This window comes from Phoenix dactylifera, chromosome 5 (assembly GCF_051530095.1).
Source record: "Phoenix dactylifera cultivar Ajwa chromosome 5, Ajwa_hap1_PhDact_Kaust_v1.1, whole genome shotgun sequence".
Lineage (NCBI taxonomy): Eukaryota > Viridiplantae > Streptophyta > Magnoliopsida > Arecales > Arecaceae > Phoenix > Phoenix dactylifera.
This window is the reverse complement of record NC_143194.1, coordinates 26207483-26279571: the sequence shown is the minus strand read 5'-3', so window position 1 is coordinate 26279571 and position 72089 is coordinate 26207483. Positions and strand designations below refer to the sequence as shown.

At 41.2% G+C, this 72089-nt stretch overlaps 3 protein-coding genes and 1 long non-coding RNA gene across 4 annotated transcripts; 1 reads left to right on the top strand and 3 right to left on the bottom strand.

Moving 5' to 3' along the window:
* Window positions 1-6385: 6385 nt before the first annotated feature.
* LOC103712879 (uncharacterized) lies at window positions 6386-7573 on the bottom strand. The gene has a single exon (XM_008799568.6). It carries the CDS (start codon window positions 7256-7258, stop codon window positions 6620-6622), a length of 639 nt encoding a protein of 212 aa, XP_008797790.1. The 5' UTR covers window positions 7259-7573; the 3' UTR covers window positions 6386-6619.
* Window positions 7574-31822: 24249 nt separating this feature from the next.
* On the bottom strand, window positions 31823-33962 carry LOC103712912 (uncharacterized). The gene is made up of 2 exons (XR_015987214.2): window positions 33160-33962; window positions 31823-33059 (listed from the first exon to the last, which is right to left on the bottom strand). It is a non-coding gene; the product is annotated as an uncharacterized LOC103712912 (long non-coding RNA).
* A 9473-nt stretch (window positions 33963-43435) lies between these two features.
* Window positions 43436-49064, bottom strand: XYL1 (alpha-xylosidase 1). Its single transcript, XM_008799619.6, has 3 exons — window positions 48258-49064; window positions 46629-47290; window positions 43436-45468 (listed from the first exon to the last, which is right to left on the bottom strand). Exons 1-3 carry the CDS (start codon window positions 48479-48481, stop codon window positions 43586-43588), a joined length of 2769 nt encoding a protein of 922 aa, XP_008797841.3. The 5' UTR covers window positions 48482-49064; the 3' UTR covers window positions 43436-43585.
* A 19720-nt stretch (window positions 49065-68784) lies between these two features.
* NIMIN-2 (NIM1-interacting 2) lies at window positions 68785-69642 on the top strand. The gene has a single exon (XM_039129663.3). The coding sequence runs from the start codon at window positions 69006-69008 to the stop codon at window positions 69456-69458; it is 453 nt and encodes a 150-aa protein (XP_038985591.3). The 5' UTR covers window positions 68785-69005; the 3' UTR covers window positions 69459-69642.
* The last annotated feature ends 2447 nt before the right edge of the window (window positions 69643-72089 follow it).

Here is a 72089-nt window from a genome sequence, read left to right as displayed (position 1 = left end):
AGCTTTAGGAACATATGTTCATTTTGCATGTAAATTATGTTGGTAGATTATAAATCAACAAAAAAATGCATAAGTTTTAAAATTCAAAGTTGTAACAAGACAGCGCACGCAACTTAATAGAGCCAAGGAGCCAACAATAACTCTAGCATGCTGTTTGTTTGATAATTGACCAAGCCCAAATAAACTGAATTCTGAGCCACGCTTAAGGGCTGCTTGAGAATTGATTATTATTATTATTATGCAGGGAGGTGTGGGAGGAATAAAAGGGAGGGTAGAGAAAATTTTAAACTGTCCATAAGATAGAACATCAAAATGACTTAAATCAGCCGTAAAATGATGACTTCGAAAATTTCTATGGTCCCAAATAGGAACATCATACACAACAGGGAAAGAAAGGAAATTTCCAAAAGTCTATTGTATGCAAAGATACTAATGGGAGGCCCAACCATTGAGTCAAAGCCCAGTTGGTCTACTACGCTGAAATTTAAATCGTGTCATATTCCATTGACCTGAGACGAGAATTGTTGTTCAATGCCTGATGGATCTAACAATAGGAAGACTGGGATATGCTGGCTTATATATCTCTTCCTCCTGTTTTTTCTAATGATTTGCTCCGCTGGATGATTCATTTTGTAGGCATTTGCCCGTAACAGGGAAGGCTAGCCCAATTATAGTGGGCCGGCCCAATGGACAAGGTCCAACCTCGATTTATTCTTTAACTTACAAATAAGGCTTGCCAATAAAAATATTTTAGGTTCATTAAAAAAAATAACGTAGATTATGCAATATTTTAGTTTTTCGTGAGACGAACCTATATAAAATCTTTATACTTTACTTATATTTGAGATAATATGTGGGATAAGCTAGACAATTTGTCGTGATTACTGATTCAGCAATTTAAGTAGCTTGTTCCTCCTCACCATATTTTGCTTCTAGTCCACTTATTTAAGCAACCTTGTAAACAATTGCATGGGTAAATTAGGATACCTGCCGTCATGGATATTACCAAATTCTAAGGCCATTTTTTTAAGGAAAAAAAATCATTAGTGACATAACCACATTTTTAAGGTCGGAAAAGTTTAATTTGCAAATGTATACGTTCAGGCTATTAGTTGAAATGCCTAACTTTTCTTACGTTAAAATTGAGCTTTGGCGGAGCTTGAGAATCTCTTGTTGGTTAAGGCCGAGGAAGGGCGACAATAGTTTTGAAATTTGTTCTTTAACAGATGCTATCCAAGTTTTTTTTTCTTTTCCCAACAATATATCTCTGTCACAGTACCATGGGAATTCTGGAAAATCATCTCCACCTTCACTTGAACTCCACGTACAGAATAGAATACCAGAGAATACAAGCCTACTCTTAGTAACTCCATTTTTAAATAAATTTATGCTCTCTCTTTCTCAACATAATCATAACTCCGGACGTTTTCTACACTACCAGAAGTATGATGTCATGTGCCAACTCCATCATGACTAAAGAGTAGACCATCAGCCAACATATAAAAGAAAAGATAAGTCATGCCATTGTTTTTATATTTTAATATTTTTCTCATAATCCATCTTGTGTTGGACCAACAAATAGGTTGCTTGGTTCTTTTTCATGTCTCAGATCTTTGTATTGCCAAGGGAGTAAAAGGAAATGAAAAAAGTAAGAGATACACCAAAAGCATGAACAAAACAAAATCAACCTTTGTTTAATATAAATTCATGCAACATCGATATATCTATTATATACGAGCGAGAAAGACAAGATGAAACAAGGTCAGGGCCACACAGAAAAATAAGAAACTCAATCATCGTTTGATCTGATTTCAAGTATCTTTGAACAACAAAACTAAGCCGCACACGAAAGTAAATTGAACTTCTGTTCTAGAAAAGATTCTTCGTTTCAAAATAGAATATTAGAACAGTCCATTTCACGTAGACACTATTGTAGATACCTTGTTATTTTCTGGTCAGCAAATGCATCTTATTTCCTTTACTAATTCATTCCTTGGCCTATGCAAACTATAATACTAGTAGAAAGCTCCCTCTTCTCTTTTTACTGGTTGTAGCCTCTCCTCTCTAACCAACCAGTAAAATCTTCTATTTCTCTTGTTAATACCTTTTCATCTTTGATAAATTTGGATGACTGGATGTTTTTCCAATCTCCCTTGCATCAAAAAAAAAAAAAAGCTATTTGATTATTTCCTACAAAAGTTTTGAGAGGTGTGAGAAGCTAAGCATGAAAGGATAAAGCGTTTTACTTTTATATTTTCAGAAAGTTACTTGAAAATAATTTAGCTTGTGCAGCATGCTCGAGAAACAAACATCAGCAATATTCCACGTGTAAAAGAGTTTCTTGGTGGGTGCTCTTGCAATACATGCGGCTTGACTGTCTTCCACATGAATGGCATCAATTTCTAAAAAGTAGACTTCTTTTTTAAAAGCATCCAAGCATAATGATCCGATTGAATATGCAACGAGACCTAGGGCTTGCTTGAATTTTTTTACAGAATTAAAATATAAATTTTGTAGAATTCGCGAATTGAACTAGCGCAACAAACAAGTTACAAGCATATATTTATAAGATATCCAAAAATAACTTTAGAGTAGACTGGCTGAAATCATGTAGGCTAGGATTTTGGCCGATCCACTCCAAATCTATTTTAGAATATTTTATCTAATTTAATGTGTAGCTCGTGATCTTACTGGTTGTATTGGCCTAATCTATAAATTTTATAGAATTTTCGATCCAATCTTATAGAAAATTCCAAATTGGCTCTTAAGTGTAAGAAAATTCCAGATGAGTGTCATCAACTTGAGTGGAGATTAGTAATCATCCCTTTAGCTCGACTCCAACTTCGCTATGGCATCCGGGATGCATTAATGTAGCAGGTCGATCTGCCATTCACCAACATCCAGGGTGAGATGATCAACTTTAGGCACAACTTCCAACACCTCCATTTTGCAAGGAAAGGGCAATCTTTTGATGGTGGACTTGGAGATAACTAGGGCAGAGCAACAGTTAGATTCTATTAGCTTTGCTTGGATGAACGATCCCAAAAGCGTTTGCAAGGTACACTATGTCAAGTGAAAAAAATGGATGAATGCATTGTGCTTAGTGGTCTATATCCAACTTCAGTGAATCCACATCTTGCGGAGATCTGTGATTTTGGTAAAGCCCGTGCCTGATCACTGCAGACCCTTGCATGAGAAGGCACCTCTTCTCCCGAATTTACGGGGCTATTTTGCAAGTTAGCAGGCTAGTAGTAACTAAACCGAGATTCAGTGAGCCATTCTATGAACTATGCTATTCTAAAGCAGGCATTGAAGTATATTGGGAAGCCTCAAATTGTCTCGATCACAATTTCAAATATACCTTTCAGACTGAAGCTAAACTCAGTTAAGATCAGGCCAAGCATTAATCCTTATTCTCAGGCAGTGGAACATAAAGGAGCGGGGTCCCCTTACGCAAAAATGCCCGCAAGGCCTTCGATGACAACCCGGCTTGGAAGCTCAACAAAAAAATGGAGTTTTTATAGTCAAATTGTACTATAAATTGATCGGCAATGGAGGCATCCTTTGTCCATTCTACGATTCTATTTGGAAAAGCTAAGATCTTCATGTGGCTACTTTTGAATACCAAGTTATGCACAGAAGTATTACCAAGAAAGGACTGGGTAGCTAGCACAGAATGTCCATTATATGGAGGGCGGATGGAGAATACAACTCATTTATTCAAGTATCCCTTCGCAGAAGGTATTTGGTACTCTCTAAAAGCCTACCTCAAATTCAGAGATGGCCAACCAGCCTTGAATCTTTTTAGACATCATGGGGAATCAAGAAAATTCAGCCTACAATTTGAATCAACTAAATATTGCGTTCTGCTGGCAGATATGGCGTGAGAGAAATTCTTGTATCTTCCTCAAAAGAAAATCAACTACTTATTCAGTGCTCCACAAAATGCTCCATACTTCTAAGCTCTAGGAAAATATCTATCCAATCGAGTGGTTGGATGGTCACAAATAGGGCTAAAAATAACCTTGGGCCAGCTCGAGGCCCATCAGGCCGGGCGATTTCGGGTCTAGCTATAGGCTAGGCCTGAAAGATTTTAGGCTAGGTTTGGGCTTAAAAATAAAGCCAATTTATTTTTCGGGGCAAACTTGGATGTAACATTGGCTTCGCTCGGGTTTGACCCCAAGCTCGAGCTTGAAACAGAGGCCGAATTCAGGCCCAAATAAGACTCAAACCATTCCTCGTCCTTCTTTAAATCTTTGGGCTCACAACTATTGAATATTATTATTTTCAAGCTTTTGCAAAATCTTCCGAAGACATAATAGTTGGATGCGATCCAAGATATCTTAAAATGATCTAAATTATCAACGATAAAGCTATTTGTGAATCAATGGACCGCAGTGCACTCCATATATTTGGGTTGGGCCAATCTAATTCCGGTCGAGCTCGAGCTTGGGCTCGGGTTGGTATTTTTCAAAAATTTTCGGACCTAAGCCTAGCCCGAATCTCTAAAATTTCTGGGCCAGCTCGGGTAGAGATGCGGCCCGGCCCATCTTGACCCATTTTCAGTTCTAGTTACAGAAAGCTTATGTCGATGCTCTCTCCTCTGTTGTATAGGTGGATCCCTAGATATATTTGCATTCCTTATCTGCACGGTTATAGACGAGAAACGGGATGACAGCAAACAGTGATAGCAGAAATCATAATAAATAACCCAAAATATTGATTAGCTCAAAAAAATTCAGAAATAAATCCTTGCAGGAAAAAAGAAAAATCAGGGACTGTTCAGATGTGAGGTGAATTGTTTTTGTCATATCTCTTGCTCGATGAAGATTTTCCGAAACTCCACGAAACATGCTGGGGTCAAAGAAATGAAGCGGGAATAAGGATAGAAAAGCTGGGATGAGCTTAATCTATCTATATATATATATATATAACAAAAGTGCTCAAACTACACTGAGCTAGGAAATGCCAGCTCTATTGAATACCATTGGGCATCGCTATAACCACGTATCCATTCACTGATACCAACTGTGGATCCTCCGTGGCCACAACTCTATTGCCTCTCTGTCCCAACCAATCTGCGGTCCTCGATGGTTTCGACATCATGGAAATAATGGAATAAAGACTCCCTTGAATTCTGTTTTTAATATTTCCAACTTATTGCTTAAGTTAAAAAGAGGGCAACCTCCCCCCCCCCCCCCCCCCCCCCCCAAAAAAAAAGAGAAACATTTTAGTGTCTATCACAATCTGTCTTTAAGCAACCATTTGAGTTTCCTTGTAAAAGTCGAGGATCTAGTAAAAGTCATGCGCATGAGTGATGAGGCTATGAACATTCTATAGATCTCAGTCGAATAACGTAAACAAGTGGATGTATTTTGGTCATAAAGGAGGCCTGCAAGATTCTTAATGTCGAAGTCCAAATTAAATAGGATAAGATATGGAGCGATTGCATCTTCATCGAGTTTTAAATATGACAGCATGACAGCATCAACTTGGCCACCAAATTTAGCTTTGTTCGTGCATTTTGGTTTTAAGGGAGCCATGCCGAATACTTGGTGCTCTTTAAAGTTTGCAGGTCATGTCTAATTATAAGAATCACCTCTTATACTAGTATTTTTTTTTTTTCCCTTTTTTTCCCTTGAGAAAGTAGTATAGTACAAAGATGAAACCACGGATGATTTATTGCAAAAAACAGACAATATCACGTGTGATTGCCAAGCACAGCTCTGCCAGCATAAGATTCGCACGTGTCTTGAACGGTCGAGATGCAACCCGTGCAGCAAGAGAGACCTCCCTAGCATCCGTAAGCCGTAAGCAGTAAACTCTTTCGTGGTGCAGCTCCATACAAAAGAACCACACGTGCAGACAAAACCGACACACGTGTATATGTCTCCATTTACCCTTTCCTCCCATTGTAATAAGTTAAAAAAACCCACCCTGAACCAAATCACGTCCTGCCACCTTAATCGCGACGAGCAGCCGAACTCTGTCGACGCACCACCAAACCCACGTGCCCATCGCGACGGCCGCCACCAAATTGTTCCTCACCCAACTTCTCGTTTCGTATCGCGAGTTCGGAGGGAACCGTTCGCCAAGAAAAGAATAAAAATAAGAGAAGAAAGCCAATCGTCACGTACTAGATGATTTCTTGGCACGAATCTTACGACGGCCGAAAAATCTGTCAAAACGATCAGCCTCATTGAACATGGACCACCAGATCGACAGCCCATATCGTCGGTCTAAAATTAATCGTACCATCCTCATTTAGTTAATTTCTTTCACAATTAAGTTTTGATTTTGATTTTTTTTTTTGATTTAAATGTGTTCTTCAACTTTCTAAACTCTGAGGGCTAGAGAAATAACTATTTCAGAGGCAGACAAAGGAAAGAGGTTTAGTGCTTCGACTGTCTGATCTCCAACGAATGATAGACCAAAGAGCGAGAAAAAAAAGGGTTCATCCAGAAATACAAGCGGAATACGATGCTAACATCTGAACCATTTTTTTCTTCTGCCTTTCGTTTCTCCTTTGTTCCATTTTTCTAAACTCTACAAACTCCTGTTCAGAAAGAGAAAAAAAAAATTTAGAAGTAGCTAACAAGAGGGCCACCGGAAAGCGTCATCAGATGGCCGGCAGAGATTCCGACCGCCACGATACATCGGCAAAATCGGACGGCCCGCAGAGAACGTCCGGGTAGTCAAAGAGCCCACCATCGAAAAACACGGCCTCGTCGGCCGCCGCCACTGCAGCCTCCCTATCATCCTGCTGCCGGGCCACAAACTCCAGCCCATCGTAGCAACCAGAAATCTCATCGTCGAACGCCCAGATCTGCCCGAACCCAACGTCCTCGGCCTCGGCCTCCACCTCCACAGCCACCTCCACCTTGCTGCTGGGGACCTCCGGCTCCCCGGCGTCACCGCCTTCGTCGGACGACGACGGGACAGTCGGGGGGAGGCCGAGCTCGTCATCGGAGGCCTCGAGCAGGTACCCAAGTTCAGGCTGGCGGGGATTTTCAAAATCGGCCGCCGGCAAGGACGGATCCGCAGCGTCCGGCGCCACCGGTGGCCGCGGAGGCGGCGGGTGGGCGATCTCCTCTTCGAATATTTTCATCACCGAGGCCAGGTCTTGGGTGGCCGGATCCCGTTCGTCCGCATCGGAGTCGTCGTCGAGGATGTCAAAAAATAGGTCGGCACGGAGGCGTTTGGCCTCCGGTGATTCCTCGGACTCCTCCCGGCTTCTCTTAGTGCCGGACTCCTCCATGATAAAAGGGAAGGAGGAGAGAGAACAGTTTGTTGGGTATAAAGGAAAGGGAAAAAAAATATACAGAGTATACAGAGTGAGGGAAGTGGGGGTAGAGCGGGAAGAGAAAACGAGCGGGGGCGTTTTGGGGAGGTGGCGAGGGTTGCGTTGCGGATTATATAGGGAGGGAGGGTTTGGGAGCGGATTTTTTTATTTTTTTATTGATGGAAAAAAAAAGGTAATGCGAATAATTCAATTAAATAAGGAAAAGGGTAACGGGAAAGGCGGAGAGCAGGCGCGTGGCGATCGGGATTTTGGGGGACATCCATCACGGGCGCGCTGCTCTTTTTTACGAATATGGTTTTATTTATTTTCTCCGATATTAACTGGATTTGAATTCCTGATTTGGAGTCCGGGACCACCGACCGCGTCAGCGGCTCGGCTTAGCGGTCGGCTAAACTGGCCTCTTCTCTTTTTTTTATCCCGTGGGGGTGGGGAGTTGCCTTCGGACGGTGGGAGGGGTTTCTTGCGGTTTTTTGCTTCTGGATGGATGGGAGAAGGGGATCTGACCCACTTTCCAATGGGAGACGAGAATTACCGAAATATCCTCTCAGTTTGACTGTGTCCTTTGATGATATCTCTTTCAAGGTTACCTTCCAAGTGGGGAGAAACTAAAGATGGCGTTTCGATGTCATCTTGAGCTGTAAATTCCGTTCGACCTTCTGACCTGGATTCAAAATGTAGTAGTTTCTATTTAACATGGATTGGATCACTAGTGAGAGCCCATGCCGAACCTCAATTTTACCCACCCCCCCCCCCCCCCCCCCCCCCCCCCAAAAAAAAGGTTCGGGTCCGAAACACAATTGAGAGTATGCATAAATCGACACAATCTCGGTTCGACGATCTTGTTTCTTAGAAAATTATATCAAGATACATATCCGTTACTATAGTATCCCGACTAGAAATCAGTTTGTAAGACATGTATCAATAAGCTATATGGCAATGATGACACCAAATTTATATGTTATGGCATTGTAACAATATAAATGCATACTCGATAATTTATATATGTATTTTAAAACGTTTTAGATATAATGGCCATTTTTATTTCTGTGTGGTGCATGTATGTTATGTGTTTGTAATGCATAAAAATTGTCCCAAACTTAATTTAAAATCAAAGTAATGTTAACGGTATCGATAATTCTAAACCATATTAAGCTTAAAAGAGTTCTCTTTTGTTTTATGGAGAAACAAAAGAGTTCTTGTTGAATGGAAAAATTTTACTACATGAAACAAAAGGCATAACAACATGTGCATCACCAATTCCTGATGCATAGCTCTATGTCACCATCACTTGTAACAATCAAAACTTAGCCTACTCCTTGCAAAGATGACAAGTCCTCATATACAACCTACATTTATAAAAACGTTTCCAATCCTTCTACAGGATAAACAATCAGGTAGGCAGCTGACCTATTATTTTGATTATCTATAATAGAATCATGTCGATTTCTTTATGATTGGGATCTAAATCTGGCTTCCGTTTCTATTACGGTTCTTTTTTTTTTTCATTCAAACAAGTGAATTATAGCATAGAGAATGACAATTTGACACAGTTGCATGCTTTAAGATCATTTGCTTCCTCAAAAGTAGCATAGACATGAAGCATTCACATGATTTTAGATCAGATTTCCTTAAAATACAAGTACTGTCACACATATTGAATCCCACACCACTTTGACATATGATCATATTAGTGGATTATATATATATAGAACACTATATTTGATTATCTTGGTATCAATATCAAGAATTCCAAAACTTAGCAACGAAGGAAATGCCTTGTAAGGTCAAGCAAATCAATGCGATCCAATCGGTTGTTGGTACAATAAATGGGTCTGTCTTGGAGATGGACCCATGGTGCCGTACTTCATTTAATTTAATACAATTTTTTTTTCATTAGAAACGGTAATGACTGCTTGATGCCCTATTGCACAAAGTGTTTTCAGAATTATTTTATCTCTTACAAAATAAAAGCTAAATTTGTAAACATAAAATTAGCGAAGAAAGAACTTGACTAAAATCACTCAATGTATTTACTTCCAAGCTCCTCTTGACGCAAAAAATTATCTCACGTAAACAACACGAAACTATGACTCCATAATAGGATGTGGTCCATATGCACCCACTTAGTCTGAATAACACAAGAACACCGATAGGAGAGCAACGCTATGACAAAGATGCCTTTTAAAATCTAGAATAATATTGTTTTGTATGTCTCGTTATACGCCATTCTCGCTTCATGCTGTGTGTGGAAACTTCTTCGTAACACTCCGTGGCATCGCGCCTTCCCTGCCTGTAACGCAGTAGGATCTAGAACACCGTCGGTTGCACGCGTCAGTTCCAGAAACGTGGAAACCGCTGTCCGCTGGGCATGGAAAAAGAGCTAACCGTAGCTGGCAGCGGGCGTGGGTTAGGTATCCATGCTTATCTGCTAGCGTGCGGCATCGAACCCGTGACCAGCAAAAATTTAAGCGATGGCGACCCGCTCAAAGGCGCACCCGAACCACCCGTTGGCGTCCAAGCCGCGCCGAGCCAAGCAGAGCCGCTTTCGAAAGTACTCGGACGACACGTGTCGAAAGTTGGGGGCACAGCGCCCTTCCTCTGTTTTAACCTTGCGCCGCGAGCGGTTCCCGTCGTCCGTTGCGACGCGTGGAAAGTGCGCCCCGCTTCGTCCGCTTCTCGGCTCCCACCGGCTGACCGGTGGGATTTGACCGCTTGGCCCGCGGTTGGGACGACCGAATGGGCGCGGGCCGGTAGTCAGGTCACGTGAGGGCAGTGGTGGTGGGATAGCGGGGATCACGCTCTCTTTGGTGGGGAAGCGCGCGATGCGTGGGGCCCTCGTTAGAGACGTGACCGACCGGCAAAATTATTGATAGAGTGTGGGCCCCACCGCACGGGACAGGCTGTACCCGTTAAATATTAATATTTCTTTTATTTTAACCCCTTTTTTTTTTTTTCCCTCTTCCCTCCAGTCCTTTGTCGGCTCTCGTAATCTCTCTCCCTCTCCGACTCGTTCGAATCCCATCACCGTTCAGTGAGCTCAAGTCTATTTTTGTCTTCCCCTTTTTTTTTCTCCACAAAAATTTGGACGGTTCTACAAGGAAAGTATCCTCACCGGACAACGGCATCAATCTCCCTCCATTCCAGATTTGAATTCTGAAATCTTCGTGTGGAAGATTGCGGTCATCGTTCGCTTATATAAACCGGAGTGAGGGCACGTTTTTTTCCTGAAAAAAATAGAGTTCCATGGATTCTTCAAAGTTGTGCTGTTGTGCATTTGCATCGCCGCCGGGTGTAGCACCCACGAGGAGAAACGCTTTAATCTAGAATCAGGTCGAAGTTAACCGTTGGTCCCTACTACGTTCAAATTTTTTTTTTCTGTTGACGAAACTATCCCTCAGAACTTCCATAATCACATGTGATTTGTGAACGTGTCCGGCCCTACTTTAAGGACATTTTTGTCATCGGGCGATATTCTCGAACGGCTTTATCCTGTTTCGGTTCTCCAAATATATGATCACGTGAACATCTATCAGACGGCACAAAATAACGTATCCCGAGAATATCGCAGAATACTAGACTAATTTTCTTTTTTGAAAATAGGTGTTATAATTATTAAATCTTTTGCCGTACAGTGGGCACGCTCCACGTGAATCGTTGAAGTGAACCGCGGGGGGGGGGGGGGGAGGAGGGGACATGGAAGCGACTTTAATGGGTAGTCCGATTAGGGGGGTAAAAGAAAGAAAGGGAAAGAGGACCAGGGGCATTTCGAGATCGAAAACGGGCGGATCACGTGAAGTGGGCCCGAACGAGAAGGGCGCAGATAGACGGTGCGGGGCCCGCACTCGTCGAGGAGCCGACGTCCACGTTGTGGACCGCACGATTCTCCGGGAAACTGTTGGGAAACGCGGACAAACGCATTTCTAGGGACCGACGAACTGTTGGCGGAGCTTGCTTTTCGGATGGGAAACGATGGGGATCCCGATTTGTTCCCTCAAGAAAAAAGATATGATATAGCTTAGGTAGCCAATTGTAAAGGTTAATCCACCCTAATCTCGCAGAATAAATTGTGATGATATTAGGAGTAGGCTTATACATAAAGAAGACCTTGTAATTTACTTGGAACCAGGCTATACTTGAGCAAAGCTATTTGTTGCCACCAAAATCTAGCCTGACAAGATTGGATGAGTTTTACTTGGGACATGGATAGTGTTTGGTTCTACTCGGACACATTGTCTTGCTTCAAGTTTAAGGACCGACATGGAGATAGAAGAATCCTGCATGAAAATAAAAGAGGCATTAGGGTTGCAGAAACATATTCGACGAGGAACCCTCCGATATCTAAGTTAGACCAGATTTTAAGGAATAGTGGAGATTTGAGAGAGCATTAACTGGAGTAAGCAAGAGCAGCATAGCGTGTGCATACCTAGAGGTCCCCAGGGTTTTATATATAGGGATAAAGACGTAGGATGGCTATCCGAAATGGTCGGGCACATCATAATTGTCGAACGTGCAGTAACTACATGGTCGTGTAATAATTGCCAAATGCTGTGAGACGAGTTGCAATTGTCCCACAATATGCCTTATAAATATACGAAGTTATAACCATCCTATTAAGATATTTTAACCGTTTCAAATATGCTTTAAATTGAAGACACGTAGCTTACTGCTGCTGATCGGTCGGTATGAATAGATGCTTTGTTCAGCAGCCTAGTTAGCTGCTTTGGTCAGCAGCTCAGTCGACTATTTTGGTCAATGGCCCGATTGGCTACTCTAATCGGCAACTCAATCGACGAATTCGGGCCACGTCAGCATTTACATTTTATGCAGTGTTTTGAGTTCTGGTGGCACCTCGATGTATACAAGTGAGAATACAAAGAGGACCCATGAGTCTGCGATCATCCAACATCAGCATGATTAAAATCAAGTGATACAGTAATTGTTCGCAAAGAGGGTAGTTTGATAGAAAATTTGAATGGTATTATGATAGTCCCATGTTTAATGTCAAGATAGGACAGCTCATGCTCAACTATCCTGACCCACGGCATAAGAGTAGAAATAGATCAAAACATGAGGTTGGCTGGCGTGGCTTTGGGAGTCAGAACTAATCCAAAACCAACTAAAAGTTTATCCCCCTCAATCTGAAATTATCAAGCTAATGGGTTTGGTAAAGGCCCAAATCCTTGTTTGGAATAGATATGCAACTATCGCAACTAATGTTAAACATGGATGGCGTATTGATTAATCAATGTAGAATAACCTCATTTTCCTCCATTATGTGGGCTCCAGAAGAAGACCAAAAACTGGTTGAAATTGTTCAACCACAAATTCGAAGGCACTTGGTAGGATTGCAAGATAGATTACTCAAGAACCCTCAAACTAGAATTATAAAGGATATGTTATTAAATAAATATCAATAAAAAAATGCAATGTGCTTTTGAACGGTCGAGTGGACTTGCATCCATATTATGACTTTAAAATATGTGATCTTCTTTAAATAAACAATATGATGTAGCACGAACAGCCTTTAATACCAATGGGCGCATTGATCGGAAATCATATTATATATGATCTAATCTCGGCTAAAGATACTGTCTGAGGTGTTTCTATTAAGCTTGCAGTCCACCATGCATCCAAGTGGACAAAGAGAATTTTTAACAAAGTGAAGTTTCCATTATTTTACTCTTAGGGCTACAAATGGATGAAGCCATGAAATCTAGCAAATACAAACCTAACTTTGCTTTGTTGGCCATATTCATGATTAGGTGTTCTTTTTCTGTTTCTCGTTTCTTCTTTCTTATATATTTGGTGCTTTGAAGGTTATAGGTTTGCCGAGCCCATCAAAATGGTTGAGATTTCGTACATCCTCTTGACAAAAACGAAGCTCCTAATGGAATTCAAAAGAAGAAGAAAAAAAAAGATTTTAGTGCTAAAAGAAATTTCGAAGAAAGGATTAGCATCTTCGATGTTACTTACCGAGGGGTGGCTGCTCAAGCGCATGACCTCCACCTCTACAAGTTACTTAACTTATGATCATTTCTACAATTAGTAGGTGCCACCTTTCTTTTCTTCTCTTTTCTTTGAGAAGAAAAAAATAAGTCTTTGTGGGCAACTATATGATTCTTGAGCACTCCTTGTACAATTCTCTACCCTCCTTTGAGATATCAAGCCCCTTTGATGTAAATGGCCAACATACACTCCTAACTCCACTCTAGAGGTCATACCTTCTGGTCTATTTTAATATTGGACGATATTGATGTTTTGCTAAGGGTCATTTGGAAAACTCCACTGCAAGTTTGGAGAAAGGTTACCTGCTAATGTATAGCTAATTTTTAATTTTGAAACTTTCTAGTTAAACAAATGAATAGGTAAGATTTGTGCTATGCTAATGATGTCACGTTTACGATATGTTGAGCACAAATACACTATATCCTCACGAGAATTTTCTTGTAATGCTCATTCTAATTGATTTCTAACGAGTTAACGTTGGATTAACTTTTCACCAAACTTTACTCCCATAGAAATGTAATTCGTTCAGGCATTACTACATTTAATATTCTAAAATTAGTTGAAACATTGCAGACCGCGTAGGTCAATTTGATTCTTAGACTAGGTTTAATGTAAACGCGAAGGTACCAACTACCAAGTTAGATGATGATGGAGGTAATGTGAACTCTATCAAACCTAATTGTTAAGGAATCTTGATTGCTTGGGTCGTGTTCAAGCCGGGAAAATATCTTTCGTCGTTTTGCTTTCTTCCAAGCTCCTTCCAAACAATGAATCAAGCATTAGGTTGGGTCTTCAGTCTTCGCAACAAACACGCATGGGGTGAGCAATTTCGTTGCAATAATGGTAGCTTTTGGTGCGTGTGAAGTCCCACCAGAAGAGGACACATTCCAGACCCCTGTTTTGATATGAAAGGCTGAGGACATACCATGGATCGAATCGGAAAAAGAAACAGAAACAAATCCAAATCTAATCATATCAAACATTTCTTCTTCATGGAATTCTATCCATGAACTAGCCCCACTTGCAAAGACTGGAATGCATTGACTTCTACTCATTGCATACCTTTCTTTTTATTTTTTATATTTGTTCTCTTGCCTTGGAAAATGCTGTCAAAACAGGGAGATTAAGGTCTACCCCCGGGTTGACTGTCAATTTATATTTGTTCTTGACTAGGAATTATAATTTTCTTAAAAAAATAAATAAGAGTCAATAGATAACATAATGTTAAGAATATACTTATGTAATCACTTATCCAATGTATTTATGTAACTTGTTGCAGAACAATTGTCATTTACAAGAGCAATGAATCGCATCATAAGTTTTTCTTTTAGTCACGAAGAATAATATTACGGGGAATCGTTTGGCTAATAAAAACCAAGGATGTCTCAAAACTTTATTAAATCCTACAAGACAATCATTTCCTTTAGCTCAAAGAATTCATAATGTATGAGTGGTATGAGGGGTATGTATGCACTTAATGAGAAAGGCCAAGACCACAAATATAAGCATGAGAAAGACCATGACCATAAACTTGTTGCAGAACATGTGCCATTTACAAGGGCAATGAATCGCATCATAAGTTTTTTTTTTAGTCACGAAGAATAATATTACGGGAATCATTTGGCCAATAAAAACCAAGGATGTCTCAAACTTTATTAAATCCTACAAGACAATCATTTCCTATAGCTCGAAGAATTCATAATGCATGAGTGGTATGAGTGGCATGTATACACTTAATGATTTTGAAGAGGTAAATAACTCCTGTTTGCTTAAATATATACGCAAAAGTCTCTTTTATGTATCATGACATACGTTGAAAGAGCATTATATGGTAAGTAGGCCATCAAACGTGAAACAATGTGTTAAAAATTCTAATCTACTTTCTGCGCAGATGTACATAATGTTTCGAATTCACTTATTCTTTCTTTATCCACGATTAATATGATAGGTGAAAAGAATAAAAAGATCACATATACATCAATCAAAAATAATAAATCAACTCATACCGGCAAATCGCATCAAAGAAAGAAACTGGCATTTGGGAGAAATGGGACGAGATTACCCCACAGTAAAGGACCAAATTGAGCTCTCTCTCTTGATTTCAATCCTCCTCTCGCCATTTCTCTCAATATAAACGTGATGACAGTGCTACCCACTATGAAGATATTGACCTAACCAGTAGGATAGTAAACAAAAGCTAATATAACTTTTATATATATATATATATATAAAAGCATTCCACGAGAAAGGGATGCTCATCGATCATCTTTGAAGATACCCGCCTGTTGACAAAAGCAAATGCCCGGAAACAACCTATGATGACTTGGATTCTCATTTCCTTGCTGCTGTTTATTCTCGTGAAGCCCTAGTGCTGCCTTTTCCCCTGGGCCTAGTTTTTTTTTGTTTTGTCGTTTTTCTTTTTTTTTCTTGGATGAAAAGGAGACTAAAGAGGACTAGGTTTTTGCTTTACATGGCATGTCTCTTGCTTGTCCACCATCGGATTGGATTCTCTTTGAGAGATGAAGCATATGCTTGCTTTTTTGTCTAGGACTTCACTTTGAAGTGCAACTCGCTTACTTGGACCATAGCTTAATTTTCATAAAAAAAAAATGATTCCCTGTTCACTCTCGTTATCGAGAATAATCATCAGGAAGAAAATCCAGAAAATTAAAATAAAAGAAGTGTTGTTGGAAAATAGATCCGGGGGTGACCGCAAATCGAGGAGGAGGAGCTTCTGCTGCAGGCGCGGTGGCGGACGGCTGTCTCCGGCGGACCTGCAAAAAGCCTTTGGTCGAGGATCTGGCGAAAGCCCTCCGATGCTTAAGTCAGAGAGGGACTTTGGAGATATTTTTTAATGAAGAGGTGTTTTCTGGCCCGGGAAGAAGATGATCTTCCTAGAGTCTTTCCCCCTTTTATAGGAGGGGGTGTAGCGGTTACATGCAATCGGACATGATTGCGCAAATCTTGGTTTAAATGAATTACCTTAGATGGCCCGAGATTTCGGGTTAGCTGGCATCGGTTGAGATTGTGCAGATTCAAATATTGACAGCCGTTGTGGCGGAGATTGCGTGATTTGATATCGAATATAGAGAATTTGGTGGTCCTTTCTTTAGGCTGACCAGCTTGACTGTTCGTGGAGTCGGGGTCGGCTCGAGGTCAATCAGGCTTTGCTCAGTCGAGACCATGCATGCCGAGGTCATTTCTGCCGAGGTCGTTCCTGCTGAAGTCTTGCCTGTCGAGGTCAAGCTTGTCGATGTAATGCTTGTTGGGGCTGTGCTTATCAAGATTATGCCTGCCGTAGAATTCATGTGCTTTAATTGTATTTTATGGGATGGTCCACTTTTTTTCCCATCAGGAAGCATTCATAGAAAAAAAACTCGGCAAACTTCAGATAACAAATTTTGATATTTTAACAAAATAAATAAATATTATAAGCAAACATGATATTTTGGTATATGATCCTAAAAAAGATCGAATTGCTTCCTGTACTCGAGCTTTTCCCATAAATATTGTTGTTGACCTAATTACTTGCATGCAAGTGAATATTAAAAAAAGGAAAAGGCAAAAAATATTAGAGAGAAAAGAACAACAATATAGAAGAGCGGAACCACGTTCACGAAGCATTTCGTAATTCAATAGTTGAATAGCTTGTGGACAAATTAAATACAGTGCAAGTATAACAATCGAGAAGCCCATCTAAAAACAATAGCCGAAAGATATTTGTTTGTATTTTTTAATCCTATGTAAGTATCCAAAATCTATGCAATAAATAACTGTTGTGAGATTAAATACACATCTGCACGGGTTCTTACATACTCTCCCATTTAAGCACTGATATTCTCGTCAGACTAAGAGTTTAAATTCATTCAAATCTAATCGCAAGTACCATGATCAGCCCGTAGTTAGCCCCGATAGATTTGTTGTACAATGTTCCATAGTCCATGTAGGTTATGAGTCAGATCCACTCTGATACCATTTTAACAACCCAGTACCTCAGCTAAAATGGCTCACCGAAAAATATTTTGTGGTTCTTTGATTCTATATAATTACTCAATATCTATCCAACGAATAATTGTTATAGGACTAAACACACACTCACACGAATCCTTAGAGCAAAAGTATGTGGGTCATTGAAGAAACTTTTAGCGATCGAGAGAACTCAAATTATGCCCGGTCTATGTTTTGCCGGGGATGAAATATTTCTTACTTGACCTGCAGACCAATAGATATATATTTTCCTGATTGGATATAAATCAATATCATGGAAGAAATTAAGTACACGCCACGAGAACTATATAATTGAACACAAACAATCTGATTGCCTCCGAATTCTGCTTTTGTGTGGGGTGCTTAATTTATAAGAATCATATCATATCTAGCTCAGCAAAATGGGGGTTGGCGGTGCAGCTGGTGGGCCACCCATTCCACTTCTCCCTTCTTTTGCTATGAAAATTATTGGAATCCCCTGACACGATGAAAATGACATAACACCTTCTTGTGTGGGTCAAAAAAAAAAAAAAAAAAAAACTGTTGTTCTAGGCATGCATTAGTGAGGCAGAAAGTTAAATCATATGATGTGTAATTAACGCATGATAAAAAAATATGTCATACAAAAATAATTTGATATTAATAAATTAATGTAGTGTCATCACGTACGATACTATCTAATATGAACCTAATATAAATTGTAAATTTGGTCATAACAAGTATAGTCATTTATATATGAAAAATAATGTATTACCTACATAGAATGATCCACAACTTAGCTTCGTTTTTATACACTGAATGACGTGTTTGTGATTGCTTGGATCTTCATGCAGTGTTTAAAGTATTTCGTGCATTTGGTAGCCCTCCCCCCATCCTATTGTGCGTATGTGGGTGTGTGAGAGAGGGAGACCATCTGCGATTGCTATACATTTGGGATAAAAATATCTATCCCAAGCAATAAAAAAAAGAGTAGGTCTGTTGATGCATGAGCTGGTAGCAGCCGCAGGCCAAGATGTCAAAAGCCGTTCTAATGCTCAAAGGAGCTGAATGAAAACCTATAAGGAAGCTAATAATATTGCAGATTGAGTGGTGATATATATTGCCGATCACGTGAAATCTGATAGATATTGCTTCTCAATTGTTAGATATTTTATTTTCTGATTCATACGGATGTATCTACTCTTGACTAGTTCAAGGAATCCGGTTTACTAGATGTGAGGGCTTGATCTACTGACCAGCCCGCACTTGATTTGGGCCTGTGGGCCGGCCCGAAGACGCTAGGTCCAATTGGAGCGAGCCCTCTTGTTGTGATGGATGGAGGAGAAGACTCCCGATCGGAGTCTCCTTCCTCCTCTGATTCTGGCGGCAATCAGAGTTATCTAAGACAATTCGAGTTTGACTCGAACTCTAAAAACTTGGCTATATAATTCTTCTCCTCCTTAGATTTCCTCCACTGGAATCGTCAAGAATAGCCTCCGACTCTGAGCCCTCTTCCCGGGCTTTCTTCCTCGATTCCTCACCAGAAAGAGCCATCGGATGCTTCACCGGGCCAAGGTAAGAATTTTTCATCCTCTTCTCCTTCTTCTTCGCCGTCTTGGCTTTCATTAACGTTGATTTAACCCAGAAAATCGCCAGAATACCTTTCGAAACATGGGTTCCCTATTTCGACGTCCTTCTACCAAGTTCCGCCGCCACCTGCCGCTGGATTCAGCCGGGTTTTGCCACCGTCTAGGACCCCTAGCCATGGTTCAAGCCGAGTTGCCATAGATCATCTTCCATTTTATTTGGAATCTTCCCTTCTTCCTCATGTTAGCCAGCCACCATTACCGGTGAGGCAGCGGCCAACGGGTCGCCCATGGCCACCATCATTGGGGTTGGCCACCATGGCTGCCACACCCTCTGATCCAAAGAGGAGAGGGACAAATAGGATCTCCCCTGATTTAAGAAGGAAGAAGAGAGTCTTCTCTCTTTCCCTCTCCTCTCTCTACTTTCTATCTCTAGAAGATCTATGGATCCCAGTATAGAGTCATGTCGACCTGATTTATAAACCCAAGTTGACCCCCGGAAAGAGTTCCTAAACTGCCTTGGTGCTTGGACCGTCTATTTGATTGGTCACTTCGGCTCCGTTGAATGTCCTTGAAATCTTTATTTATGAACCATGTTGACTAATTTTAGCCCTGATTGAGTCCATACCCTATGATTTATTGATCGAATCACTCAGGCCTGATCCATCCAAAATTGTCGAGCGTTATCATCCGACTAATCATCCTTGTTTCTTATTATTCGATTAAAATTATCAAACAAAAATTAATTTTATTTTATTATTTTTAATAAGGTTAACTAAATTGCCTAGTAAAGTTTGAAGGTCTAAGACAAAAGAGATAAGTAGAAATTATGAAAATATAAAAATAATATTAAATATTGATGATATCATGTTTTTTTAAAATCAAAGATCAAGCATACAACATTGTGAAAGTCATGATTTATTACGAAATTACATGATTATTTTACCGTCAAGCACTATTTATGAACTATGAACTCTATATTTATGAAATTTGTATTTTTGTTATGAATAGAATAATTTCATAATTATTCTACTATTAAATGTTTATTTTATTGGGACATGAACTCTATAAAACCATTTAGTGTTTTATTTATATGATTTAAGAAAAAATGATTCATGAAGTATAACTTAAGAAAAATTATCTTAAGAACTATGGTAAAAAGGCTCTCAGATAGCTATGTAGGATCGGTAAAAGTGGGGTAGATCGATATTCAGTTTCATACAACCTTACCAGCAGATAATAGTAGTTGGCATACGACTCTACCAGCGGGTAATAGTAGTTAGTGTTTGTCGATTACAACCTTGTCACATGTATAATAGTGACCTTAGCATTTAGTCTAAGAGTAGTAATTTGATCAATGATATGGTTAAATAATAAATAATTTATGATTTTATTTATGCTATACACCAGAAACCATGTTTATAAAATACGAATAATTTATGTATGCATGATTGGCCTTATGTCTTGTTTTAATATAATATACTATGAAATGCTTTATTTTGTAATATTTGTTTTTTCTTTAATGATGCATTGACATGCAAAAATTTAATACTTGATCTAGTAAGGTAGTGAAAAGTTTACTTGCTGAGCTATGTTACTCATATACCTCTATTTTTATTTTTCTCTTTCTAGACGAATAGGATTAGTAAAGCGATTTTGTAGAAGAATTTTAATATTTTAAATTGATTATGAATTTGTTATCAATGTCTTTTTGAATATTGAAGATTATGCATTTGGTATTTATGTTTAGATTTAGATGTACTGAACTAGTATTGGTTGCATTTAATGGATGATAAAATTGGATTCCTATTAGTTCTATTATATTTGAGATATATTTGGAAGCTAAATATAATGTTGGCTTCGCATTATTATTGAGAGTGACACTAGAAAAAAAAGGGGTTGGTGCACGAAATTGTACTTGGTCTAACATTCGGGTCTCAATAATTTTGAGCCAGGCAAAAATATTATATTATTTTCTCAATATAATTCAAAATTTTAAGATAAGCAAGTTCATGAAATTATGAATCTTACCATAATGCTGGCTAGAAAACTTTTGATGGAATATCAAAATTAAATTTTCATGCATTACTATTGGGCAAGGCAAAGGGGGAAGAAAAATGGAAAGCTTAAGAAATGAATATTTTCAAGGCGCTACTTTTTTTTAGGGCTTTATTTGTTGCAATCAATCACTTATGCATATGGCTATGCAACAATCTTTTAGGATGTAATGAAGCCCAATATTTGATCATATTTTGCACTAATGGGTCAACGTAATGAGCATTCACCATTATCTACAAAAAAGGTTTATCTGATAATAATGATGTATTTGTTGTCTTCTGATATGGAGATTTAATTAGCTATTTACAGATCAGCCTTTCTCCATCTATGACATCCCAATGAACATTTTCTTCTCGAATACGGCACATAGATATTTTTTATTAAAAAATGTTAGAAATACTAAGAAATTTGAGTTTCAAAATTTAAATCATTTTATTTGATTTTTTTTTCATAAACTGTTTCAAAATCCGAAAAGCCATGTAACTCATGCCCTCTGGGAGAAGGGTCAGCCAACCAACGGATGATTGGTTGGGATTTAAACAAAACGTTATTTCCTTTATTATTTTGAAAATATCCAACAATTACGTGGGCCTCTTGCTTGCGTTCATCTATCTCACGATATTACTCTCCAAATCACAGACGGGGCAGGAAAACGGCGATTTTTTTTGTGGGGAAAACACACCTCCATCCAAGAATCTTGGGTGGCTTGCAGCCTCCCCTACAATCCAAAAAAAAAAAAAAAATCTATCTCATGATGTTGGCATCTGCAGGCAATTCTCCCTTCCTTCATGCATATGAATTGGAATCATGCACCTCTACTTTTCCCTTGGATAACAATGTTCTCATGTACACTTTCAAGGAGTGATTCATATGCATTGGCCGCTGACATTGCGTGCAGAGATGAAAAAAATCTCCACCAACTTTTTTTTTTGGGAGCTTTATCTCCAGCACCAGCCGGAGGGGCGACCAAGCCATATCAAGCTAGAATATGTGTGGCCATTCCTTGGCCTCAGAAGAAGTGCATACTTAGTTTCAGCCATTGGAATTTCCACACCATCTGCATCATGGCAATGCCCATGACTTAGAGAGAGGAAGAGAGATTGGTGGGCCATGAATAGAGACCTCCAAGCTTGGGACATATGCCCAAGTTGTCGTGTCAGAACGGTTCCTGCCTTCCAGGATGGGACAGTGGAAAATGGTGCCCAGGAGAAAAGATGGTTTCTGATGTTTGGCCAAAGTACATGGCTTTAAGGGTGGACACGTTCAACCAGTCTGAGCCCAGAAAGTTGAGCACCAATGCTTCCAATCAAATTAGATAGCTTTCCTTCGAGGACAGAGTGTGGTTGTCTGTTCAATCTCTATGGAAGATTGATGATGAATGGTCGTTCGCACATTAAGATACATCTAGGAACGGTCTTTAGAGCAAATGTTTGATATGGATGATTAATTAAATACAGTGCAGCAATCCGCAAAAACTCAATAAAGCAGAGCAGTTCATCTATTGCACCAGTTGCCAAAGTAACTATCACGGCCTAATGGGCCAGGGAGGGAGGTCTACTTTAAGATGGGCTTCCACTTGGCTCGGTCCACACAAAGGTCGGATTCGGAGTCAAACTTTAAACCCTTGAAACATTTTGCTTCGCTTAGGTTCTTCAACATTTTTTTTTTTGGGTGAAAACTTAGGTTCTCCATTGCCATATACATGCAGTCTCGTTAGAGTTCTTTCCAGGCGACAAGGATGCTTAATCTTATTTGGTTTGGCAATATAGCTGTTACTGTACTTTTTTTAATTTTTTGACTGTAACCGCTATTGGACACCAACATTAGAAAGATCGGGCTAGGAATGGTCCTTCAATTTGTGGGGAGGGCTGGGGGTGGACTCGTAAGATTAGGCTTAAGTGGGCTTGGATAGACCTGTTAAGACTTTTATTATTATTATTATTATTATTATTATTTAGTGAACAACTTGCTAAGGGCATGCTTGGCTACACAACAAACTAGCGTAGGAAGCAAGGAAAAAAAAACTCAATTTTCTAAAATTTCTCAGTTTTTGTTGAGCTTTTTCAAGAAATCAAACATACCCCATGAGAAATTATTAGATGGACCTAGGATGAATTTAATTTCTTTTACCTCCACTTTCTTATTTTTATATCGAAAGCAACTCTCATCATGATGATTTCATTCCAAGTCTATGATAAATCTGGTCCACCGAATAATTCTTCCTAAGTTATTCAGAAACATGCGCCGGAAAACCAACATTAGCCGGGACCAGCACAACCAGTGGCCCCCCACTTTTGGACGGATTCTTAATAATGATCTACAGGATTATAACAGAAATAGCACAAACTGCTACTTCACCGAAGGGAAAAAAAGGAAAAGATCTTTCCATTTCGTTATTCAAACCAACAATTTACACAAAAGAGAATCACATGTATAGGCCATAGTCAAATAGTTGCACCAGATATACAAATATTTAACTCAAGTGATCCTAATTAATAGATTTCCTATTTTTTGCTCTCAAGCTCGAAAACCACAAGCAGAAGAAAGTGTCGCATGGGACGGACGACACCAAGCAAGCTTCGGAATGGAAAAGCCGAATCAGATGAGCAGTAGGTCAGAATGAAGCTTTTAGAAATGCAGAATTCATTATGGGTTTAGCCAAGGCTTACAAAGAATGAAGATACCTAGGAAAGGTTGCCATATCAAACCATAAAGACAAGCACCTGAATAGCAAGAGCACTACGGCCAAGATGGATGTAAACACCCGACATGGATGACCGTGAACTTGATGTGCTGTGTCGAGGGTGTCCTTGCGGCCTTGCCTTCAAAAGCTCCGAGTGAAACTGCTTAACTTGTAAGCCCATTCTTTTATATTTATAGCACTTGCGGGAGAAATGCAGGGGGTAAACGAAAAAACCCAAAACAGAGTGCTGAGTTTGAAGGCACCGTTCTGCCCCCTCGCCTCTATACTTAGGTTTTGAGTGAAACTGCTTATGAGAGGAGGAAAAAAAAAAATAACATGGTGAGATTCAAAAACCATCACCTTAGCTTACTGACTTAAGGCCCCCTCTATACTTAGGTTTTAAGTGAAACTGCTTATGAGAGGAAGGAAAAAAAAAAATAACAAAGTGAGATTCAAAAACTATCACCTTAGCTTACTGGCTTAAGGCCCCATTTGGAGGAGCTTATAAAGGACTAAAAAGTACTTTCTGATCCTCCAAAAGTATTTTTGGATGAAAAATAATGTTTGGTAAAAATTTCGCAAAGTTGTTTTAGCTTTTCTAGAAAGCTAAAAACAACTTTTTGGAAGAAGCTCTATTTTGGAGCTTTCCGAAAAGCTGTTTTGAGCTTTATCGGAAAGCTATTTTTCTGACCAAAATATCCATAATAAATTATAATAATTATATACTTTGTCTCTTTATAAATCTAAAAATCTGCTGGAGCCTTAACAAAGAATCCTAGCCATAGATCTCCCATATGTGCAAGAAACGGTATTCTTGTTAATATATTATGTTAAATAATTTAACATTATATTATATTATAAAAAATTAATATAGGCTAATAATTAAAATATTTTGTATATTTATTATTATATTATACTATAAATATAATATTATATTACATTATATCATAATACATTGATATGTTATGTTAAATAATTTAATATTATATTAAATTATTATACTATAGTATACAATGTTATGTTACTATATTATAATAATATTATATTACATTATAGTAATATTATACTATATTATATATTTATGTATTAATATATGCTATATTTTATTATGCTATGTTATATAATACCATGCAATATTCTTTATGATAATTTTGTCATACAAGAGTAATTTCTTAGTTTATTTACCAAATAAATATTAAAGTACCACAACACTTTAAAAATGTAGTTACCAAACAACAAACAGCTTTTTATAAAATTTTTACTTTCAACGATTCTATTTTCAAAAACTCTACCACCAGTAGCCCCTCTAAATAGGGCCTGAAACATCTCTCTCTAAAAAAAAATAATAATAATAAGGCCCTATATACTTCGTTTGATTAGGATTTATGATTGGTTGTTGTAGGGAGAGGCAGGGACGGCTCGTCATTCTAACTGCTTTAGCTCTCTGGTTCCTCGGGAGGAATTGTTGCTGCATGAAAAGATGTGGCACATGGTGTTCGAGTTTCCTTCTTTTGAGGGTTTGCCTCCAACTTTCTTTATGTGCTGCTGCTGATGTCGAGGCTCTACTTCGATGGAATACTTTTTCCCTGCAGAAGTGGAATCCTTGAAATTGTTACCCATCTAATGCTCTCTCATATCAAAAGCTTGAATCTGAGACAGTCGCGGGTTGCAGCTTGCTGCCGGCCCATTCCGATTTCCACCTAGTGATCGAGCATGCCGTGATTATTGCCTTCTGGAAGTTTCTAGTGAGTTGGCGTCAAAGATCTCACTGCATGGCACGGCAGCGTAAAAGTCTATCCGTATAAAGCATCCCTTGGCTAGCGCCGGATGGATGAAACTGCCGCGCAATCAGCCTTGCACGGTGTTCTTCCTCCTTTATAAGACTAGGACCGAGTCATGCCCATTTATATCTTACCTAGAATAGCACGAGATTTTCTTTTCGCCCCCTTTTTTTCCGAAAGAAAGCTGTGGCGAGACTCAAACTCAGGATTTTTCAGTACTCGGGCGATATCTTACCTGTATTTAGAGCAAAATCTTGAGATTAACAATACTACTCAAAAGACTCAGAGAGCATATCGCAATCCGAGCCTATTTAGATATTTCTATGAAATTAGTCTAAAAGTTTGTCCAAACGCCTTAGCCTTTGGGCTCTATGAAGAAAAAAAAAGACATCTTTTCTTCTCACAGGATTTGAGTTAGAAGGTTTTTAGTTAATGCGAGGCTCTATTTAAATGGACAGCTGAATCCATGAATTTTATAGAATTTTCGGCCTAATTTTATAAAAATACCCAAACATACTCTCAGTCTTAATATTTTCCTCTGAGTGCCTTTGAAGAAGGAATAACCTTAGAGGTCCAATATCGCAAAGTTCACATTTCGTATTCAGCATGTATTGAAGTATATAGATAGCTGTAGGGCTGGTTGGAACATAAGATGGAACAATCCTAGGATAAATCATTGTTATCCCTGATATGTATTTAATTTCAGAATAGGATAGGATAAAGTGAGATAAATATTTTTATTATTGTTGAGTATCCTAGCGACAGAACCTTTTGCCTTCCCATGGACAACGATGAACACATTTATTTTAAGCTTACTTTTTGCTAATAAAGGTACATTTCGATATCTTCACTAAATAACATGGGATAAAAGGTAAAAACGGGGAACTCTAGGCATTTTAGAGAATACGTGATCGACGATGTCTCATTTTGCTTTATTCGGTAGTTCTTAACAAAAACGGGATAACTTTATAATTCTAGCAGCTATCAAGCCTCCAGACTAGCCCTTGCGTACTAAATGATAAAATTAATGTTTGGTACATCTTACTAATAGTTCTTTCTTTTCCCTTTGAATCAAACGAAATAGATTTCAAACAAAATTGCTCAGGTATGACAGCTGATCCATTTCTATTGGCTCTCAATGCTTGGTGGGGTTGACCTTCATTTGGTACTTCATGAGGATGGAGAATGCTTCATCAAGATCGATGATGTGGTGTTCTGCCGTCGAGCTCTTCACCAGCATGTCGTCTATATAGACCTCCATGTTTCGGCCTATTTGGTCTTTAAAGACCAGGCTGACCAGCCTTTGATATGTCGCTCCGGCATTACTCAACCCGAACGGCATCACTTTGTAGCAGTAGAGGCTCTTGTCGGTGATGAAGGTTGTCTTCTCTTCGTCCTCAGGCGCCATTCGGATCTGATTGTACCCCGAGAAGGCGTCCATTAGGGTCAGCAGCTGGTGTCTCAAGGTGGAGTCGACAAGCTGGTCGATCTTGGGAAAGAAAAAACTGTCCTTTGGACAGGCCTTGTTCAGGTCGGTGTAGTTGATGCACATGCGCCACTTTTCATTAGTTTTCTTCACGAGGACTACGTTGGCGAGCCAATCTGAGTAGGAGACTTCTCGGATGAAGCCAGCCTCAAAAAGCTTGTCGATCTCCTCGGCTGCTGCTCGCTGTCGTTTCGGTGCGGAACTCCGTTTCTTCTGCCTTACGGGCTTGTAGGTTGGTCTCACCTGGAGTCGGAGAACCATGACCTCGGAATCTATTTCCGGCATATCCGTGGGCGACCAGGCGAAGATATCCATGTTGGACTGGAGGAACTGGATCAATCGGCCCCACTCACGAGAGTTCAGGCCGGAGCCAATCTGCACAGTTAGCTCTGGGCGGTCTCTTCTCGAGGGGATTTGGATGAGGAGCTGACCAGGTTCTGCCCGTTCCTTCCGAGGCTTGTCCCGCACTTCCAGGGTTTCAATAGGTAGCGCCTGGTCCGAAGCTTGAGTTGGCATCTCGATTGATTATTTTGCTCGGCTCGGTGCTTTAGTCGGTTGCTTTGCTTTAAGGGTCGCCATGTAACATTGCTTGGCCATCATCTGGTCCCCACGAACCTCGCCTACTCCTCGCTCGGTATGGAACCGCTTGGGGAAAAAATGGATTGCCCCAAAACACATGGATGCATTGCCGGCACGTGATGATGGGCGCAGCGGCACCAACCCTCAAGGCGCTCGACCTTAGCGCGCCCGACCTGAACAAGGCCCCTCACAGCCTTGCAGCCTTGATCTCAGCTAAGCTGAGCCTGATCGACCTTAAGTCCGAAGAAGACCCAGTCAAAGGATGAAGCAAACCTCTCCACTCCACCGGGAATCAAGCCCCTCTCCCCCTCATCCGGGGTCCAATCCCGCGATCTCCGTGTAAGCGACTGTCAACAATTAAATGCGTACGATTTCCACGGACCTCCAGCTAGCCCAAAATCTCAGGCCATCCACGGCAACTCGTTGACTCACTCTATCCCGTTCCGTCACCCACGACAACTCATTAATTCATACGATTACGCCCAATCATGACGGTAAGCCATAAATTTCCCCAGTCACATCGCAGGTAACCCTGGTACCCCTCCTATAAAAAGGAAAACTTCTTCCTCTCAAGGGGAGATTTTTTTGACTTCTGACTTGGAACTTTACATACAAACTCTCTCCTTCTCCACAAAAACCCCCTCTAACTTAAGCATTGGAGGGCTGGCGCCGAAAACCCCGGCCATCGGCTTCTTGCAGGTCCCCCGGAGGACGCAGCCCGCCGACACACCACCCGCCGGAGCTCCTCCTTCTCAGCTAGTGGTCGCCTTCGGGTTCAGTTTCGAGCAACAGTTGGCGCTAGAGGAAGGGCCCGAGTCGTGACTATGAAACTAAGGAGCAAAGGAGCCTCTAACGCCTTCTGGCATCGCGCATCAAGTCCTGGACACTCAGTCCAGAACTCACCACCAAGGCCTCCGGCGGAAGTCCAACTGGAACTACACAACACCCTGGTGTAGCAAGTTCAAGCTTTGGCTGCGGCAGTCCAAGGCCTGCAACGCGTGGAGGCCCCTCCTATGCCGCCTCCACAGGTTCAGATCCAATCGGTGCTCCCTCAGAACGAACTGGTTCTCCAAAGCCAAAATCCCCATGACTCCGCGAGGGTCAATAATGGAGAATGACGCGGCTATTAGGATTCAACCCAGGCGTCTTTCTGGAGAGAGCCGGTAGGAAGGAATCAGGACAGACGGCCACATCAGCCCCAGGTCAACCAGCACCGGAGCAGACCACCGTGGCAGTCCCCCAGGGCGGGGAACTTGATAGGAAGATCGTGAAACTCGAGCAGCAAATTGAGGCGTTCCACAGCCAAAAGGCAAGACGCGAGTGTAGCTTTGAGTTCACCACCAAGTCACTTTTCTCCCGCCAGATCGAGAATGAACTGATCCCACCAAGGTTCAAATGCCCCAGGTAGAGCCCTACAACGGGACTAGCGACCTCCTTGACCACTTGGAGAGCTACCGGGCCTTCATGGCACTGCAAGGGTTCTCGGAGGCAGTGCTCTGCAAGGCCTTCCCTGCAACACTCTGAGGAACGGCCCAGCTTTGGTTCTCCGGAAGGAAGCCGAGCACTGTGTCCTCCTTTGAACAGCTCGGCAGGCAGTTCGCCACCAACTTTGTTACCAGCCGACGTCAAGAAAAAGGAGGGAGAGTCCCTTAAAGACAACATCAACCGTTTCACTGCTGTAACCTAGGAGGTCCGCGAGCTCGATCAGTCGATCGCTATGTCCGTGCTGAAGACAGGAGCTCGGTCCTACAGGTTCCTCTTCTCCATTGAGAAGAATTTTTCCGCTGACTTTACCGAGATGCTGGCCCGAGCTCGGAAGTATGTAAAGGCCGAGGAGGCCATCGCCTCCAGGTGGGGCGCGGCCGAGCAGGCCTTAAAAAAGCAGAGAAGGCGCCGCGAGGAGTGCGGCCGCCCGAGAAGTCGGTCTCTCCGTCATCCTTAGACAACTAGGGCTCAATGCTCTCCGAGCCATGGTCTTGACGTACCATCTGCTCATGCGGTTCCCTACCGAGCGAGGAGTAGGCGAGATTCGTGCGGACCAGATGACGACCAAGCAATGTTACATGGCGATCCTTAAAGCAAAGCAACCGGCCAAAGCACCGAGCCGAGCAGAACAATCAATCGAGATGCCAGCTCAAGCTTCGGACCAGGCGCTACCCATTGAAACCCTGAAAGTGCGGGACAAGCCTCGGAGGGAACGGGCAGAACCTGGTGAGCTCCTCACCCAAATCTCCTGGAGAAGAGACCGCCCAGAGCTAACCGTGCAGATTGGCTCCGGCCCGAGCTCTCGTGAGCAGGGCCGATTGATCTAGTTCCTCCAGTCCAACATTGATGTCTTCGCCTGATCGCCCATGGATATGTCGGGAATAGATTTCGAGGTAATATTCCACCGACTCCATGTGAGACCAACCTACAAGCCCGTAAGGCAGAAGAAACGGAGTTTCGTACCGGAATGACAGCGAGCAGTAGCCGAGGAGTTTCCAGACCCACACCATGGCCATATTAACCGACTAGCCTATAAAGCAAGTCATGCAATGGTCGGATCGTGCGAGGAGGATCGCAAAGTGGGCGGTCGAGCTCAGAAAATTCGACCTGAAATATCACCCGAGGCCGGCAGTCATGGTTCAAGTGCTCGTTGACTTTATTGTAGAGTGCACTCTGCCTGATGATCCCGAGCCCGAGCTCACACCAACAGAGGAAACGCCTTGGGGCACCGCCGGAAAAGACTGAGCAACGATTGGAAGAAAAAGGGGGAAGAAAATGAAAAAGGAGGAAGGCAACAGCTGCGGCGGCCAAATGAGAATTTTTAGGGCCGGATCGAAGTTTATATAGATCCCCCCGACGGCCCAGATCAACAGAGCCGGATCCCGCCTTCCATCTAGATCGTGCCACGTATCGGCCCAGAAAATTGAAGCGGTGTATCAACTGGGATCGACGCTTTAAAAGTAGAATCGAGGCGGCGTCCCGTCGGATCCCAGAGCCTCATCATGAACCCGCGGCTCAAAACTGCCTCGTGCCCTCATTAAAGATGTCCCGAAGCGTGCGGAACGGTGGAGCAATTTAAAGCTACCTGGTCCCACCAACGTGATAAAGACAATTATTTCCTTCGCCCGAGCTCGTAATCGGCTCAAACTCGGAAGTCGGGGGTAGTGTTGGGGGGGAAATGGATTGCCCCAAAACACGTGGATCCATCGCCGGCATGTGATGACAGGCGCAACGGCAGCAACCCTCAAGACGCCCGACCTCAGCGCGCCCGACCATAGAGCTCACAACCTTGCAGCCTTGATCTCGGCTAAGCTGAGCCCGATCGACCTTAAGTCCGAAGAAGACTCAGTCAAAGGATGAAGCAAACCTCTCTACTCCACCGGGAATCAAGTTCCTCTCCTCCTCATCCGGGGTTCAATCCTGCGATCTTCGTCTGAGCGACTGTCAATAATTAAATGCGTACGATCTCTACGGACATCGAACCAACCCAAAATCTCAGGCCATCCACGGCAACTCGTTGACTCACTCAATCCCATCCAGTCACCCATGGCAACTCATTAATTCATACGATCACGCCCAATCATGACAGTAACCCATAAATTTGCCCAGTCACATCGCAGGTAACCTTGATACCTCTCCTATAAAAAGGGGAACTTCTTCCTCTCAAGAGGGGATTTTTTTGACTTCTGACTTGGAATTTTACATACAAACTTTCTCCTTCTCCACAAAAGCCTCCTCGAACTTAAGCATCGGAGGGTCGGCGCCGGAAATCTCGGCCACCGGCTTCTTGCAGGTCCTCCGGAGGACGTAGCCTGCCGACGCACCACCCGCCGGAGCTCCTGCTTCTCAGTCAGTGGTCGCCCCCGGATTCAGTTTCCAGCAATAGTTGAGTATCCTAGCAACAGAACCTTTTGCCTTTCAATGGACAACGATAAACACATTTATTTTGAGCTTACTTTTTCCTAATAAAGGAACATTTTGATATCTTCACTAAATAACATGGGATAAAAGTTAAAAACGGGGAACTCTAGGCATTTTTAGAGAATACGTGATCGACGAGGTCTCATTTTGCTTTATTCGGTAGTTCTCAACAAAAACAGGATAACTTTATAATTCTAGCAGCTATCAAGCTTCGAGACTAGCCCTTGCGTACTAAATGATAAAATTAATGTTTGGTACATCTTACTAATAGTTCTTTCTTTTCCCCTTGAATCAAACGAAATAGATTTCAAACAAAATTGCTCAGGTACGACAACTGATCAGTTTCTTGCCTGTTGGCTCTCAACACTTCAATAATTTATGCTCACGAAAACAATTTTTTGTCGTCAAAATGTTCACATTTGACAATTTCTCACAGAGAGAGAGAGAGAGAGAGAGAGAGAGAGAGGATTTTATTTTTTATTTTGTCTATACAAAAGGCTATGATGTTGGTCTAAACACAAAGAAAATCCAAAAACGTGGAAAGAAAGGTCATACACAACTTACCACCAGATCATGCTTCAGATGGACTTCCATGCAACCATACAACTATTCGAAGCAGGAAAAATTTTTCTACCAATGTTGGGTAGCGAATGAGGCAGAGGCCTTTAATCTAATCCCACACAAGGATTCTTTAGGCCCTAAATCTGACAAGATTGCCTAATTTTGAGATTATACTAACGTGTCCAAACTTCAAAGGGAGAAAACATGGTTGCTTAATCTCATTGTCATCTTGACACCTACAAAGAGTGGAAAAAATCCTATGATAATGTGGATCGTAGGTCGAGTAACGAATTATATCGATCAAATAGTTGAAAGACAATGCCATAACAATCCAAATCCAACTAAGGCAACCACACGGATGTGTCTAATATCACTCCAAGATGGCCCTTTTTCTAAGGGCCTAAGAAGAGTCGACAAAAGAGAGACGAATGCGACTTGAGAAAACCTAGGTATAAGATGAGCAAAGGTAACATAACAATATGGCCTATCGATCGGAGTAGGGATAGAGGAACAAAATGTAGTTACCAAACCATGACCATCACGCACAGCAATTCATCCAGAATTACCTCCATTCAAATGCTTGAGAGCCCTCCTAACAAACTAGAATTTAACTTTCTCAACAAAAAGTGGAATCAATAGCGGCCATACGTAACCCTAGCCAAGAGAGGAAACGGAGAATGGTAGCACTCATCTCCTTCCGAGCGACATTGTAATAATCCTTCGGATTAAATGGCTACTAAATGGAATCTATTAATTAAATGCTCTTTTGCATGCAGCCTAAGGAGCGCCATCAAAATCCAGCTGATCCTACGAGGCTAGCCCATCAAAGGTGGTGGAAAAAATAACATCCATCGTTAGGGAGGGCTGGGGATCAGCCTTATATTGAAAGATATGACGAGAAAGAAATGCCAAAGAATTCTTCTATCTATTCAACCTAGCAAAATTTTACTCTTGCAAGCCACTATCTGACAGGAAGTCGATTGAAAGCCAACCATATGACGCTCTGGAATAGCCTTGCGCCTCTTGCGCATTGCTCTTCCTCTTGACCACATTCTTACATTTTGTACCCCACCTCTTTTCCACTTGAACATAATTTCGTCATCTAATAAATTATATGGGCCTTCTTTTTCCTTGGTATAAATGGCTGCTCAATCCAAGAAAGAGGGAAATAAGAAAAGCAGTAGCAAGCATATACCAGAGATCACAAATTGGAACCCAAGAATAAACAAAGGCTCAAGAAATACCAGCATATCAGCGCAGAGGGAGAGATAAGAGAGCTGAACTCGATGTGTTGCCTTCTTCATCAAGCCTTTCAAAATGAAGATTAACTTACTTAAACTAAGTTTGAAACATTTCTCAGTGTATTCTACTCAGAAGGTTCTGCCTTTGCACAAAGAAAACAAATGAAAGAAGAAAATAAACAAAACTACGACCTTTATCCCTTGTTTCTATGCTTTCTCCTACTCTCTAAAACTTCGCCATTCTTGGTATTTCTCTCTCTTTCTCTCTCTTTTTCCTTCCAAACCACCATCTTTCTTGTCTCATTTGGCTTGGTTGGGGATCTCGTGAATGTCTTGAAGCTGCCAGATATCGTGGTCCTCCTCCTCCCAGAAAAGCCCTGATCCTCCCCTGTTCTCGGAGCAGAGGAAGTCCTCCTCCACGAAGGGGAACCATCCCAGGAGCATCTCCTCCTCCACGCCCCACCACCACCATCCCCCGAACTCGTCCCATCCAAGAGGCCTCTCCTCCTCCCCTTCCTGCGCCATCGCCGTGCTGCTGGGAGAGGAGTACACGGCGGTGGCTGCGGGGGTGGACGGCCTCTTCTCTGGTCCGCTGCCCTTGCGGGGCTTCTCCGGTGGCGCCGCCCCAGCCCTCGCCCTCATTGTGCCCATCCCCTTCGGGATCGGATCCTTTGAGCGGCGCTGGGTTTTCGCAGGGGTTTCGGCGGTTTTGGAGGGCGCGAGCTCTGCCCTGTTTCGTTTCATCCCGTTCCAAAACAGGAGGAGCGGAGGATTCCAGGAGGAAGAAGTTTGGAATGGGACAGAGTAGATAGAGGAGGGAAGGTGTTCGGTGTTCTTTTATAGCTACAGGACCTTGTTTCCGTTGTATCTCCGCAAATGTTTGCTTATGCTGAACCAGCCATTTTAATTTATGGGTCTATTTAAATTAAAGTAGAAGCTTGCGTTTTGGAATATTATGGTTTCAGTTAAAAAATCATTTACATAAATTCTTTTTTTTTTTTTCCCCCGGGGGGGGGGGGGGTGAAACTTGGTTGCATAGATTTATATTTATTTTGGTCATGAGATGATTCTTCCTTAGATATTTTGTTAAAAAAAACATGATTTTTTTCCTACGATATATTGACGACGTAGTTATGTAGAGTCAAATTTGAATCATTTGATCACATACCCTACAAATTTTAAAATACTTAAAACTCTGTTACATATTTATTTACATAGATCTCAAAGCAAAATAAATTTTTTTTATTCTTTTATCTTGAACATTTTCCGGTGCAGTTGTTTTTCCTTTTGTATATATTGTTGTAATCAAGTGATATATGCGAATGCGATTGTTATGGAATGTGAGCGACAAATTAAGAATGATTATGTAAAATAAGATACATTAGGAGTAAAGAAGTTAAAATTTGCACAGTGTTAATTGGATATATGTCGCAATCAATCGGTAAGCTAACGACAGAAGGTGACGTCCCAGTTAGTTAGCGGGCAAGTAGCACGCAACCTGCCAGTGTCGGTACCTAGACTTTAATTGCTCCAAGTCCGTCGTGAAAACAAGCGACGAGTCCCTACTTCAACTACCGAAAAAGTATTATTTGGAATAAAGTATTATTTGGAATAAAGTATTATTTTAATTCCATTCTTGTACTATTTAATAAAATCCACGGCTCCATTTGGCAAGTAATATTCAATCTTTTTTTTTTTTGCTTCACTATTCAATCTTCTTTTTCTTCCAGTAAATAATACACGCACTTGGGCATGTCATTGTCCAAGTTTGTCCTGGCGCATGGCCGAATTTAATGTATGTGCTGGCATCCAACCATGCAAATTTCCCTAACTTTTTGTAGTCCCGTGATGCACGCAACCACACCAATCATGTCCAACGCCGTGGTCCATCCGTGGGACAAAATGAAGTTAATTGGATGCAACTATCGAAGGGACGATGATGCGAAAATTAGATCAATCAAGGAGGCGACCTGCATCAAAGTTGGCCCGAGGGGCTCGCCATACTTTTCCAGTCCTCCCGGCCGAGAAAACGAACACCAGTAATGCTTATCTGATATTTCCAAGTCACATCAAAGGCCGTCCATCGACCGCTGGCTGGTGATAGCGATGGGGGGAGCATACAACGAGGCCAGAGGAACATTCCAATCCTCCACGGCAAGGTCAGGGGGAACATCAAATCAAATCAATCGTGGACCAGTACCAGACATCTGACGGCCAGAAACCTCTTGCCGACATGGGACGTGCACCACGCCGCCAGCTAGTCCCCCTTCATGTTTTTTTCGCCCAACCGGCTAGCGAAGACAGGCAGATCCTCTTCTGTCCTCCGTTGGCTTTTACCGAATCCATGCCGTCAAAAGCGGAGCACGAGACGCGAGGGACATGAGATAGATCTAATCTAAGACAAAGGCATTTGAGTGGGTTAAGTATGTTCTTAGGTGTTTCAAAGTCTTTTTAATTATTATAATGATGCTATAAACCCTCTTTTCCTTATTAAGATAAGTCTTTCATATATTCACGATGAGATCGGAACATGATGTTAATGCGTGCTTCATCCATCAAGCACTCATTTTAATGATTGATCTATAGAAAAGAGCATCTATAATTAGTGGATACGTCCATTATTCATGGGCCATAAAAAAAGAAGGAAGATATGTCGGCACGACAAGGTGGATGAGAAGTAGTGGTGGCCTTCTTGGTTGGATGCGCGAGTGGATGTTTTGCGGCGACTCCTCGTGGAGTTGAATTCTATTGGATACACGTAACGGGCAACATGGAACGTCGTGACAGATGGGTGATTGTAGAGTCCGCCTTGTTTGCAGCACAGCAAGACCACTCGATAACCTTATGAAAGCGAAGGGTAGAAAGGTCAATAGGCATAGGCTGTAATGAGTTGATAATTCAAGTGAAGCATGTGTTTGGAAAGACCAATAAAGATGTAGATTGGATGACTTCTTTTATTGCCAATCACTTGGAAGATTACCTATGGATAGAAAAGTCGGAATATATTACTTTTTGATTTTTTTGATCGTATCCGCACATATTATGTATGATATTTTTGTTTCAGCACAAAAAAAAAAAAATGATTCAAGCTGGTACCTTTCTAAAACTTTTGCTACCCAACTTGCTCATGCCGATCAGCTAGTTTGCTTGTCGACTAGACTGCTCAATCTTGCGAGTCATTTTAAGATTTTACTTTTAAATATGTTGAACTCTTCAAAATCAATTTTGCAACATAATATAGTTATATTTTATGAAATCATTAGTCATTTTTGTAAATCAAATATTATTATCGGAATAATATTGTTTATTGAGTTATTGGGTACCTGATGGTGACGGTCTACAAAGCTGCTGAAATTTTTGTAGCTGTAACAAATGACTGAATTTAGAAATTTAGGATACTTGGACAAAAGTTGTTAGGATATTTGTTTTAAAAAAAACAATTTTCTCATTGTACGGTCTGAAGGTTCTTTATCTAAAAAACATTTTTTTCTTATGTTAAATCTAAAATAATATTAGTTTGTTTATGTAATTTCAAGAAATGAATTATGTGGAAACACACAAGCATACGGGCTAACAACATCTTGACTTCATTGTGCGCTAGGTATTGTGTTCCCTTAGGTCTAGATTATTGACTGTTCTCAAAATATCATCAATAGAGTATTTTTCTTCTTTGAGGAAGATATGGTTTGTGCTTGACAATGATCTGACATCCATCTCATGTCAAAGTGCTAAATTGCTACATTTATCCTATCAACAAATTCTGCTATTACAAATCAAAAGAAAGATTGCCTTTCAATATATCGGATCCCATATTTTATAAACAAATTATGAGTTACTTGAAAGAAACATTGTCATGATGATTGGAAACAAATCTGCCGGCAAGGATTTTTTTCCCCCATGATCTTGGGACAAACTAGTAAAATTCTACCTGATGCCATTATTAGGCTTTTACTCCATCGGTATGAACAAATTTTTATTTTGTTTTCTTGATATTTTTTGTTTTTTTGTTTTTTTTTAGATTATGAGTCATGTAAATAAATCTATTTGACTCTAGAGACAGAATTTATTGGGAAAACTCATCAACATCCACAAATTTGCTAAAAAGTGAGAGAAACTAGGTCGCGTCAACTTGGCTGCTGCTAGCAACCAAACAATACTTTTCCTACTCCCATTAATGCATGGTAAATATATATCACCTTAGATGATGATTTTGATATATGCTTCAAGAGGAGCTAGCGTTTATGAAACTAAGAAATCTCAACCTTTTCTAGGTGTTTTGTAATTGATAAGTGGGATGCACCGAGTTTATGGTGCTCTTTTTAAAACAAAAGGAGACCGAAAAGAAAAGCCACGGTCGGACCTCTCATCCCTTCCTTAGAGAGCAATAGATAGTGTTATCCGTGGTTTTCATGGTGCAATTGATCGAAAATTTTGCAGAACCAAAGTCTTTCGCAGCTTGATTTTCATCGTGCAATTGATCGCAATAAAAAACAAAAAAATAATTTCAAAATTTTATTTTATTTTTAATTAAAATAAATATAGTTTTTATTTAAAATGTTAGAAGAAGTGTTATATTAAAAATATTTGTAAAAAATAATATTTTATAAAAATATAAAAATAAAATATAAAATTTTTAAAAAATATTTATAAAAACTTAAATTTTTACGAGGCGTTCATGAAAAAAAAAAACTTTCTCAGAAATTGGCAGACCCAGAGAAGGTAAGATTAACAAATGGTGCGTGGAGCGCGGATCGAGCGGGCGGTAAACCAACTCGGCGGTGAGTAGATCACGCATAACCCGAGGAAAAGATTGAGAGAGAGAGAGAGAGAGAGGGGGAGGCTCACGGAAAAACCGTGACCCATCCATTTAAGCGTTGGTTTTCTTTGGCAAAGCTGACAAGAAAAGAAAGGTACGTGGAGGACAGGCGTGGGGTACGTGGGGCCCACGAGCCTCGAGCTATTGAAACCAACTGGCGTGGCCCGCACGGCACTGGAGGCGTGGAGGAGGAGCTCCCGGGAAGTTAAAGCTTTCGCGGTTTCGGGATGGTACAAGTGGGGCCCGCGGCATGGTTGGCGCCGAGGGTTTTGGAATTTGGAACCCAGTGGAGGCCAGGTTAATTGTTTCCACCGGGACGCGCTGTAAAAAAAATTTAAAAAAATAGCTGGAACCCAGCTAGGACTGAGCCAAGTTGCCGTACCAACCATGTGCGATCCGGGTTGTCGAAAAGGAATATTTGCTGGTGGATCAACCTAGTGGAAGGTATGCTTGTACCTTTGACTCCAAAACCTTAATTTAATCTCTGATTTTATTTGAGGGATGGTGGTAAAACCTATGGCTGCTACATAGTGGAGTCTTGATGACATTATTAGAAGCATGAGGCTTTCAGTTCAAACTTCGGAGTTCTTATAGAGCGAGCTGTGGATCCATGGTTTTCGAGCTCAATCAATTCCATTGCTGCTGGCGACATTCCGGTTCACAAACCTTGGAGCTTTGATCCTAGCCTGGGCTGAGAAACAGCACAGACCACATTGGATCGAAGAAATGTTTTCTGATCCAAAAGATATACTTCAGCTTTAACAGCATCACGAATAAACGCACTCGCTTTATCTATTATAAGCTTAACTTCATATGTTGTTGACACATAATTGCATAATCATCTATGAATAAATATATGGTATCACCCCTAGTCATTCCAGCTGGAGCACAAAGTAGAAAGGTGGAGAACGTCAGAAGAGAAAAATAATTGATTTCAGATAAATTTGCTGGTTGGGGCCCAAAGAAATTGCGACTTGGAAGCTGGCGTGCGTTGCTTCAACTATTATCTCAAATTTGATTTTCGCACAGGCGAATGTGTTTGATTGGTGGATTCTATGATCCAGCTCGTACGGTTTGGGTCATCGAACGGACTAGATTGGAGTTGGGTCTCCAAGTTGAGTTCAACTGGACCCTGTGGCCTGGTAACTATTCTACGTATTCTTTCTGGGCTTGGACGTAATGTGCTGCTGCGTACATGGGCTTGGCCGTTGCCTACCGCGAGAAGATAAAAAATGTGACCGTAGGAAGCTGGACTTCGTACCACCCGAGCTTGAGAAGCGCAAAATAGAACGTGAAGTTGCTGGCAAAATTATATCCTACCCTGCACCGGATGCATCAATGTGGCGTCGCACTATGGGCCAACAACTACGATGAATGAAGCCTATAAGAATGAGACGATCTAATTGGTATAATGCACGGCCATATGGTGCATGCATTACTCGATATAATTTCTCAAAGTTGCTATGCCCAAGAATGGAGAGCACTCATTGTTTCCGACATGGAGTGGAGCTCTGGGTGAAAAACGTTCTCGAAGTTTGTATTACTTACAACTAAGTAAGATATGCTGATGGATGAGTCATGAAAATCTGTTAGGTATTCTAGTTCACAAAAATACAAGTTTGCAAATAGATCAGGTCAGCCTATGACTCGACCTAGTTCTAATGCAATTAGATCAGACTCCATTCATTTTTGAAGACTTGTGGGTGAGTCATGATTACTAGTTGGATCTAATTTGGAAATTGGACTAGGTTTGAGTTTTATTTTTCTGATGTAATTTGATTTGCCTCATAGAATACCTGAGTCTAATTTGGGTCAACAAAACCAAGCCCGACTAGATTCAAACCCGATATAACCAAACCCTAAAATTCAAAATATATATGACCCCTTATTTCTCACCCTAATTATATTTCAATTCATGCAATGAACCTTATCTAAATCAATCCTTCATTATTTATGTCTACAACCCCATCTCCTCTCACCTACTTTCACATAATCATACTTAAATATTTATTATTTGTTTTAGAAGATTCATATTTACAATGTTCTTCTCAAGTATAAGGGTGTGTGTCTATATATTACATCATAGTTTGTAGACTTGTTCCATAGGTATGTTTGTTTGTTTGGATCAAATTAAAATAGTTTTTAATCAAAATTTATGTTTAAGTTGGCTTTTTAGTTTTACCTAAAAATTTCAATGATTTTATTATTAATTGATATACTTTAGCTATACGATAATGGTTAATGTTAGACTTCAAATATGGACCCAACTAGGTCGCGACCAGAATTTGAATATAGACCCATGGGGTTTAAAATATGTTCCATGGTCCAAAACTAGTCAACCAATAGATTAGGTCCAAGTCTACTAAAATCAAGACTAAAGCATTGAACCGTGTTGGGTCTGGGACAAGCATACCCTGATCCAACCTAACCCAACTCTAGCCCCTACATTATAAACCCATGAAGATTATTTGTGTATAGAGTTATTTTGTTCAACAGACATAGCAACCAAAAACATGCAGGGTTTTTGCAAATAAAAGTAGCTTTATTTGGCTTGGTTTGTGAATAGCACAAGGAAAAACTTTATCCATAACATTCAGAAAACATTAGGCATGCATTACAAAAACTTAAATGTTTTATAAATGAGTCAAGCTCCTTTTTCAATTTGGAATTGAATTGGACAAGATTAAGTCCCTTAACCATGACTATTCATTTATTGTGTGGCTGTTATAATTGAGTGGACATGCTGTATAAGACTCCATGACTCAAATAGTCGTGATTGTCACATCATACATAGATCATGGTGATGGAAGGTTGGATTCTCCAATTCAACTCCAAATTGGAGAGAAGCATTTACAAAGACATTGTGGTTTGATATTCCTTAGTCAAGGAAAGATCGAAAATAAAGCTGCAAAACGAGACAGTCCAAAGTCCAAACCACCGAATTTGGCCCGCTCCAATTTAAGGACGATCTTGCATGCCAGGTTTCCGGTGATCCAACCATGCAAGAGATAATTACGAGCTTTGTACCACAAGGTAGCTGTTTGCATAAATGTACCAGCCTGCTAACTTTTGATGCGAGATTCACGGCACCAAGGAGTCGTGCCCTTCGCATTTACTCAATTCCAGAGCTTCAACCGAAGACCCACGCGTACTTGTCAGAGCTGGAATAAATTCGCAGAGGACTTAATGCTGCAGTTGAGGGTCAGGGGGGAGAATTACTACAACATAGTGCTGGAATGGGATATTTACTGCTTGTCGTTTCATGGTCATCACTATCAGGGAATTTACTGCAGAAAGCTAGCTCATGAAGTACTCGGCATGAATTGCATTAACAGGAATATCGTAAAATTCATAAATAGTATTTTGTGCATCCAGATTGTTGTCATGTTAAAGATTCATTTTTTCTTAATCTCAGTTGGTTGAAGATATTTTTTCAAAGAACTTTTTGGTTAATTTGATTTGTAAAGAGGAAGGTTCGAAACAGTCATTTGAGATATTTTTCTTTTCCAGACATGGTATGTGGGGACTTACAAGAAATGTTTTACAAGAAACTGAAACATGGATTTGTAAAACCAAAGAAAATGCAATTTAGTGTAGCAAACCTTTGAGAGATGATGACAAACCCTCTTCTTTTGCCGATAAAATTTGTCATCATCTCTCAAAGGTTTGCTACACTAAATTGCATTTTTTTTGGTTTTACAAACCCATGTTTTTAATACAATAAGAAGGTTTTTAACATTATATTATACTATAAATATAATATTATATTATATTATATCATAATATATTGATATGTTATACTAAATAATTTAATATTATATTAAACTATTATGCTATAGTATACAATGTTATATTACTATATTATAATAATATTATATTATATTACAGTAATATTATATTATATCATATATTTATATAATAATATATGTTATATTTTATTATGCTCTATTGTATAATTCTATATAATGTCCTTTATTGTAATTTTGTCGTACAAAAGTACTTTCTCAGTTTGTTTACCACATACATGTTAAAGTACCACAACACTTTAGAAATGTAATTACCAAACAATAAACAGCTTTTTATAAAAGCTCTACTTCAGAAAGCTCTACTTACAATAGTTCTACTTTCAAAAGCTCTACTGCCAACAGCTCCTCCAAATAGAGCCTATATTAGAAGGCATAGATGATTACATAACCAGATTTTGCCCGTGAGTATTTTAGAAGTCTTAATAAACCGGGCTTAGTTCAGTTGACTGGGTTTGGTGGCATGCGAATTTTATCTCCAAGTAAAAAAAGAAGAAGAGTATGTGCTTGGTGTCATGATTGATGGCCAAGTGGTGCAATAAACAGAACTAGGAGGTCTATACATAAGAAGTTAGGCTTTGTTTACTACAGGACGGAGCTCTTAGCCCAAGCCCTGTGGCAAAGGAGGATACGTAGAAGCTTGGATATACCTGGGAGGGTTCTTTGTTGGGCGTTTGCTCTTCTTTGTAGGTGCATATCCAGATGGCTTTTTTGTTGTCTGTTTATATTCGTGTCAAGGTTCATAATGGAATATCTGAAATGAGGACATACCTTCATATCCACATCTTGTTCATTCAAGTACAAAAATTAGATTGCTGCGATCATTCCTCTAAAAAGAAAAAAAAAAGTTGCTGTCATCAATTTGTTACCATCCATTTCTGAAAACTTAGTTGTATTTCTCCAAATTATAAGAATAGCAACACAAACCGTACATCTAGACGCATCATGCATCATCTGACCATCAAGAGAACATTTAAACATTCTAGTAAAGTCTGGATAGAAATTTCAAGAAGGATGCTTAAAACATTAAAAACCTATGATGATTTCGCGCAGAAAAAACTATTTTATTTTTCCTTTACTTTGCAAAGTGGAGCATTTTCTTCAGAAGTGATCCAGTTTCTAAATAAAAGCTTCTGCGCTAGGTGCAAGCTGATACACTCTAAAAATATGTCCGAAGGACTCTTTATCATGGATAAAGATCCTTGTAGAGCTCGGGACGGATATTGTTGGATTCTATGTCATCAATTTTCAATAATTTTCAACACCCATTCCCATGGTTAACTGAGTGCCATGCAAGGGTAAGGGTGGGCGCAGCAAGAAGTCAGATTTACAGGAAGCTTGCTGTAGTGGTGCACAATTATATAGATGCCATCCGCCCCGGCTGCTCATTGTCCTGCATAAGAGTTTGTGTCTACAATTGCTTCTCTGTAGGAGAATCTTAGTAAATGGACAAAGTAAATTATTTTGTTAGACGAGGACTGGATCTGCCTCATCAAAGGGGAATGAACAACTGCATTACCGACCCATGCAGCGGATCAGGCTCAAAAAGATGCAATTTGTCGGGATTGATAAAATTAAAGCTCTCTCTTCGTAGACAGGAAAAGGCAGCAACTAAACCCAAAGTTTAACATCAGAAAGTTGGAGGATTGTTTTCAGCAAATTTAGAATAAAGCAGCAACGAGAGATTTTTCTCGGCTCTTTAGTGGATTATCCTTCACTTAATCTCAGAAAACAAACGGAAATAAGAGAATTGAAAGGAAAGAGAGCAGCATAAAAATTACCATGAAACAAGTCTCGTGAAATCCTAAACTCATCCCTCGATCCCCATTACCCAGGACATGGAGAACTTTTTCCCCAGCGGCAATGCCAGCCCCCCAATCTCAACCATCATACTGTTCCTCTTATTCCCAACCTCCAGCTTCTCCACATGCACTGCAGGAGACTCCCTGAAATAAACATTAGAGATATCATTGAGAGGTTGCCCATCCACCTCAATCGCCAGCCCCTTTCCGGTGCCTCCCTGTAGTCCCAATACGCTCACCTTTTCAATCATCAACCCCTTCTCCAAACTAAATTTCCCCATCTTCACCTCAGACCACACTGTCACTCTCTTCTCACGGACGCTGGCATAGAAATCGACATATGTTGCCTCGCCCTCCACAAGTTTCATCTCCGGGCGCTCATCGTCATCCACGTAGACATTTCCCTTTGAATCACCTTGGGTGGCTCCAAGAGGGAAGGTAACCACTAGAGTAAATGGGGTGGTCCTCGCCTCCTTGGAGATCATTCCTCCACGCTGCATGGGAAGTATGGTGTTCTGGTAGACATGCACGTTAACCTCGTTCAGCGGCGCATCGAGCGTTACGTAACGCTCATCCTGCGACACCACGGCCTTGGTGAAGTCGAACAAACTATACCAAGTACCAGGGGGGAACAACGCTTCAACCGACGATGCTCCCTGCTTCAGGACGGGGGACACCATGACACTGCTCCCTAGCAAGAACTGAGTGCTCAGGCCATAGCTCGCAGTGAAATTAAGGAATGAGAAAAAGACCGGCCTTGCAATCGGGGCGCCACTGACGTGAGCTTCGTAGTTCAATGTGTAGAGATATGGAAGCAGCTTGTACCTTAGTCCCAAGGCATTTCTAGCAGACTTGGCGACTGAGTCCCACTGGTAGAGCTCTTGCCGGGGTGAGGCAAAGTTGGCATGGTCCCTTGAGAAGGGATAAAATGCACCCAGCTCGATCCATCGATTGCAGAGTTCCTCCGTAGGCTGCGGGTAGAACCCGCAAATGTCTGAGCCAACCATCGGCATACCGAAGATACCAAAATTTAACATGGTTGATATTGAATATCGGAGATCATCCCATGTGCCTTTGTTATCACCTGTCCAATGCGCAGCATAGGCTCCCGATCCCACAAAGGAAGAGCGTGAGAGTATGAAGGGGCGCTTCCCCTCGAGGCCTTGAAGCGCCTCGTGAGTAGCAACGGCTTGGGAGAAACCATAGATGCTGTGTGCATTATACTCCAGTATGCCATCATGATGCATTGCACTTGCTGCTATAGTCTTGTAGCCCAATGGGGCTTGCATCCCTGATGCATTGATCTTGTAAGGTGGGTCATCCCATCTGGTATTTGTTATGTTCTTACAGTCTAAGCAACATTCCCAAGGTGTCGTGGAGTCTGGAACAGGGCACAAATGATCTTTTGGGATCTCACATTTTCCAGTGCAGAAGTTTGAAGCTTCATTCATATCGATCCAGAGGCCATCGACAGGCACAAGCTTGTGGAACCGTGCAATCTCATCAACCCACCAGGAGACTGTTCCTGAGTACAGGAAATCAGGGAAGTAGACAGGCCCAGGCCAAACTTGTGCTAGGTAGGGCTCGGCTTCATACTTGATGAAGATATCCTTGGCCATTCCCCTCTGAAAGACACCATAAGTGGAGTTTACAGCAATTCCAGGGTCGATCAGGACTATGTACTTCATGCCTTGAGAGTGGATTTTGTCGAGGAAGGCCAGGAGCTTAGGACGAGGGTAGTTGACAGGGTCCAGTGTGAAATCCTTAGCTGCATCCATATGATCATCATCATTCCAGATCACATCAAGCGGTATGTGGGCATTTTTGTAGCCCTCCACGACCGCTTCCACGACAGAGAGGTTGCGATAGCCCCACCTGCATTGGTGGAATCCTGCAAAGTAGAGGAAGCAACATTACCAACCCTCATCATTAGCTGCACTATAGCTCCTTTTCTTATTTATGAACCTCCACTAAAGCTAGTTGGGCAACACTCAGTTGTGAGCGAACTTAGTTAAATAGCTCAGTCTTTGCTTGGTAATCCCTAAACATCATGATCCCTTTTGGTATACTTTTTCAAGCATCAACCAATGATGCTTGTTCTGAGCCTAAGAAGCCATTAAAGAAACTAAATGATAGCTTCTTAATTACAAAACTGATTGTTTAACGGATTAATGATAAAATGAAACATCAAGTATATAATGAGTAACCTGGTCCCTTAATTTTGTTTATATATAGGAGTCCAGGACAAAAAAACAAGACTAAAAACAAGACCAATGGGAGTGTATAATTGACGGGATCTATCTTATTTGCATATAAGGTAGGACTCTTTTTCTTCTTTTCTTTTAAATAATGGTGGCTATTTAAAGGGGAATGGAAAGGAACTTGGTTCCAAGGTAAAAAGACAGTGGCTATGGATCTAGGAATAAAATACTTCTATTTCCATCTTACCCATAGTAACCAACTGCAATTAATAGGAATAAAGAAGTGGGAACTTCCAGGATGGGTTAAATGGAATAAGGTTTAGCAGAAAGGTATCTCAACATTTTTTAAAGAAAAACAACAAAATTATTACTAAAAAAACCTGCAGTCCCAAGATTAATTCCTTCATTAACATTTTACAAGAAGCATTGCTATGAACTTAACCATCACTAGCTCAAACACCAGAAAAATCATCACCACTAATTTCACACAAAAGTTGGGAGAAGCATTTCCCTTCCTCCATTTCAATTCAAAAAAAAAAAAAAAACACTAGTTTCACAGGAAGCATGCCAATCCCCTAACTTATATTGGTAGTCAAGTGACCTATATGTTGTTAAAAATAAATGCCAACAGCTACCTTAGTGAGTGCCAACAACTCACTAATCATAATATCCCTTGTGCTTGTAAAGCTGAAAAAAATGAAATAGTGAATGGATCGACCAATTACCATTACCAACAAGTTTTCTAATATCTCATTAGATGTATCTACTTGAGCAATAAGAATAATGCAGCAACACAATGAAAAGCTTGGTTCAAAGGATGGAAGAAAAATGGGTGAAGAAAGAAATTTACCTAGTGCCCAATAGGGCATGGGAGCAGGGCGACCAATCAATGAAGTGTATTGCTCCACAACTGCCAAAGGCGTCGGTCCTGCGAAGAAGTAGAAATCAAATACTCCTCCAATGACCTTGTATGTGAGAGAGGCCCCTCGATAGAAAACATCCATTCCATTGCTGTTGAGCAACAACACGGCATGAGCAGAGGCCTCTCCTTCGTTCCTCAAGTCCATATAGACAGGGTGAGATCCATAGAGGTCAGTATTAAGATTAATGGCCGATATATCGGTCGTGTATAGGGTGTAGGGGTCTTTCGGCCGCAGCCGGATCCCGCCAGGCTGAGTGTTTTCACCAAGACCATAGAGAGCAGCAGTCTTCGGCAATTGAGTGGAGATCTCAAGGTATTGGTCCTTGAATACCATAGTCCCATAGCTTGAATTAAAGAGGGATTGCCCATTGGATTTTCTCCTTACTGCAAAAACAAATGGGTCAGCTGTGTAACAGAAGACTAATTCATCGCCCGCATACTCTGAAGCTGTGAAGGGACTGCTTGAAGATTTCCCATAGGAACTCCCTGAAGCTGGGGGTTGCTCCCTTGGGAGCAAGTTGTATGGGACTTCCCATCTTTCCTTTTCTGCATCAGTTATATGAACTCTCAAGCGATCTTGGGTTTCATGCCTATAAGTTATCAACAAAGGACCAAAGAAGCTTCATGAGTGTAAATTCATATAATTTTTTTAGAACAGAACACATAACATACCCTGGAACTTGGAACAAATAGCAAATCAAAGATCCCTCTGCATTCTTAATTTTTTCCCCCTTTTTTCTATGAAACCAGGGGGAGAAATTAGACTTTTATTGGTAATATATCTGAAATTTTTCAAAACCCATGGGCTTTTCTTGATTACACAAATATTTATCATGGTCGTCTTCCAATCGAAAAGGGGAAAGGCAGTAATAAAAATTTTAGGTCATAAGTATAGCACGCCCATAAAGGCAGAATAGCTCTAACCTTTAGGTGTATCCGAAATCCATGCATTAGATAAAGAAAAAAAAGCTTTTGCAATTGAATAGAAGCTACAGCAAATCCATTTGTTAGAAAGAAACCAAATAGCAATCTAATACGAATTTCATACAAAAAAGAAAAAAAAAAATACACATCCGTGCTCTTCTGAAGAAATAGCAGACTCAGAGTTTTTCAAACCCCATTTAAAATAGAATGTATTTTAGGTATTTTAAGAAAGAATGTAATCATGGCTTCCTCATATAAACTTGCCAGAATCAATAGCTGGAGAAAAGAACCGTAGCCATTAAAATATATGCCAGTAAATAAACCTGGAGTTTATCAAAAGCCCCCATAGGAAACAAAGGGTTTCTTCTAAAATATAGTAGACAACTGATAATGTAAAGAAAATCCATTACCAGCAGCATTCTTATAAAATGAGCATCCTCCCCCAAAAAAAAAGCCAACAAGCTTTTATCCCAAAAAAAGCCAGCAGAATAATAAAAAGTTCATATATTATACTTAACATAAACTTACTGGGATACCATATCTACCGAACAATAAAGAACCAAACAAGAATACAATCTTTTGTTCACTTTTTCAAGAATATAGAGTTCATTTTCCTTCTTTTTTTTTGCTTACTTGACAAAGAGCCTCAGATGGGGGATATCAGGGCCATAAGTTGTGGTGCTCTGCTTCACTTGGAGATATCCTACCAGCCCTCCTCCGCTGGGGTTCTCTTCTATGGAGACCAAACGGTAGCCATGCCCAACCTGTTGAGGGAGGGCTCTAGCACAGAGATGAAGGGAGAGGAAGGTGAAATAGCATAGCCAGAGGTGATGGAGAGCGGCGAAGGAAGGAAGCATCCTCCCCTTCCTTCCTGAGTACAGAGAGGTAGTGAGGGATGGGCGAGAGTACTAGAGGGGTTTGGGCACTGTAATAAGTGTTAGGTGGTGGGGAAGGAGCAGTGGGAAGTGCAGCAGATATAGAGGCTCAAACGGGCATATGCCGCTCTCTGAGATGTCTGCTTCACCTCATCCGTCGCATGTGAAGCCTTTGCATGTGAATGGGGCCCCGCTTGAAGAGAAGGAACCCCTTCTTGTGTATCTTGGAGGATCGAGGGTCCATCACATCCAAATTAGCAGACAGAAAAAGGCTAGCAAACCAAAAACCATTTCTAAAGGGCCTTTGGGATGCATCGAGCCAAGAATTTATGACAGATGGAAGAAGGAAAGGAGCGTTATATATTCCTGCCTTGAATGATGGCTTTATAGCCTCAACTCACCTTCATTAATAAAATGAAAGAAATGCCTTCAATCAAGGCTCGTTTTGAGTTCTTATGATAGTGAAGTGATTCCAGATGCATGATTTTCGATAGATTTTGGTTGGTTTCTGGTTCTTCGTAGACCAATTTCCAAGTCTAAAAGCGTGCAAGTCTGTTTGGACGCTGCACATTCTTCGGAGAAGGTCGACCGTTGGAGGAGATGCGACGGCCGCAGTTAGGTAAATTATTTCTCAAAAGTAATTAATTATCTTTAAAAGATAAGAATTCATTACTCCATCAATCAACCCAGTATCTTTCGAGGGATACCCAAACAGGACCTTCACATTAAGCATTTTTTTGCTTAAAACTTTATTTCATAGCAAGCAAGAAGGAGGAAAAGAAAGTTGTTTTGCTAGCATATCTACACAATCATATTATTGATAAGAGTCTAAAATAACATTTTCTTTTCCCATAATTCTGTTTCGTTTGGGGAAACTAGTAATATTTTAGATTTACCATAAAGACAAACATGGTTGTAATTTGCTTCGCAATATATTGTGAATGATAGAATCGAAAATATTGACTTAACTAATTGTGATTTTAAATACATGAGCTTGTCATCTACTTTTTCTCTCGCATGAATTACCATCAATCGTGCCGAGAAACTTAAAAACGCCCGGATGATGCGCAGGAGAAAAGGGAACAGCATCCTAATTGCAGGCGTTGGGGCAATTTCTCATAGTATTGTGATAGTCCAATATCTGTCCCTTGCGTAAATGTTTCACTCTTCTTGGGAAACAAGCTTTACGTGACACGAGAAATCGATTTGTCCCATACACTAAACCGAGCAAGCCTTGCATGGTCCTAACCTAGTAGATAAGATATTGGATCTAAGTGGTCCATCATTCAACTGGTCCTAACCTAGTAAAAGCCTTTATGAGCTTTACGTTTGGCCCGTATTAGGCTGCACTTTTCTATTAGATGCATCTTGTTATGAACGTACCCAGCTGTTACTACCAAAAGAAGAAAGAAGCCACGACTCTCTTGGAAACAGGGGTGTGCGAGAAAACCAATCAAACTGCAAAGCCGCTCCAAACTGATTATTTTAGTTTGATTTGGTTCAGATTTTTCTACATTCAATTTGTTATGGGTTTGAATCTATTAGATCTAAAAAAAATCAGCTCGGTTTCGGTTCATGTTCCTACAAAAAGTCGGCTTCAAACCAAATTAATCCATAGAGGACATAAAAAAAGCTACTTTCTCAATGGCTGGCAATTGGGGTTCTTTTTTTTTTTCAAGCCATCAAAATCCATGAGTAAGATCTTTCTCTTTATTATGAGCATAATAGATATTTTATATAATTTTCTTTGGAAAGTAGATGCTTAATCAAATATAAACTACTTTGGAATATACCACTTTTTCATAATCAACTACATATATCAAAATTATTTTTCAAGACATCATATTTTCAAAAATTATATTCTTAGAAAAAACATTTCAATAAAAAAAAAATTTTTTACGGAACAAACAAGTTTTTAAGAAACATCAACAGCTCTTTTATATCCTACCACCAGTTGTCCACTTCATTTTAACGTTAGCTGCCCCTTTTTCGTCAAAGGAAAAAACCCCAACCGCCCCTTTCCATGCGCTTGCCTTTCTCTCAATTCCATGATCTAGTGCATGACCAAATGAGCAGCACTGGCTCAGGAGGGTGATGGAGAGTATGATCCAGAAGAGCTGAAAAGGATGTGGAACGAGAAGTAGAAAAGAAACTATTTTGTAGATGCTCTTTACAATCGAGTGATCTCACGTCAGAGGTTGACTTCCTTGGTTTTAAGGTGAATATCGAATTATTTTTTTTGAATCTTTGATTGAAGATTCAGTTATTATTTTGATGTAAGTGTTTTTTTAGGATAGCATTGGATCCACTTTTTATTCTTTGTTCTCTATTGGATATTTCGTAGATCCTCATTTTATTTTGTATGAGTATGGCATCTATTTAATAAAAGATTCGATTTTTATTGATGATAGATGTTTGAGTGTGACATCCTTTCTTTATCTCCCCCCGGCCCTTTTCATCTTGTCAGAGGGGAAGCTCCATTTTTTGAGTAGATCATGATGTTGCAAGAGATTCGATAAACCAATTTAAACTGAATTAAATTTTTTGAATCGGTTTGAAATAGATTTTGTATAAAATCGGTTTGGTTTCGCTCTAGGTTTTAGAAAATTAATTTAGGTTGGTTCAACTTTAAGAATAATTTTCAATTGAGCCGATCAGAACCGTGCACATCTCTATTGGGAAGCGACGGCGTTGTTCTCCATTGCTCATGGGACACGTGTGGAATCTCCTGCTCCAATCCCTCAGCCTATGCTTTATCTTTATTAATCCCTGCCACGTGATCCACTCAGTACGTGTCCCCACCCTGAGACGGCGAACATTTTTTATCCCGACCGTCCGTTTGGTCCTGGGAAGGCGCGACTCGAGGTGTACTTTTCTATTTTTTAATTAGTTTTCATAGGATCTGGATGATTTCGATGTGGATTAGTTTGGACAGTTTAGCTTATATGAGGGTGATTATTAAAAGATTATGATATGATTAGGGAAGGACAACGAGGGGTTTGTCGACACTGTAGAGCGTGCTTTCGGTGGGGATGTTGTACTGATTAAAATTTAAAAGGGACTTAGTGGACAAACAAGAAGGACCACGGCAAAGGAAAAGGGACCCTTCGCTTTGCTGTGGATGGGTCCGAGTTAAAAGCTGAAGGCCACTGAGGACTTGGGAGCCGTTCGGCTCGTGGGATGGGAATGGTGGAAGGTGTGGCAAGCGGGAAAAAAAATCTTATACTTGTTTTTTTTATAAAAAAAATATAAAAATAATTTTTTATAGAAATAAAATTTTAATATTTTATAAAAAATAATTGATATGCGATATGAAAAAATTAATTTTTATTGACTAAAAATTATTTTTTTCCAAATATAACTTTAAGTTTTTAAATAAAACGAAATATGAATTTTTTATTGAAGATATAATAAATATTTTAGGCAACTTTTTATAAAAGTAGGTACTTAACTAAATACAAACCACTTTAAAATATATCATTTTTTTGTAATCAAGCAAACATGCAAAAATTACATTTCTTGACATCATATATCCATGCATCAGCATCGCAGGAAAAATATTTCAGTGAAAATCTTTTTTCAGCAAACTACAGTGGTGGAATTGTAAAGAAAGATTTAATTGTGTTGGTCCTGCTAACATACTATTTCTGGTCGATCTTGGATTATGCCTTTCGTGCAAAAGAATGATTTACCCTTTCTTTAGTATGAATTCACCACTAGATTATCGACTACTTGCTTTGAGATCTGCATAGATAGATCACTGATAGGGTTTGGAGTGCTTTCAGATCCGTGTGGTGGATGATCAAATGATTGATAGTGAATCCATTCTTTCGCCAGAAAGATCAACCCTAGGTCAAGACAAATCGTTCGCCGCAAGTACATGGTACATGCCGCTGCTTGGTCACTTTAAGCAAGTGGTGTGGGTAGGCAGCGATTCAATTATATTGGTCAAATAAAGTTTGCGTGACTGCCGCATGGTGCCGAGATTGGGCTAAATTTCCTTGAAAATTTTGAACACCGAAAATGTGAAATAAAGACGCATTTGTCGGCAACCATCTGAACATCGGTGTTTGACATGGAGAAATAAATTGCCACGGCAACACTCAACCCACCATCCTAAGGATTCGGATGAAAGCCTACTTACGATTCTTTCTTCACAAATATTATAATTAAAATATTTAATAAGGAATATACGCTTGCAAGAATGTTCTGCGAGAACTATGACTTTGATAGCTAGTCTATAAATAAACTATAAAATAGATATTTTGATATCTGGCAACACCTTCCTCTTCTTCCTTTTTATGAAATAATATCTACTTGCACTTGTACTTGCTAGATAATTCTTAAAAAGACCAGGTTGCTCGACTCAAACTAAATAGCAGCAACTAGCCAGCTGCAAATGGGTTAGGTTAGATTGGACAGCAAAAGGGTGATTGATAACAAAATCATTTGTTTGACAGCTGTTTTAGAATTAATCTTTCCTTGACCGAAAGTTAAATTCTCACCTCTTGATTTCGATAGTTGTTTATAATGTTTATTTGTTTAGTCTTTGTACTTGTATGTCCGTACATGTAGATCTGCGCATTGAACAGTGTACATAGTATCGCAGATTCCGGATCTCCTCGCATGATTATTTTTCTTTGGAGCCCACCACCTTCTATTTCCTCGCATGACAGTGTTCTGAATAAGGATGATTATGGTGGAGCAGTTGTGGAAGCCCGATTGTTTTAGATGGCAGAACCAATGGCTGAGTTGCGGAAAGGATTAAAGCTTGTGGTGATTTTATTTGAAGGTGACTCATTGACTGTGATTAGAGTGCCTTCCAGTCAATTGAAATTAGTTCCCATTAATCATTTAGGGCTAGAAGTTGGTCGAGCTAGGTTTAGACTCAAAATTTTTTGGATAATCTAAGACCGAGCCCAACCTAAACCCGGCCCAAACCTGATTGGGCTAGCCTGAATAAGCCATTTGGGCCAAAACCGAATTAAAGTTTAATATTCATAATATTGCTTCGTAACTAAATGAGCTAATTAAAAATTAGGCTCTCTTGTATAATATAAGTAACTGATACATAATACATAATTTTCAGCTAAATCTATTTTAATTTGTTATTTACTTTCTCATTATTCTCTCTAAATAATAATATATATAAAAAAATAAATTTCGCCTAAATTTGGGCTTCAGTTCAGGCCTTGTTCGGGCTTAGACTCGGGCCAGGCCATGACATATCTGAGCCCGACCCAAGAAACAAATGGACTCTATATTTAAGCCCAAACTCGGCCCGAATTTTTTTCGGGCTTTGCTCGAAGCTCGGCCTGAAGTCGGGCTGGCTCGAGACCATTTTCAACCCTTTAATTACTACTCGATTGTTAGAGGATGGCTGCTTCTCTTCTGTCTTATAAGGTGCTAATCATATAGGAATTACCTTTTGGACTGTTGCATCAGAATTTTTTTTAGATTTTTTGTATATTTTATTTTTTGATTTTCGTGGATGTATTTTTACTAGATTGGTTTAATAAATCCATTTTTTTACAAAAAAAAAATGATGCACATAAAAAATATATGCTAAACATGCATAAATACATGCAAGCATTATAATAGGTGTGTGTTGGACTAAATATTAAATGCTAAGTGTGTAACAACTAAACATAAAATGATAACCATTTGAAGAATGGAATTGTCAAAATTCTCATTAAGCATTTTCACTTCCTCTTTGTATTTTTATTAGGATAATATTTTGGATTCATTCATCTCGATTTACTGCAGTTTTATAACTCATTCTATTGATGCATTAGATTTCCTAGATCGAAATATGTCAAAAATAGGACAAACATAAATTATAAGAACTACATATGAATTGTAAGCTAATTATATTTAAATATGTTATGTAAGAATATTTATAGCAGATTTGATTCATGCCAGCCTGAATTATGAGATATACCAATATACATTTTAAATTTGATTTTAAATTTCAAACATTAGCCATTGATAGCAGACTTGATACACGCAATTACAAGGTATGCTAACATGATTATCATTTCTAGTGCATTGCAAATTTAAATTTGAATTTTAAACATCAGCCATGTAATCATCTTCCCTGAATCTTGGGTGATGCAAAATTATCATTTCTGTTGTATTTTAAATTTGAATTTGAAATTTATATTTAAACCCAAATCTATTGGATCAAACTTTTCATTTGTATTCTTACGTAAGTATGTATCTATTTCCATCAGTATTTGTATGTAAGCATGCATCTATAAATACAATACAACACAATGGTGGCAATGTGCAACCTCTATTTTTATTTCCAAAATTTTCTATTCTTTCTCCAAAATCTTCTATTCTTTCTAATATAACAATCAAAATGTATTTTCCATGATATATTCCATAGAAGATTTATTAAAAATGGTAAATAATATATCATCAACAATAAAAACTGAATCCCCCCTCCTCCTCCATTTTTTTTGAAAAAACTTGTGTGCGTGTGTCTAAGTGCATAATTGAAAATCTTGAAGGTTAGTTCTTAATCAAATATAGAACATTCATTTTGGACCAAAATTATGTTAATCTAATTCACTTGTAGCCAAGCTAATGCCTTAAAAGCTGCAGGGCTGTTACACTGAAAAAGGAGATGCCAACAATCGAGGGTTATTGCCGAGAGAGCCCTACTTCATGCTACCGAGATTAATCAGTATCCCACCACTGGAGATACCATGATAGCAAGGGATATCTAAGACTTCGTTCAGCTCTTGCAACGATTCAATGATTTTCATTTGTTGGGAGCCCCCACATCCGAATTTTATCAAAGTTAACTTCAATGGTAGTGTATCGGATGGCGGTAGTGGAGGCGGAGTTAGCTTTGCGATCAGAGGTCCTAATTCTGAATTGGTGCGGTAGGAGGTACTTGCATTTTCGACATTTTCGTGCTTGGTGCGAAGCTGAGGGCTAAATAAAAAGGCGTTACCTTTGCAAGGCTCATTTCAAGGGCGGGGTGTATTCGACTTGAAGGGAATTCTGCTACAGTTATTGGATGGATCTAGGGTTAAGCCAGAAAGGACTGTAGGCATTCGTTACTACAGGACATCTTCAAGTTGATAAAGAATTGCACAATATTTCGGGCAGCTCATGCATACATGAAGATAAATAGAGCTACTGATTGGGTTGTATCCTTTGATGCTCGGTTTCTTTTGGAACAGCTATGAGACCATTCCTCCACTCCTGAACCATCTCTTATTTTTATTGTTTATTAGATATATTCATTTCAGAAGTGTATGATCTGTTTGACCTATTGAAAAAAAAAATAGAGGCCATGAGTTTCCTGTGTCAGCGGTGAAAGCCTTTCAAGAGAAATTAAGGTCACCTGCAGCGCATGCCTATGGTTGTAGGAAGTTCATCAAAGCTAGAAAGAAATCACTGCATCTCCAGACACTTAATATGCGGCAGCAGAGAACAGAAGTAAATGTGTCGATTCTTCTAACTCTATGAACTGAGAGAGGTTGTAGAATACCCATGATAAGTTGAAAACTAACCTGGTTTTGATCAACTATTGGCCATGTATCAAGATCCGTGACTTCACATGCCTGCCTTGGTGAATATCGTCACAACAAAAAAAAAGGCAAACTAGATTTATAAAACAACCATAATAGATGGGAGTACGGGAGAAACTCAACTAGTGTAGATGTAGTTTTCGCGAAATATCTTTAAGTAGTTTAGATGTCAGCTATATTCTCCCGTCATAGCAAACACTCCCTATGAGCCCAGAGAATCGAGTTAAAATCTGAGAATTTATGGTCTAACATGAAATCAAGCAAAACCATCAAAGTAAGTATCATGACTATAGCAAGGCAGGTATTAATGGCAGAAACAGCTTTATGAATTGATCGACTTTTTGAGTCTAGCTGAAAGGAATCCATGTTTATATTGCTATTGCTCGTGTAATTGGGGAAATTAAATAATGTGGGCAAGAGATAGTACCATATCTTGGATTGAAACAATCCAACGAGCATCAAAATTTCTCTGAACCGACTGTTGATTATTTTTTCTTTTTGAGCAGTCTGGTGAACAGCCACGAGAAATTACATTCCAAAATGGCAAAAAGCATTCGCTGCTTGCTCCAAATTCAGGATACATAAGTTCAGCTGATGACATCTGCCATTCAGGGACTTAAATTATAACTAGCTGGTTATGTTATGAAACACTTTTGATATAGATACCGAAGACGTGGATTCAAGTCCTACCTTCATCAGGATTCATGACTTCGATAAATTTGCTCTCATCTCACATCTATGAATCTTTTGTCTGTCATGGGCTCGAAGTCCAGATTCTGAGGGATGGGCTTGTAAATAGGAGTCTTCTCTCTATGATGGGCCTTCATTTCATTCGTAGGTTCTCAGCTACCAAAGTTTATCTCCTGGCACTCGTCGTCATCCACAAATTGTCTCTAAAAGCACATAAACCCATGCCCCAAGGAAGAAAGAACCATATAATCGGTCTTCTCAGACTATGAATGAAACAAATTTTTAAGTTTTTGAATTTCAAAGGAGGAGGAAAGAATTCAGATATTTGACGAGAAAGGAGAGATCTCATAAATTTAAGGGATCCCATCAAAGACATGATTCTCTTCGCGACGAAGGTGTGGCATAGGCCCTTCTATACATAATTTAATTCTACTTTCTTGTTATTGCTCTTCTAAAATGGTATGTGAATAATAAATATATTCAGGAATACCTCCCCATTCATTATTAATACAATTCTATTTTTCTTTTTGAAAGAAATTCAATTTGATAATTCATTTCCCCACAATTACTGTAGAAAATTCTTTTTTAATACCTCCCCACCTGCATCTACAAGGAAAGTTGGCCGCGAGACTAAATGGTGCGGTTTTGGCCTTATGAAGGCAACCACTAGGCCACTATGAGAAGGTTCATGAGACTGGTAAGCTGAGGGTATTCCTGTGTTGGGAGTTGGGATCCTCCCCAAACCTGGTTGGATTGGAGAGAGCCGATTTATCAATTACATCCATCTATGTATGGCACAATGGCTGTGATTGAGCCTAATAGGCATCCTATCCAGTCCAATCATGGAAGGAGAGAAAAGTCCAAATCCATTTTTATCTCTCTTTTTTTCCTCCACTAAAGATATTTATTAGCAAATAGCTAGAGCCTTCAGGGCATTTGTCAAGTGTATTTTATTATATTCTAAATCTTGTCAAAGGTTGGTGGTGGCAGATAAAATGTTTTTTTATCACGATGCGCATCGTGCTTTTTGCCAAAAGTAAAAACATCTCGCTTTCAAAATTATTACCAAAAACTTTTCCGGATGAGTTAAATCCATGCCAAGAGATAGAACTAAAATCAGGTATAAAATTTGGTTGTAGCTTGTTGTCATCAAGATTCCTAACACCATAATCACAAGTCCAACCATCAAACTAATTTCAACTAAGTACGAAGATCTGGAATTCTGGTATATAAAATACAGAGAAATTTGTTCATATGCAAATAATAAAAATTGGGAATTAAAGGTGATTAATATGTGGGTATTTATTCATACACAAATAAAGATGTAAAAGGCTGAAACCGAAAGAAATAGTTAAAACACCACCTACAGGAACAGTAAATAGGATTTTCTCATAACGATACCATAAAATATTTATATTTGCAAGACATTATTTTTCTTGAAATATCTAGTATTTTATTTACATGAGAATGAGTCAGAAAATTATCCAAGAAGAAGGCAAAGCAGTAGTACTGATGAGAACATTGGGGCTTGACGCTTTCCAATGCTTGCAACCGTCGGCGTCTTGCGCTCAAACGGTGACTTATCGTGTTTGCTACGGAGTCTCTATCGAACTAAAATTTAGCTTCTAAAATCGAGTTAGTTGACGTACGAAAATTTCTGTGTATAGGTTGCTTTTGCATGTCATGATGTACTAGCTATGCACGGAATATATTTTAAATATTTATATATAATTAAAAAAATTTAAATAATATTTTTTGACTAGTATTTTTGAATGAGATCCTTCAGAATTATATAAAATAGAATTAGAGCATCCAACCTAAAGCCATGTAGATAGGGAATACTGCAACATTGGTTCATTAGGACTAACTACATGTTGATCATACTATTTATGATTGGATTTGAATAGATTTAGATTCTTAGCTTAATGAGGACGCCAAGGTTTAAACTGGAGGGCTAACATTTGAACAGTTTTAGACTCTTAACCTGGTGAGGACGCCTGGGCTTAAATGGAGGATGAGCATGTATTTAGTTCCACATTGGCTATGCATTAGGTAGATTTTGGACCTTATATAGGGTCAAAGAATTCATATAATATTTTTTGGCTAATATTTTTGGACGAGGTTGTAGATTGTTACACTAAACGACCGGACTATACTTCTAATGGATAAACCAAGTTCTTGCAGAAATAATGGCCCTGAATGGACTTGAAACTTCTCCACTAATTGACCTTATAAACATCGAATTGTAATGTAGCCCGTACAAGCTGTTATCCAGGCACAGTAATGAGCCGGGTTCAGACTGTTTCATTAGCTGAGGGAGCTATCTTGACCAGGTCTCCGGTGATGGAAGAAGTCCAACAGGCAGCAATCCATTTCAAGCACACGGGTAACCTCCTTAACTCCAATCTCAATATTAAGTTCAAAGTACCAATATTGCTACGGATGCTCTCTTTCTTCTTCTTTTTTTTAATGGAACCGGTTCGCTTGCAAGGCCAATTAGACTCCATGACTGTAGCATGGGCTAGATGGAGCTATTAAGTCTGTAGTGGATCATTTTTCTATAAGCTTAAATTTTTAGTATCAAAGATTTGTTGGAGGTTTTGAATCCTTGTAGTTTAATTATTTATTTAATTACCTCTAATTTTTCTATCATCCCAAAATTTTTCCTATAAGTTTGAGTTTTCGGAGTCACCTTGTTGCTTAACAATCTGGCTTGGCCCATGAGTGCTATGGGATGTTGCTTATCTCTATGGAAGGTGATGTGGCCTAAATCTAACCGCTTATCTCTTTGCAAGTATTTTGAAAAGATTTGAATTCAAAAAAAAAATGAATTCTTGTTGAAGTTCAAACAAGGAAGGAGATTATAATAAATTTGAATACAGATAAGAAAGGTAGTTACGACAATCCCTTGATTCTTACCTCTAAAGTATAATAGATCCATGCTCCCTTATCTATGTCAACAACATCAAGAAACTCCAAAAGGAGGGAGGAACGACCAAAAGGTCCAATCATAGATGGCCAGAAGCACCCAAGAAGAGGCTCTCAAGCTCTTATGGCTATCTCTGAGCTCAACTGCTCTTCCCAGGTCATCCTTCCATGCAATCTCCTCTTCAGACAAAATGCACATTCTTGGAGACTAGGATGCATGTCTTGTGAGGCCGCCTTTCCGTGCCACCCGAGATCCAAGCACTGTGTATACAAGATCCGCGTCTTTGGAGATCAGGACACGAGTCCTTGGAAGCCGCCCTTCCATACCAACCGTCGTCCACCAAGCCAAGCTCTCAAGCTGAGCACTCCAGACTGAGCTTCAATGCCGAGCACTCCAGGCTGAGCTTCAATGCCGTGCACTTTAGGTCGAGCTCTCATGTTGAGCACTCCAGGCCAAGCTCTCATGCCAAGGACTCCAGAGCGAGCACTTCAAGCCAAGCATTCCAAGCCAAGCTTCAATATCGAACTCCCACATTGAGCACTCTAGACCGAGCTCCTAGGTTGAGCACTCTAGATTGAGCTCCCAAGTCGAGTTCTTAGGCCAAGCACTCTGGCCAGACACTCCAGGCCAAGCTTCCATGCCGCGCTCCAGGCTGAGTTTTTAAGCCGAGCACCTTAGGTCGAGCCCCCAAACCGAGCACCTTAGGTTGAGCTCTTAAAATGAGCACTAAGCCGAGCTTTCTGGCCGAGTATTCCACGCCGAGCTTTCTGGCCGAGCACTCCATGTCGATCTCCTAGGTCAAAAACTCCAAGCTAAGCTTATAGGGTGAGCACTCTAGGTTGAGCTTTTAGGCCGAACATTTTAGACAAACACTCCAGGCCGAGCTCCCATGCGGAGCACTTTAGGTCGAGTAATTCAAGCTAAGCACTCAAAGCCTAACAATCTAGAGAGATCACTCTACTCTAATGCCTTTTCTTCTCTTACTATTTTTCATTGTAATTCTCAGGCCTGTTTGACTTAAGCATCGAAGAAGGCTCGACCGGAGCCATCCTGGTGGATCAATCTCTTTTCTTTGTGTGCATATCCACAACTCTCCATAGCAGATTGGAGCTCCATGTTTTACTATTATGGACCAAGCGGATTGATTGGCGCCCTCCATGCCTCCAAATCATTAAAATATGGTCAAGCAGGATTTAGGTATCAAAAGAAGGGATTGTGGGCAGTTCATTGTATGGTATGCCAGTACCTATACCTTGTCCAAGAAGATAGGAACCTAAGAAATGCATTTTGTTACGTACTTAGATGGTTAGAATGTATGCTCCACCCTGACAAAAAATCAATTTACTTGATTAGTTTCTGGTCCACAAATACTATACGGGTACCTATGAATCATCATTTAAAATGGTAATTTTGGACTATATATTGTGATGAGTTTGTCATATTTTCAGATGAGAATAGTTTTGTAACCTAATAATCTTACCCAAAAATCACGCAGCTGTGATTGAACTTTCTTAACGTTCCTTTCTTGGTCACATTGCATGGTGTCAATCCAAAAGGAGCAACGGGAAGGCTCCAATGGCTGCGTGATTCTCTAAGTTAGATTTCTGATGTTATGGTACGTTGCACATATTCTTTGGATTGGGTTTAAGTTCATTGCCACATGAAAACTTCACTTTTATTTAAGAAAAATAAAATGAGAAATTAGTTTAACTTGTCACACGTATTGAAGGCATTTTGTGGTTCGTAAATATCACATCATCATATTAGAAATTTTATACTTTTATAAATTTCATGAAAAATCTGCATGAGACGCTCTCTCGAAGGAGGGAAATAGTCGAGGCCATATTATCGTGTCTACATCGATCCAACAGCCGGCCACATGCTGTCAGCCGCTAATCACAAAAGGAGACAATCTAAAGTACTTCCATAACTGTGAGGACCCGTGCGGGCGTGTGTTTAGTCCCACATCGGTTATTCGCTGGGTAGATCTTGGGTACTTATACAGGATCAAGGAACCCAAATAATACCTTCCGGCTAGCCATTTTGGGTGAGGACCCGACCCATAACCTATGTGGACTAGGGGACACTGCAGCACGGATCCATTGGGGCTGACTACGGGCCAATCGTGGTGTTTGTGATTTGATTTGAATAGATATGAACCCTTAGTCTGACGAGGACGTCAGGGCTTGAACGGGGAAAGTATGTGAGGACCCGTGCGGGCGTGTGTTTAGTCCCACATCGGTTATTCGCTGGGTAGATCTTGGGTACTTATACAGGATCAAGGAACCCAAATAATACCTTCCGGCTAGCCATTTTGGGTGAGGTCCTGGGTTGTTACAATAACATCAAATCGAACGACGCATGTACGTAGCTGGCTTCATTACAGTCATCTACTAAATTATATATATCATCGAGGCTAGCTTGCATGTAACGCACTTTGATCCGTAGCAAAGTGAACCTCCTCTTCGTCCACCTCCCTCCTTTTCTACGCAAAACAATAACCAAAGTCATCTTGATTTGCCTTTGGAGTGATCATCTATTGAATTATATCCAAAGCAATCTAGAAAACTCTTCTTGAATTGACTTCAAATATATTGAAGTCCTTCAAGATATACAAAATAAATCAATAAATAAATACGGTGAGTGGACTTGATAGTCGACACCCAATACCCATCAAACGGGGGGGCACTGGTGTATCAACTTTGGAAGTAATGGGCGAAGTCTGGAACCTGCTGTGACGTGAAAAATTTATTGATGACAATGATGGAATTAGTCGGTAAGGTATAGTGGGGGACAGGAGAAGATAATGCTTCGGGGAGAAGCATCCTTCGGGAAATATCCGGGACCTTGCAATGGAATCCTAGGTTCTTTAGCCCATAGGCTTCGCATTGAAGTCCTCCACACAAAGACTGCTCCCCATGGTTGAGCTGACGCGCCGAAGATGGCCGCACCCCCCCCCCCCGGGCACCACATCCACCTAGTGTATTTATACGATGATGATGATGGGTAATTTACCCCCAAAATGGATAATGTTCACACATCAAAATTAAGATTGAGGGACCAAAAATAGGAGTGACAATATTTAATCGTTTAACTTATTTCAATTTATTGTAGATCGAGTTAGACTATCATTTAATCGGATAGTATATTTTGAATTTGGATTTTTGACTGTTTAATAAATATGATAGGTCCGGTTTGATATTTTTTTTATCTATCATGTATCCGATCGTATTCATATCTTATCCGATTAGATCTAATTACTACTTTTAAATTCAAAAAGCTGGCACATTCTTTCCCACCCCCTCTTCTCTCTTTGTATGCAAACCTAACATTTGGCGTATTTTCTCCCACCCCGCGTCTATCTCTTTCTTACTCTCTCTCTTTCTCTTTCTCTCTATGCAAACCTAACATTTGGTGCATTCTCTCCCGCATCCCACCTCTTTTTTTCTGTGCAAACCTAACATTCGGTAGATTTCAAACATTCAAAAGATTCCAATGGGTAGAGATGCTCTCCCTCTCTTTCTCTCAACCTAACACTTGGTAGATTCCAATGGTAGTGTTGCTGGAAATTGGACCCAGGGCGGCCGTCGGCTGAGAAGGAGGAGCTCCGGCGAACACTGGCGGGCGGCGATCCGTCAGCGAGCGGCGTCCTCCGTGGGGGGCCTGCAAAAAGCCGGTGGCCGGAGTTTCCAGCGCCGGCCCTCCGATGCTTAAGTCAGAGAGAGGCTTAATTTTGGAGAATGAGATGGACTGTAAGTAAAAGTCCCCCCCTTTGGGAGGAAGAAGCCCTCTTTTTTATAGGGAGAGTGGTAGGGTTACCTGTGATGTGACTGAGCGAATTAATGGGTTACTGTCACGATTGGACGTGGGCGTGTGAAGTAATGAGTTGTCGTGGATGACCCTTTCCCATCATGGGAGGAGATGGCGCGTAGCCAGAGCTTGCTTGTGGCGTGCAGTGGAGTACATTCTTGGGAATGGTGAGGCGTTGACAGTCATAGCAGGGTATGGTCCCTGATTGATATGTCATGGCGTGGCCGGCAAGTAAAGCATGGTGCGGTGAGGCTGCTGCAGGGCATGGCCGCAGCATATAGACGACGAGGTCGGCCTTCTGAGGTCAGCTCAGCCTTCTGTGCTCGGCCTTCTGAGCTCGGCAGCCTTCTGTGCTCGGCAGCCTACTGTGCTCGGCCGTCTGAGCTCGGCAACCTTCTGTGCTCGGCAGCCTCCTGGTCTCGGCCTTCTGAGCTCGGCCTTCTGAGCTCGACAGCCTTCTATGCTCGGCAGCCTTCTGGTCTCGGCCTTCTGAGCTCGGCAGCCTTCTGGTCTCGGCCTTCTGAGCTCGGCCTTCTGAGCTTGGCAGCCTTCTGTGCTCGGCAGCCTCCTGGTCTCGGCTTTCTGAGCTCAGCCTTCTGATTTGGGTGCTTTAATTTGTGGGTGGTCCATTTTCCCCCCAACACTACCCCCCGACTTCTGAGTTCGAGCTGCTTTTTGGCTCGGACGAAGGAAGTAGTCCAGTCGCCGATCATCCTGTAATATAGCCAAATGTATATGGAGATGTGCGTGCCAAGTAGGGTGTACCTCTCATGCAGTTGGAGTTAAAGTGCTTCAGGTCAACTCAGCAGCGCCCCCACTCAGATCAGGGCGACGTTCGAGATGTAGATATCTAGAGACGACGGACCTTGTCCGTTGGCAACCGTGCGCCTCCACTCAGATCAGGGCGACGTTGGAGATGTAGATATCTGGAGACGACGGACCTTGTCCGTTGGCGACCGTGCGCCTCTACTCAGATCAGGGCGACGTTGGAGATGTAGATATCTGGAGACGACGGACCTTGTCCATTGGCAACCGTGCGCCCCCACTCAGATCGGGACGACGTTGGAGATGTAGATATCTGGAGACGACGGACCTTGTCCGTTGGCGACCGTGCGCCCCCACTCAGATCGGGGCGATGTTGGAGATGTAGATATCTGGAGACGACGGACCTTGTCCGTTGGCGACCGTTTGCCCCCACTCAGATCGGGGCGACGTTGGAGCTGTAGATATCTGGAGATGACGGACCTTGTCCGTTGGTGACCGTGCGCCCCCACTCAGATCGGGGCGACATTGGAGATGTAGATTTTCGCAGGTCAGCTTTTGCCTTCTCCGACCCGGAAATATATTAAATATTAAAATTATTTAAAGCCGAAGTGATGTCTCGTACCTTTTGGAGGCATTTTGACGACTCCTGAGCTTCGAAGTCCCTCAGGACTTGGCTCAGCACCGGCGGAGAATTGTTGGAGACCCTTAGGAGGTAGGCGTTGAGTTCTGGGCTGCGGCACTGCCCCTCAAGGCCACAGAGTTGTCGATATGTAGTATATAGGAGCTATATTGAGAGAATCTTCTTCTCCATGTTATGCTCGGCCAGTGGAGAACTGCACGAGGGGGTGGCAGATAGGGACCGCAGCTCGGAGAGAGCCTGGTCGGCCAATAATAGCGTTGAAGGCGAGCCAACCTGGGCTACAAAAAAGTTTAGCTTCACAGTACTTTCTCGGGACGCGCACGCAGCCGTGATTAGCAGGCCGAGAACCCCTTTCACCGGTACGGGACCTTCTATGAAGCCGGCCAGAGGGTTGCTCATCTTTTCCAGTTGTTTTACAACCATTGGAAGGCATCAAGAAACAAGTGTCCGTAGTGCTTTTATTATCCACAAGTCCTTTTACGTCAGACTTTGCAATAACTACAACATGGCTATGAGGGGTTTTAACACCCTTTTGGTCTTCATAAAGGGAGCTCTGGGTCCCGTTCTTCTGGCTCCCCCCTTTTAGTCACGGACGAACCGACCCAGTCGACCTCGGCGGATGAGTGCCTCGATCTCGTCACGGAGCCGGTAGCAATCTTCCGTGTCGTGGCCGTAATTTCGGTGGAAGCGGCAGTACTTCTTCGAGTGCTTCTGCAACTCTGACGGCCATGTTTTTGGGGGAGGTCGGAGGTAGCCCTGATCCTCAATCTCCATGAGGATCTCGGCTCGGGTGGATGTGAGGGGAGTGTATTCCTCGAATTTTTGGAGGGAAAACCTCTGCCGAGCTGGACTTTTGGGCCGAGGAGGATTCTCCTCGTGCCATGGGGATCTGCTGCTTAGTTGGGAGTGCTCCTTGGGGTGCTTCTTTTGCATCTTGGCAGGTCGTTCGGCTGCTTTCCGCCGAGAGGCCATGGCTTCCTCAGCCTTGGCGTACTTGCGAGCTCGGGCCAACATTTCAACAAAGTCGGCAGGGAAGCTCTTCTCAATCGAGAAGACAAATTTGTAGGACCGAGCTCCAGTCTTCAATGCTGACATTGCAATTGACTGGTCGAGATCGCGAACCTCCCACGTTGCGGCGGTGAAACGGTCGATGTAGTCTTTAAGGGACTCTCCTTCCTTTTGCTTGATATTGAGGAGAGAATCCGATGTTCGCCGCTGGCGTCGGCTGGAAGGAGGACACAGTGCTAGGCAGCGAACTGCCTGCCGAAGTTGGCAGCGAACTGCCTGCCGAGCTGCTCAAAGGAGGACACAGTGCTAGGCTTCAGACCGGAGAACCAAAGCCGAGCCGCTCCTCGGAGGGTTGCAGGGAAGGCTTTGCAGAGCACGGCCTCCGAGGACCCTTGCAATGCCATAAGGGCTCGGTAGCTCTCCAAGTGGTCAAGGGGGTCGGTGGTCCCGTTGTAGGGCTCTATCTGAGGTATTTTGAACCTCGATGGGACCGGCTCATATTCGATCTGGCGAGAGAAAGGTGACTTGGTGGTGAACTCATAGTCATCTTCACGCCTTGCTTTCTGGCTGTGGAGCGCCTCGATCTGCCGCTCGAATTTCTCGACCTTTCTGCCGAGCTCGGGTGGGACTTCTGTTGCAGCTCAGCATGGGGCAGGCCCCGCCTCAGATGGGTGCTCCCGGGCTCGAGGCGTCAGGCTTCGGCGCGAGCTCGCAGGATAATGGATGCGCGACAAGCCTTCCCGGCTCAAGGGTCGAGCTCGGTGGGAGCTTTGGTGGTGGCGACGCTCTACAGAAAAATGACGTTGCGAGTGGCATCCTGAGGACTCATGCTCGTGAGGAGGGAGTAGAGGTTGATCTTCTACTTGCTGTAGGCCTTGGACGGCCGCAGTGAGTGCTTGGACTTATTGAACAAGCAGGTTGAACTGCTCTGGTTGGACTTGGGGGACTGGATCTGCCGGAGGTCTTGGTGGAACAGAGTGCCCAAGGCATGGTGGGGGACGCCTGAGGCATTGGAGGCTCCTTTGCTTCTCAACTTCATGGCCACAACTCGGGCCCTTTGTCTAGCGCCAACTATTGCTGGAAATTGAACCCGGGGGCGGTCGTTGGCTAAGGAGGAGGAGCTCCGGCGAACACTGGCGGGCGGCGATCTGTCGGCGAGCAGCGTCCTCCGTGGGGGGCCTGCAAAAAGCTGGTGGCCAGGGTTTCCGGCGCCGGCCCTCCGATGCTTAAGTTAAAGGGAGGCTTAATTTTGGAGAATGAGATGGACTGTAAGTAAAAGTCCCCCCCCTCCTTTAAGAGGAAGAAGCTCTCTTTTTTATAGGAAGAGTGGTAGGGTTACCTGTGATGTGACTAAGCGAATTAATGGGTTACCGTCACGATTGGACGTGGGCGTGTGAAGTAATGAGTTGTCGTGGATGGCCCGTTCCCATCATAGAAGGAGATGGCGCATAGCTAGAGCTTGCTTGTGGCGTGCAGTGCAGTACATTCTTGGGAATGGTGAGGCGTTGACGGTCGTAGCAGGGTATGGTCCCTGATTGATATGTCATGAAGTGGCCGGCAAGTAAAGCATGGTGCGGTGAGGCTGCTGCAGGGCATGGCCGCAGCATATAGACGACGAGGTCGGCCTTCTGAGGTCAGCTCAGCCTTCTGTGCTCAGCCTTCTGTGCTTGGCAGCCTTCTGGTCTCGGCCTGCTGTGCTCGGCCTTCTGAGCTCGGCAGCCTTCGGAGCTCGGCAACCTTCTGTGCTTGGCAGCATCCTGGTCTCGGCCTTCTAAGCTCGGCAGCCTTCTGAGCTCGGCCTTCTGAACTCGGCACTCTTCTGGTCTCGGCCTTCTAAGCTCGGCCTTCTGAGCTCGGCAGCCTTCTAGTCTCGACCTTCTGAGCTCGGCCTTCTGATTTGGGTGCTTTAATTTGTGGATTGTCTATTCCCCCCCCCCCCTCCCCGCGGCGCCCAGGTGGAGAGGTGCTGAAAGGGTATAAAGTCTATCAAAATTTTCGCCACATTTGCCTTCAGACTTGCATTTGAATGCAAATCAGGAAGCACGCATGTAATTCATTAGGATGGCAACTGCATGCTTTCCCAGAGGGAGGGACGGAAGATGTTACGCCTTGTCAAAGTCACCCATTATAACACGCAAAACTCATAATTCAAACATTGTTTATTCACCTTCCAATCCTTTGTCATAATCAGGAAATTGATGCGACGCTGGTGGACCACGTGGCAGATGTAGACGCAGCGGATAGCAAAGTAGTACGCCATGATTAGGCATGTTAACAGCCGAGCTGCTCGGGCTCGGCCCGTTAAAAGCTCGGCTCGAGCTCGGCTCGTTAGTCAAATGAGCCTGAGCCCGAGTCTAAAATGAGGCCCGTTTAAATTCGAGCTCGAGCCCAAGTTCTAGCCCGAGTAGCTCACGAGCCCAAATGAGCTCGAGCCACAATAGTGAGACCAAGAAAAGAGGCCTCATTTGTGGTATTTAATGTGGATTTTTGTTAGAGGGCTCGAACCCGAGCTCGTCTCGAACCCGAGCTCGAAATGAGCTTTACGAGCCCAAGCCCGAGCTTTTCTTTTACCAAACAAGTCCGAGCTCGAGCTCAATACACAGCTTGGTACCGAGCCCGAGTTCTGTGAAACGAGCCAAGCCCAAGCCTCTCCAAGCTCGGGCTCGGCTCGGCTCGTTAACAGGCCTAGCCATGATGGCACACTTGATGTCATTAGAATACATCATCGTATCTCTTCCCGGTGACTGATTCAATATCCACCAATCAAACGGACAGCATTTTGATTCAACAAACACCAATCAACGGCCCAGATGTTATATCGCCGGTGGAGGGATCTCGCGCCAACCAGATCCAGCACCAAACGCAGGAAGCAACGGGAAAGGAAACTGGGGTCCCAATCCAATGGGTGCCATCATTGAGGGCCTGACGTCATGAGACAACGTCATCCCTCCACCCAGCAGCCGACGTCATCACGGTGGCCTGTTGTTATCCGCACCGTCGCTGTTGGGTATTTCTGGCCCGACCCACCCGAAGCCGAAGATCAACCTTGCAGCAGGAGACCCAGAAATTGGAGAGGAGAGAAGGAGCGTACGCCGTGAACTAACGGCACCGACTAGAATGGAGACGGCGACGAGGAAACGGCCCGGAGACGGCGAAGAGGAGAAGAGGAGGACTCGGGCGCGAGCGGAGGACGAGAGGGATCGGTCGGTGACCGACGACGAGGTGGAGGAGTTCTACGCCATCCTTCGACGGGTGCGGGAGGCGGCGAGGTGCTTCCCCGTTAGGGAGGGTAGCGGCGGCGCTGGCATCCGGAGGAGGGTAGCGGCGGAGGGGCAGTCGAGGTGGCGGCCAAGGTTCGAGAGAGAGGACTTCGAGGTTGGGAGCAACTTTAGGGATGACCGGAGGAGGAGGGGAGCGGAGGAGCTGGCAACCGGTGGGGAGGCAACGGCCGAGGAAAGGGTCGCGGAGAACGCGATCCCGGGGCGCCTCGATCTGAACGCCGACCCGGCACCCGAAGGGCTGGATCTCGCGAGCCCAACCGGTGATGCTACGGCGCACGTCGCGTCTTAGATCATCTCGTTGACGTCTGGACTCGATGCGGTGTGCGGCAGGTGGTACTTTGACCGCCATCGCGGATGCGTAAAAATCAGTTTTTTTATTTTTTCGCTTTTTTTTTCCACCTCTGTTTTAAAGAGTGTTCATGGCAGATGTAAGCGCTTGGAGTCCGCAACATGTTTACAGAAAAAAAATTTAGACCGTTGTTGATATCTTTTGTTCTTAACATTTTTGCTGGTAAATGGCTGTTGTTTTGAATTACATAAAGTTGTAAACGTTTAATTTCGTTTTATTTAACCTAATTCAAGTGACGTATGTTACATTGATTCCAGGTTCTTCACGTTCAACATCTTAATGGCATGGGACTGTCGAAACGTAGGACGAGTTAAAATCACCATAGAGCTCTATCTGACTTAATTAACCAGCAAAAGAGTTGGAGTACATTTATGTGCCGAATGAAGTAGAATATGGCTGATGTTTTAAGTAATTTAAGAAATGTTTGAATAAGTTCGTTGAAAATCTTGATATTTTTAGATTTATAGATTTCAATTTTTCCAACTACTCGATTTCTCTTACATATTCTCTTTAGAAAATATCTCAATTTATAATAAATGAGGTCAGATCACATGCAATAAGGTATAAGCCGTCAAACATTTTACTTATGACCAGCTACAATCTTAAATTGCTTCCATTATACCTTTTCTGATTCACTTACATTCTTCTTCCTATATTTCCTATTTCCAGAGAGAAAAAAAGAGCAAAGATGTTCTCGATTATAATTATCTGGATCTAAATACTTGAGAATGCTCCCTTTAAAATTCAAATTCCAAAATCCTCGATTGTTAAATCGAGGGATATGACCAGTTGGACAAGCATAATTGGCTTGCATTCTATGAACAACAAGCCTACGTACCATTTTTTATTTTATAATATTTTTATGACAGTTTGACATTATTATTTGACCACATTTTGCATCGTAGTCTTCATTATAGATGTTTATTTCATTGGAACTTAAAGTGACAAAAAAGTCTTCTGACCTTTTGACCACTGTGCAAGTGGAAACAAAGTAGAGGTGCATGGAAACTGGAGGTGGTGATTGGGGCGCACATTAGATACATTCATTGAATTGCTAAAAAAAGTTACTTTTAATTCAAGCATATAATATGTTCGCCGGTTTCAGCCGGCACACCGTTGTTCTACTTGAGATACAGGTGTTTTCAGCGTGGTGGTGAGCCATGTTACGCCTCTGTGGCATTATACGTACGGGTCAATGTTAGCTTCTTTCTTTTCTTGGTAAGAGCTTTAGCTTCTTCAAAAGCGACAGTTTTTGTTTCTTCATCCATCCCAAAGGTCGCAGGGAGTTTCAATACTCATATCTAAATTCCCTCGTTTCGTTCAGCACATCAGGAGAATAAATCCATAAATAAAAATTGCAGCTATCTCTGAAGTTAGAAGCAGATGAATCAACATGTATAGCTACAAGTATTCACAACTATAGCTCCAAGTATTCATTTGCTTTGCTTTTGGAAGGCATCGATGATCATTAGAATATTTTCTTTGGATCATTAATCTGAATATTGCTAAATAATCCTTAATTTGGATAAAGCAGCCCCAGTGGCACAAGCAATATGATATCAATACATATAATTCGTATATGATGTATTATGTGCTGTCTTTCATGATTCTACTGCAATACATCGTGTTGATTTTGACACCTTGTTTTATAAATGTATTTCTAAAATTTAACATACAATTATGGTGAGAAAACAATAATTTTTGATTGCCATTTTTAAAAATTTTGATTAAATCTCATAATCATAAATAATAAATGTAAAACTTGCTCCCTTCTTCAATATTGAAAAACTATTATGATATGTAAATAGCTTATCAGGATATGTATATTTCATGACAACTAGTTAGAATGCAAATGAAAATGCATGTGGCTGTTATAAAATTTGAATATAGGATAATTTGACTAAATTATAAAATAAAAATATGTTAAATATTAAGTATAAAAAATAGTCCGAGCAAAGGATCAAGGGTTATTGAACTGGTTGAATTGAAGAGTATTTAGATAGAATTTAGTTTTGTGGGGGTGAGAGATATTTGACTAGGATCACTTCAGAGAAAAATTGGCAAAAAATCTGGGTGATAACAGCATGGATCAGAAAGAATATTACAAAATTAGAATTGAAGACACTATTCAATGCTGGAACCAAAAATTATGAGTATTAGAGGCCTATCTTGCTAATCTGGCAAGATTAGACTGAATTTCTTACCAAACTCATGGATTGGGCCACCTATATAACTATGGCTTATATCAACTCAAAATTTCTCCACAAAAATCATGTAAAAAGGGGAAAAAAAAAAAAGACCACCATGCTCTTTTATTTTTGCTTTTCTTGCAGACCAACAGATCCATAAGTCAGGATTTAAGTTGGGCTTATGCAGATCTTAAAGAGATGGGGGCTAAGCAGACCAATATAAATATCCAAATGAGCTATGAGTTATATAATTTCCAATATCTATAGCTTATTTAGATAAGGGTCAAGATGTGCTGTTGCAGCAACCATCACGTTGAATTTTGTGCGTACTGGTGGGGTCGTACACATGGACAGCGCAAATTGGTAGGGTTCTCAAACATCA

Bases quoted from the DNA above. Each gene is read 5' to 3' on its own strand.
- LOC103712879 (XM_008799568.6), bottom strand. From the start codon at position 7,258: ATGGAGGAGTCCGGCACTAAGAGAAGCCGGGAGGAGTCCGAGGAATCA.
- XYL1 (XM_008799619.6), bottom strand. From the start codon at position 48,481: ATGCTTCCTTCCTTCGCCGCTCTCCATCACCTCTGGCTATGCTATTTC. The intron at 47,291-48,257 runs GTAAGCAAAAAA...GATAACTTATAG, and splicing joins CATCTGAGGCTCTTTGTCAA to GCATGAAACCCAAGATCGCT. The intron at 45,469-46,628 runs GTAAATTTCTTT...TCTACTTTGCAG, and splicing joins CATGCCCTATTGGGCACTAG to GATTCCACCAATGCAGGTGG.
- NIMIN-2 (XM_039129663.3), top strand. From the start codon at position 69,006: ATGGAGACGGCGACGAGGAAACGGCCCGGAGACGGCGAAGAGGAGAAG.